General features: G+C 33.6%; 7 protein-coding genes and 1 long non-coding RNA gene across 11 annotated transcripts; 5 read left to right on the top strand and 3 right to left on the bottom strand.

The window, feature by feature from the left end:
- The first annotated feature begins 6,322 nt into the window (after positions 1 to 6,322).
- On the top strand, positions 6,323 to 14,177 carry LOC122602606 (ABC transporter C family member 10). Its single transcript, XM_043775206.1, has 12 exons — positions 6,323 to 6,446; positions 7,115 to 9,179; positions 9,747 to 10,067; positions 10,161 to 10,247; positions 10,713 to 11,300; positions 11,387 to 11,551; positions 11,730 to 12,024; positions 12,331 to 12,545; positions 12,640 to 12,945; positions 13,033 to 13,096; positions 13,375 to 13,614; positions 13,788 to 14,177. Exons 2-12 carry the CDS (start codon positions 7,167 to 7,169, stop codon positions 13,898 to 13,900), a joined length of 4,407 nt encoding a protein of 1,468 aa, XP_043631141.1. The 5' UTR covers positions 6,323 to 6,446; positions 7,115 to 7,166; the 3' UTR covers positions 13,901 to 14,177.
- A 7,798-nt stretch (positions 14,178 to 21,975) lies between these two features.
- Positions 21,976 to 23,114, top strand: LOC122602609 (acidic endochitinase SE2-like). The gene has a single exon (XM_043775209.1). It carries the CDS (start codon positions 22,012 to 22,014, stop codon positions 22,906 to 22,908), a length of 897 nt encoding a protein of 298 aa, XP_043631144.1. The 5' UTR covers positions 21,976 to 22,011; the 3' UTR covers positions 22,909 to 23,114.
- A 47-nt stretch (positions 23,115 to 23,161) lies between these two features.
- LOC122602608 (plastidial pyruvate kinase 2-like) lies at positions 23,162 to 28,447 on the bottom strand. The gene is made up of 12 exons (XM_043775208.1): positions 27,995 to 28,447; positions 27,223 to 27,513; positions 26,970 to 27,135; positions 26,283 to 26,417; positions 26,070 to 26,180; positions 25,873 to 25,961; positions 25,628 to 25,690; positions 24,608 to 24,783; positions 24,408 to 24,510; positions 24,162 to 24,310; positions 23,950 to 24,058; positions 23,162 to 23,514 (listed from the first exon to the last, which is right to left on the bottom strand). The coding sequence occupies exons 1-12, from the start codon at positions 28,199 to 28,201 to the stop codon at positions 23,407 to 23,409; spliced, it is 1,707 nt and encodes a 568-aa protein (XP_043631143.1). The 5' UTR covers positions 28,202 to 28,447; the 3' UTR covers positions 23,162 to 23,406.
- A 4,952-nt stretch (positions 28,448 to 33,399) lies between these two features.
- On the bottom strand, positions 33,400 to 36,962 carry LOC122605540 (G-type lectin S-receptor-like serine/threonine-protein kinase At5g24080). The gene is made up of 5 exons (XM_043778497.1): positions 36,596 to 36,962; positions 34,844 to 36,183; positions 34,573 to 34,753; positions 34,026 to 34,479; positions 33,400 to 33,889 (listed from the first exon to the last, which is right to left on the bottom strand). The coding sequence occupies exons 1-5, from the start codon at positions 36,874 to 36,876 to the stop codon at positions 33,539 to 33,541; spliced, it is 2,607 nt and encodes an 868-aa protein (XP_043634432.1). The 5' UTR covers positions 36,877 to 36,962; the 3' UTR covers positions 33,400 to 33,538.
- Positions 36,963 to 38,691: 1,729 nt separating this feature from the next.
- LOC122605993 lies at positions 38,692 to 42,264 on the top strand. Of its 4 annotated transcripts, XM_043778961.1 has the most exons (6): positions 38,692 to 39,179; positions 39,340 to 39,468; positions 39,733 to 39,798; positions 40,783 to 41,252; positions 41,600 to 41,648; positions 42,179 to 42,264. In XM_043778961.1, exons 1-5 carry the CDS (start codon positions 38,997 to 38,999, stop codon positions 41,610 to 41,612), a joined length of 861 nt encoding a protein of 286 aa, XP_043634896.1. In that variant the 5' UTR covers positions 38,692 to 38,996; the 3' UTR covers positions 41,613 to 41,648; positions 42,179 to 42,264. The 4 variants fall into 4 exon arrangements, with proteins under 4 accessions (XP_043634896.1, XP_043634895.1, XP_043634894.1 ...); XM_043778960.1 differs by lacking the exon at positions 42,179 to 42,264 and having other exon boundaries at positions 41,600 to 41,870; XM_043778959.1 differs by lacking the exons at positions 41,600 to 41,648; positions 42,179 to 42,264 and having other exon boundaries at positions 38,703 to 39,179; positions 40,783 to 40,933; positions 41,036 to 41,561.
- Positions 42,265 to 43,051: 787 nt separating this feature from the next.
- Positions 43,052 to 43,858, top strand: LOC122603416 (probable membrane-associated kinase regulator 6). Its single transcript, XM_043776109.1, has one exon. The coding sequence runs from the start codon at positions 43,112 to 43,114 to the stop codon at positions 43,730 to 43,732; it is 621 nt and encodes a 206-aa protein (XP_043632044.1). The 5' UTR covers positions 43,052 to 43,111; the 3' UTR covers positions 43,733 to 43,858.
- A 1,273-nt stretch (positions 43,859 to 45,131) lies between these two features.
- Positions 45,132 to 48,475, bottom strand: LOC122605466 (S-type anion channel SLAH2-like). Its single transcript, XM_043778421.1, has 5 exons — positions 48,412 to 48,475; positions 47,570 to 47,658; positions 47,050 to 47,487; positions 46,101 to 46,871; positions 45,132 to 46,001 (listed from the first exon to the last, which is right to left on the bottom strand). The coding sequence occupies exons 2-5, from the start codon at positions 47,633 to 47,635 to the stop codon at positions 45,609 to 45,611; spliced, it is 1,668 nt and encodes a 555-aa protein (XP_043634356.1). The 5' UTR covers positions 47,636 to 47,658; positions 48,412 to 48,475; the 3' UTR covers positions 45,132 to 45,608.
- Positions 46,351 to 47,748, top strand: LOC122605467. The gene is made up of 2 exons (XR_006324623.1): positions 46,351 to 46,979; positions 47,103 to 47,748. It is a non-coding gene; the product is annotated as an uncharacterized LOC122605467 (long non-coding RNA).
- Positions 48,476 to 53,402: the final 4,927 nt, after the last annotated feature.

Below are 53,402 nucleotides of genomic sequence, written 5' to 3'. Positions count from 1 at the left end.
CACATATCTTTTTTTTTAAAAAAGTAAACTTTTATTCACGATCAATACACATATCTATATATAATTATACTGATAGACACATATACCAATATATATATAACAAGGTGCTAAATTCATTTATAAACAAACAAGAACCCTTGGATGAATTCCATCTTTGATTAATAGCCATTAGATCAAATTTAATTATTTCATCTTTCTTAAATGACAATATTAATACTTATACTTTTTATGATTATACAAAAAATACCTCTATAAATTTAATTTACACTTTTTGATTTTCCATCATAAATTTACACTTTGTATCCAACAATTTTAATCATGGAATAAAAAATAGTAGCTAATATATATATATATATTTTGAACAACTATATATATATATTAGAATAATAGTTAATATTATATATTCAATATATTAATAGCTAATATATAATTAATACCCGATTAATAAGCGTAATACGCAAGAAACATATATAATTAATTACATGTTAAATTTTTATAATATCATAAGTTGACAAAAAATTAACCAGGTAAGAATTAAACCACTAGAAAACATGAAGTTACATTAGTCGTTGATTAGATTCTGGTAACAGTGACCACACAGTTCGCTTTTAGGCATGAAGTTCCTTTTGTAACAAACCTTAGTCATTGTTTCTCATATTAATTTGTGCGTTATTTAACCACAGTTTTGAAAAATGGATACAAAATCTATTAGAGGTATCGCTAAGTAAGGTTTTCGTTTCTTTGGATGTCTTCCATTCATCCGGATATGTCTGCATTGTCATTGCACATGTGTTTTAACGTTTTGCTCGAATAATTTAGTTATACACTAAAATTGCTAAGCAATTTAATTATCGATCTATATAACGCATGTTGTGTTAATCTAACTTAAAATTATGCATAATATCATTGGCATTTTCATACAATTATTTTTTCTGATATATAACTGTGATATCTTACTATAAACTCCATATTTGTTTTATAGTTTTTATTAAGAAGGGCGGTTTGACTCCGGACCAGTTTTCAAAACATTGATAAAAATGTTATATGATAAAATCCCTATACAAAAATCCTTACAACCAATTTTTATTTGTTATATGATTAAAATCGTACACAAAAATATAACTTAATAGAAATGTATTACAATAAAAAGAAAAATTTTATTGTAATAACATTAAAAATAATTAATTATAAAGATAAAAAATGATGCAATATATAAAATATTAGTTTTCATAATTATATCATTAAAAACGTTAATTATTAATGTCTACAAACTTAAATAAGGAAGTAATAATAACTTAAATTTAATAAAATTAAATTAAATATAAAAAGTTCAATAAGGTATAGGACATCATCATTTGATCTAATGCCTTTAAATAAAAGTTAAAATTTATCTAAGGGCTCATACTTCTTCAATTATAAATTAAGGTTTCTTTTTAGTGTATATTTAGAGATAACGAGAGTAAATACCTGCGCGTTGCAGCGGTGAGATGGTGGGGTGATAGGTCATAAAGTGTGATAGGTAACAGAGTGTGATAGCCAAATGTCTTAGCCGTACGGGGTTCGCCTTCGGATTTAAAAATTCGTCGAAAGTATATCGAATGACATTGCTAATGAAAGAGCATAAAAATTTAAGAACACCCATATAATTTTTATAATTTATCGATGTACGGTTTTTGAGATAAAAATTTTTGAATGAATTAGAGGAATAATATAATTTATGGAGGAGAGAGAAAAAAATAAGTGGCTGAGATTTGAGAAGAGAGATGAAAATGAAAGTTGAAAGTTGTGGGGCATTGATGTATGGTGCATCATGCATTATCATGTGTATAATGTTGAAATTGAAAGTTGAAACCTCATTTGTTTTATAACATAGTATAGATATGGATAAAATAATACTATTTATCTTTTATCTTATCCAATAGAATAATAGTTAATATCATAGAAAAAAATAAAGCATATTTAAATTGAAATATTAAAGATATGTTACATTTAATATATATATATATATATATATATCAATTTTCTATTGATAAAAATAATAAGGTATATTTTAAACCATAATAAAGTAAAATTGAATATTAATACGTCGTAACACCCTGTATTTACAATAAATGTATATATATATATATATATATAGTGAAAAGTTATTTTGAGAACCTTTAAAAAGGCAAGAACTTTTAAGAACTTTTTTAAATCAAGCTTAATCCATAATTATTATTTACATGATAATTGTTTTTTTGATTGTTTTTGAATTGTTTATATGAAGTTTAATATTTTACAATTATGTAGAAACATGGATTATCATCCATTATGCTATTTTTGGAGACATGAACTTTATGATCACATGTGCACGAATAATGTTATGATTACATGTATGCAGGTTGATCATATGTATGTAATTATTTTTGTAAAATAATATTTTTATGAGATTGGTGATGATCAATTGTATATAGATGGTTATATAAACATTTTTAAGCAATTATATAGCCATTTGAACATGTGTAAACAATCATATAATGAATAATTTGAATTTAAAAAGAGTTCTTAAAGGTTTTTTATTATCAACGACAGTGTTGAGAAGACGAGTTTAGTTTATGTGAGTGACAACTTGGGGAGCATCAACCTTTAACATTGATTTGCAAACTTGGAAAATGAAATGCAATATATCGATTGGAAGTCAAGTAAAAATGTGGGTGGTTTAGCTTTTGATGATCTGGATGCTCTTAATTGAGCATTGATTTGTACAAATATATATGACATTTGGTGCAAAACTTGGATGCCGTGAGGTTTAAAATCATCCATGTGATTTATGGTTCTGAGTTTGTGTTACTATGTAAAACAGTTGGTAATAATATTTGGGCAAATATATGTTTATCATTCTGTGAGACACACTCGATTGCTAGCCCCCTTAAGATGTTATTAAAGAACACTTGAGAGTGAAAATAAGACAAGATTTTGGAATGATCTTTGACTTAATGGTAGCAATCTTGCAACTCGCTTTAGAAGGTTGTATGCCTTGGCGCCATCTAAAGAATATGTCATGTGTGATATTTTCTTTTATGATATGACATGAAAATTTGAATGGCATCGAGATATTTTTGATGACATGAATAAGTAATAACTTTTGACATTAAAACAGTAAGACTTAATGAACAACAGAATAAATTTTTGTGAAATTATCAAGGTAAAAAAAACAAATGTTAATAAAGTGAAATTGAGTTTTTTTAATTCGTTAATTATTACTTAAGAAATTGTATTTTTTATATATACAAGTATAAAAATATATTTACTCGCGTATTACGCGGGACAATAATCTAGTATATGTGTATATGATAGATCAAAGAAATAAATAAATGAAATTGAATGATTAATAAATACTATAGCTTGAAATAAAAAAGGAAATAAAAACTCTATAAAATATGCGATAAACACATATACTTGTAAATATATGGGCTAAGGATTTAACATTTTTGGCTTATGGGATGGGCCAATTAAACCATCAATTAAATTTTTACAAATTTATACTTATCAAGTGGTAGTATTGTTAGTGGTTTCGAGTTGGCTTTGACTCTTCCTATGGCTAATGTGGCTTATAGATACCTAAACAAAAAGATATATATTATGAGTAATTAATGATAGATATATATATATATATATAAAATATAGGCGTAAAAACATGCATAAAACATTCAATGGATGATACATAGATGACACTAATTCTCTTTTTTAATTTCCTCCTTTAATCATGTCATGTGTCAATACTAGATTTTTAGTCACATTATTAGGTTTATTATTTAGACTTATCAAAATTTTCCGGTGTTAAAACAAAAATTAAACAAAAACTAAAAATAGTACTTACATTATTTTAACCGAAATGAATAAAACAGTAAAAAAAAAGTATAGGGCAGTGAAAACTAAAAGTTACCAAAAAAAGTGATAAAGACCACAATACTTCCTGCTTATCGCTAGTCGACAGTGTTGGTAGACGTGTGCCATGACGAACCCCGTCTCCCAAAACAAACAAAACTCCACCTCTCGTCAATTTCTTTTTAGTCTGCATAATACTAATTGTTCAATCTTTCAATATATCCCCTCAACAATTTATATAACCAATATTCCCCTTTAAAGACAACTACCAAAGTCTACTTCACCATCATAATAAATAATTACATTACAAAAAGACTACTATAGACATTTGTGGTTTCACGTATATTTTTATTTCTTCTTATTATTTTTTTTGCAATAAAACCTTAACCAATTGATTTTCAAAAAAAAAAAAAAAAATCCCCTAAGCCCATGCCACATCCTCATAATTGCAACAACATAACTCATAACCTGCAAACGTTTTCGAATTATTTGAGAACAATAGATATTTACTCAGATGTAAACGACTTAATTCATATATCATCATGTTGTTTTTTATTATTTCTTTTGCCACCCACAAACTTTATATACATTTACTAATAATATATTAATCATACATACAAATTTTTATGGATCGAAGTATTAAGAATCTTTCATATACTAGTAGTATATAAGAGAAAATCGCGACAATACCCAATTTTCGTTGCGATCGTATTAAAATAGCCAAGTTTTTTTGGATTATCACAAAATAGCTAACAAAATCGTAACAATGGCAAAATCTCAACAAGAAATGGCAAAATCGCAATTCGCAACAGTTTGATTTTGACTATTTTTTTTTTAAGATACTAGTTTATTGTATTGTACATGAATACAAAGCTTCAAATATACTAGAAACATACTAATAATCCTCTAAGCTAATAGTCTCGAAAGGAGATGATTGTGAAGTCGATTTTAATTTTCCTCTCTCCATGTACTATATAATAAACTAGTATCCCGAAAGGCTAATTTTGATTTCCCTTTTGATTTTGATGAAGATCCTTCACCGAGAGAGTATGGATCTTCATCAATATCAAAAGAGAAATCAAAATCGACTTTACAATCATCTCCTTTCGGCACTATTAATTTAGGGGATTATTAGTATGTTTGTGGTATGGTTCTTATGTATTTGACGCTTTGTATTGATGTACTATATAATAAACTAGTATCCTTAAAAAAATCTTTAAAAAAAGATTCAAAGTCAAAGTCAAACTGTTGCGAGTTGCGATTTTGCCATTTCTTGTTGCAAATTTGCATTTCTATTTTGGTTTTTTGTTGGCTATTTTGCGATAATCCGAAAAAACTTAGCTATTTTGGTACAATCGCAACGAAAATTGGCTACTGTCGTGATTTTCTCTATATATATTCTCCTACATACTAATTTTTGAATATGTATTATATAATAAATAAATAATTGAACTTTATATTTTGTAAATTAATTAAAATATTAAGGTGTAAGGAGTTAAGCTAAAGACCTAAAGTATATGACTATAAATGAGTCAATTATTGTATGGCAAGGGGTATATTGTCATACTTTGATGTAGATGGAATCTTTAATAAAGCAACCAAAAGGAGAGGGATATTTTATGTAGCACTAGAAAAACACAACGCATATATACGGAGTAGATATCACACATTAAATACACTGTGTGTGTATATATTAATATATATATAGGTCAGAGATTCCTTTCTGCAATCACTTGACTATAAAATTTACGTAATTATATCACCCAATCATAAATACCACATTTTCCATATATATATCACCCAGTAATAAAAAGAAGATTGAAGAGTTACTAGCAGCTCTGTTTTCCTTCATTCCGTACATCTAATTTTGTAAGCATTATATTAATATATATGGAGTCCTTATATATCATACTCTTATTTAAATTCGATGGATAATTTTTTTGTTTTTTCTTTCTAAAATCAAAAGAAAAGGTGAAAACGTACTGTCGAATTCAGGTGGTTAATGTTGTTTCAATGTGGTTATAGCATTTTTTCATTTTCTGTTTTTGTTATCAGTACGTTTTATTTAATAAATATTTTTTCTTCTGCAATTGCGAATGTAAATTAGTTGGATCTAACACCACCCTGTATGTCGATCGTAATTAATTATTTCATTGTATTAGTATTATTCAATATTAAAAATTTTGTTTTGTCTTGTACTCAGTAATAAATAATGTAATAAGGAATGTTTAATTAATTGGTTTGATTGGTTGACGGACGTGAGGTCTGTTAATTATCACCATGTGATATTAGATCACGTGTCGTCTATCTTCATTTGGTCATGTATCTTTGACACAAATAGAAACATATTACTCGTACTATATATATTTTGTGTTTTATTGCTACAATATTAATTTTAGAGTAAAAGTGTTCAAGTTTGATTTGTTCACTAACTAACTAGCTATACGTACGTAAGCTTTGTTTTCAGGGAGGAAATTAAATAGAAAAAAAGAAAAGGAAAAAATTAAAAGAAAGGAGGCAGGTTTGACAGTTTTGAATTGCTACCCCTTTGCCAGCCAGTATTAATTGATTAAATTCAGGTATGTTTCCGTCATTCTCATTGTTGTTGTTCCAAAACCAGCTTATAATTGAAGCTAATTTTACTAGTAGTAACATTCTTCTTTCATATTAATGACCTAAGACTACACTATATTTTGAGGATTCTTTGGGCAATAATAATAAATAATCTACCATTGATTGTTTATGCTTTATTCTCTTGCATGTTTGGATTGTTAAATACGATCGAGTAGCTAGTGATCATGTGAATATATACTGGATGGGATTGTTCATTTTTTTAAGTGCAAGTAGTGCTCATCTATTTTTTTTATTTTTACAAGTACATAAACACATGCTTATTTCTTTTAATTTGATTAAGCAGAAGCAGATAATCACTTTTCAGCGAAGAATGCTTGAGATTAATTGTTTATCTGCTATTAAACAAAAAAACTAAAAGGCAGATTTTCGCTTAAAAATAAAATCTTACACAACCCTTAAAATCTCAAATGTTAGTTTGTAATCTAAATATGGGTCTCCGAATATAATGTTCAGTTGTTTGTAATAATCGATTTTGGTGTTGATTATTAAGATAAGGTTGTAAAAGTTATTTTACTTGATCGTTATGTGATATAGTGTATTTATGTTGCATCTATATATATATATCATTATTGAAGATACAGTAATAATCAGTACGTTCGTTGGGTATTTTCAGTGTTGGGAAAGGCAAAGAGGGTAGTGATTAAATATATACTGTAGAAGACATTATGGATGATGTGTGGAGTTCATTCTGTGGGTGTTCGAACAGTGGTGACAAACATTGTGGTCCAGATTTGGTTTTCATTGCTAATCCATCTTCGTGTATGAACCATGTCTCCATCATTTGTTTCGATGTAGTGCTCCTCATAATGTTATTACTCAACATGTTTTACAAACCACCAACGAAATCTACTGGAAGATCACCCTGGAAATCAAGTTTACACTTGGTTTCTGCAATCTTCAATGGTTTACTCGGCACTCTGTACTTGTGTTTGGGCATTTTGACATTGAAGACAACCATAAACGCAAATCACACCGCTTTTCCTTTTCATCAATGGCTACTGCTCTTGTGTCATGGATTGACATGGTCAGCAATCTCACTAGCAGTGAGCCTATGGGGATGTTGTTTTTCAAAAAGACCCTTTCGGCTTCTGTCGATAGTTGCCTTTCTTTTTGCTGGAATCGTTGGCATCTTATCTCTTCTATCTTTGATTGATAGCAGAAAGGTGTCAATCAAGACAGGTTTGGATGTAGCATGTTTCCTAGGAGCAGGATTATTATTGTCATGCACTTATAAGGGCTATAACTATGAAGAAACTGATGACAAAGACCTTTATGCTCCCTTAAATAGTGAGACTAATGGCATCAAAGTAGCTGGTAATGACAATCTTACCCCTCTTGCCAAAGCAGGTTTTCTCAATGTAATGTCCTTTTGGTGGTTGAATCCGCTAATGAAAACGGGTAGTCAGAAAACCCTTGAAGAAAAAGATATGCCCAGGTTGCGCATTGAAGATGGAGCAGAATCATGTTATTTACGTTTCTTGGAGCAGTTCAATAACCATAAGGATTCTCATCCATCGATCTTGAGGACAATCGTGATGTGCAATATAAAAGAGCTTCTAATATCTGGATTCTTTGCACTGATGAAAATTATCACAGTATCTGCCGGCCCTCTATTTCTTAAAGCTTTTATAAGAGTTGCTGAAGGTTATGAAAGCTTTAATGGTGAAGGTTTTGTGTTAGCTATAGCACTTTTTTTCATCAAAATATTAGAGTCGTTATCACAACGACAATGGGACTTTAGATGCAGACTTATTGGTATAAGGGTTAGATCATTGCTTACAGCTGCAATTTATAAAAAACAATTGAATTTGTCTAATGCTGCCAAGATTACCCATTCGGCTGGTGAGATCATGAACTACGCAACTGTGGATGCTTATAGGATCGGGGAGTTTCCTAATTGGCTCCATCAAAGCTGGACAACCACTCTCCAGCTTATCTTTGCACTTGCAATTCTTTTTCAGGCTGTAGGTTTGGCTACATTTGCATCTTTAACAGTCATAATCTTTACAGTTATCTGCAATGCACCACTCGCTAAATTACAGCACCAGTTCCAGTCGAAGCTAATGGTTGCACAGGATGAACGCCTTAAAGCAATCTCAGAAGCTCTTGTGAATATGAAAGTTTTGAAACTTTACGCATGGGAGATTCATTTTAAGGGTGTGATTGAAAAGTTAAGGGCAGTCGAGCATAAATGGTTATCGGCTGTTCAGCTTCGTAGAGCTTATAATAGCTTTCTTTTTTGGTCGTCTCCACTTCTGGTCTCAACTGCTACGTTTGGGGCTTGTTACTTCATTGGGATTCCGTTGAATGCTAGTAATGTTTTCACATTTGTGGCTACTTTACGTTTGGTTCAGGATCCTATTAGAACTATCCCTGATGTTATTGGGAATACTATTCAAGCAAAAGTAGCATTTTCAAGAATCTTGAATTTTCTAGAGGCACCGGAGCTCGAGAGTGCTCATGTTAGGCAGAAGGTGAATAACGAGGGTTTTCATTATAACATTTTGATCGATTCAGCAAGTCTTTCTTGGGAAGGGAATCTAGTGAAGCCCACACTTCAAAAGATTAATTTACAGGTTCGATTGGGTGAAAAAATTGCTATATGTGGAGAGGTGGGTTCAGGCAAGTCCACACTTTTAGCTGGAATTCTTGGAGAGGTTCCGATCATCGAGGGATCTGTAAGTACTTTTCTGCGTATATTTCTTGCTAGATACTAGGTGCAACAAAGTTTCTTAGCTTTTTATTACATTCCCTTATCAAGTTCAGACTTTCTTTCTCTTTGTCCATGACATCATATTTTGTATACATATATTGGTGAAAGTATGTTATGCTTCACTGTATTTTGCACTTCATATATTACCAGAAGTGGGCATTAGAACTTTAAGCAGTAAAAACTTGTCAACATAGTCTCTAAATCATCACATACTAAATTTCAAAATGCTCTTCTAAGCACCCCCTGTGTCATATACTAGAACTATGAATGGATCTACATGAAAACAAGGGTATGCATGTGCACCTAAACATTTTTTTGTAGTGATTTTTGATTCAAAGAAAGTAAAGTACAAAATTGTTGCTGTAGTGCATAATGCATTGCTTGAAGTTGTTTGTTATGCTGATGTATACTCTTGTGGACAATTCTCGATACGTCAGTGTAATAAAACAGAACCTTTTTTCTCGACAAGGACATGAGTTCAAGTTCTTATTGACAATCATTAATCTTGTTTCCATTTCCCTGCATTCCTCAGCTTCAAGTATATGGGAGCATTGCATATGTTTCTCAGTCAGCTTGGATTCAAACAGGTAGCATACGGGATAATATTTTGTTCGGGTCTGCAATGGATAGTCAGAGATACCAAGAAACGCTTGAGAAGTGTTCTTTGGTGAAGGATCTTGAGTTGCTAACGTACGGTGATCTCACTGAGATAGGGGAAAGAGGTGTTAACCTCAGTGGTGGACAGAAGCAAAGGATTCAACTCGCTCGTGCTTTATACCAGGATGCAGATATCTATCTTTTGGATGATCCCTTTAGTGCTGTGGATGCACATACTGCTTCAAGCTTATTTAATGTAAATTAATTCTTGATCAGAAATGAGTATCTTTAGTTAATAATTTATCAGTCTCTGAATGCAAAGTTGATAGACATGGTTGATAATTTGTAGGAATTTGTTATGGAAGCGCTTTGCAGGAAGACAGTTTTGCTTGTCACTCACCAAGTTGATTTCCTTCCGACATTTGATTCTGTTCTGGTGAGTTAGTAAACTCTTGGCATACTATGAATAAGTTCAAGATTTAATTTTTGTTAGATTTTCTATGCAGTAATAAAGATTTGCCAATTTCGTGTTGAAACACACCACAGGGACACCTCTTCCATCAAACAGAAGCACCAGATATATTCTATGCTTCTAGTTAAAAGTTGCAATATTGACCCATTTACTTATGAACGGGTCATTTTTGGCTGTGATTTATTTCAAACGATTCATATGAGTCATTCAGCTAAAGGGGGGAAATAAGGTGTGATTAAAAGAAAAGGATGGAATTTGAGCCCCATATGAAGGGACAAAGTAGCTATAGCTTTTTCCACTGTATAAGTTTTGTTCATTTTCAGTAGCTTAACATGTTCTTGCCCAAATCTTTTATTTATCAGTAGTATCGTCAGTTGAACAAATGTTGTATTATTTTCTCTTAGATTTAATATGTTAAAGTTTTAACAGTTAATGTCGGATGGGGAAATTCTAGCAGCTGCACCTTACAATCAACTAATGTCATCAAGCCAGGAGTTTCAAAACTTGGTAAATGCACACAAAGAAACTGCAGGTTCCGAAAGGCTTGCAGAAGTTACCTCTTCCACAAACAAAATACCTTCAATAAAAGACATTAAAAATAGCCGCACAACCAATTTATCTGAAAACCTGGAAAACAACCAGTTGATCAAAAAAGAAGAAAGGGAAGAAGGTGACACGGGTTTGAGACCCTACATACAATATTTAAGTCAGAATAAAGGTTATGTGTTCTTCTCCGTAGCTGTACTCTCACAAGTGACCTTCGTGGCATGTAATGTATGTCAAAATTCATGGATGGCTGCAAATGTGGACAATCCCGATGTCAGTACTTTGAAACTGATTGTGGTTTACTTAGTTATCGGTGTTATAGCAATTGGGTTCTTGCTCCTCAGATCACTCTTCACAGTTGCATTGGGATTACAATCTTCAAAGTCGATATTTTCACAGCTACTAATCTCTCTTTTTCGTGCACCAATGTCGTTTTACGATTCAACCCCTTTGGGTAGGGTATTAAGCAGGGTAAATGTTTCTAAAATCATACCTAAGTTGTGTTTTTGCAACGATTCTTCAGTTGGTGAGCTTACTTGTGCTTTGAATTTTTATAGGTGTCGGTTGATTTGAGTATTATTGATCTTGATATTCCATTTAACCTGATATTTGCTCTTGCTGCTACAACAAATTTCTTTTCAAATATGGGGGTGCTAATCTTTGTCACCTGGCAAGTCTTGTTTGTCTCGGTACCACTGGTTTATGTGGCACTTCGCTTACAGGTACTTTACCTATTCCCTTCCTTCTGGTAGATCTTTTTATGCTTCATATTAGGGAAAATCCCCAACGAGACGACCCAAGTCTCAGCCATAAACATCACTTGGCAAGATTTGTTAACTTTCGGTGGCCTAATTTATTCTTATTTCACAAGCAATAATGAATTTGATCAACATGAAACAGAGGTATTACTTCTCGTCTGCAAAAATGCTGATGCGGATCAATGGGACAACCAAATCTTTGGTGGCAAACCATCTTGCAGAATCAGTGGCAGGAGCCATGACAATCAGAGCTTTTAAACAAGAAGATCGATTCTTTGCTAAGAATTTTGATGTAGTAGATATTAATGTTAGTCCGTATTTGCACAGTTTTGCTGCAAACAATTGGTTGATCCAACGGCTTGAAACAATCAGTGCCACCGTTTTATCAGCTTCAGGGCTCTGCTTGGTTTTGCTTCCTCCTGGAACTTTCAGTTCTGGTGAGCTTTCTGTTCATAATCTGTTATCTTAAAGCAACTTATTACTGTTAATAAGTATTCCTATGCTAACCTTTTTTTCATCCTACTTATCTATAAGTGATTATCTTGACCGCAAATAATCGGAAAACGAAATTTATAATAACCACTGGCAAAACACAAAAACTTATTATTATGACTTCTGAATATAAGTTAGAGTGACTTAAATATGTCCTCGCATCCAAACTTCCTTCTAGTAAAATGCTGGCATTTTATGCCAAGTTCCTGTAGTAAATTCATATCATGGAGGTTCTAATAAACATTTTGCAGGTTTTATTGGAATGGCGATATCTTATGGGCTTTCTTTAAACATGTCACTTGTTATGTCGATTCAAAACCAGTGCACATTGGTAAACAATATCATCTCAGTCGAAAGAGTCAACCAGTACATGCATTTACCTAGTGAGGCTCCTATAGTTATAGAAGAGAATCGTCCACCTGCTAACTGGCCGAGCAGGGGTAAAGTCGATATTCAGGATTTGCAGGTAAAATTATCTTCCCCTTTTGTTGTTTCAGCAGTTTCTACTACATAAAGGTGATGTCTATATTAACAAAGATATATTTTATTTGATAACACAGATTAGGTACCGACCTGATGCACCTCTAGTTCTTCGAGGGGTTACATGTACATTTCAAGGAGGGCACAAGATTGGTATTGTTGGGAGGACGGGTAGTGGAAAGACTACACTCATTGGTGCATTATTTCGTCTAGTGGAACCCACTGGTGGGAAAATTCTTGTTGATGAGATTAATATTTCTACAGTTGGACTTCATGATTTAAGGTCACGTTTCGGGGTTATACCTCAAGATCCTACTCTTTTTAATGGATCAGTTAGATACAATTTGGATCCCCTATGTCAACATACAGATCAGGAAATATGGGAGGTAAATTTGAGGTTTTTGAAGTAATTAACTTGTGTCATAGATAATCCAAAATTCATGAGTTAACCTTTTGCATTTTGGTTATTGAAGGTTCTAGGCAAGTGTCAACTCAGAGAGGCCGTTCAGGATAAAATAGGAGGGCTGGATTCCATAGGTAATGCATTTGCGTAAAGTTATATATATATATATTATATATATGCATTCGTGAAGGATTTTATATCTGTGTAATAACAAGAACCTCTAACAAGGAATCGTAACTTATTTACGTTTCTTTTTGAGGAATCATGCTACTGTTTCTATGTTCACCACAAAAACAGAAACGAAGTATAGTGTCTTGTTTTAGTGTGGTTAAAACAGAAAATGGACATTAAGTGATGCTCTACTTTTGTCAAGTGGAATCAAGTACTGACTAGGAATATTTTGCAACTACAGTAGTTGAAGATGGAACAAATTGGAGCATGGGGCAGCGCCAGTTGTTTTGCTTGGGGCGTGCATTGTTGAGGCGAAGCAAGATTTTGGTACTAGATGAGGCAACTGCATCAATTGACAATGCCACAGACACAATGTTACAAGAAACCATCAGATCCGAGTTTGCTGATTGCACTGTAATCACAGTGGCTCACCGGATACCAACCGTGATGGATTGCACCATGGTTCTAACTATGAGTGACGGTCAGTTTTTCAGATTTCTGCAACTAGTTTTAAAACTTAGACGTGGAAATTTGACCTCTTTAGTTATAATTTTGGTTGATGGGTCTAGCCAGTCAGACAGATAGGTTATCCTTTTTTATCTGAATCAAAACACGTTTCCAATCTCTACTGAATAAGTTTGAACCTTGTAACAGGAAAAATCGCAGAGTATGATGAACCGATGAAGCTGATGAGAAGAGATGATTCTTTGTTTGGACAGCTTGTGAAGGAATATTGGTCACATTCTCAATCTACCGACATTCTTTGAATTGAAGATCAGATGGCTGTCCACCATGCATTTGACTACGTATAATCTTATCATACGAAAAATAAGGCTTTAGAGAGATGTACAGGTAAGGTACGTGTGTGTTCTGTTAACAGCCATCCTTTTGTGGGCCGGGATCAGCAATATAGATCATACTCGTGTTCCCAGGTCAATTATTCTTTTCCTTGGGAAAAGTCAAAAAAATGTACATAGCGAAATTCATGTTACTATTCCAAACATGGCATTTTTTGATGTATCAATAGTAGCTTACTTAATAACATTTGGACTGGGATTGAGCATTATAACAGGGAAGAAGTCTACTCATGGGGCCGGAACTACTTCAAGACCTAGCCAACGGGCTGAAAATTGACAGGGTTGTAGACAATTCAGCTTGTCTTTTATTTAAAGTTCCAAGATATATGTAATGGTAATGGGAATGGGTAAAAAACTCTACACCTGGTGAATATATTACTTCCACATCTCAGCCCGTTATATAGGCAATAAAACAAAAATACAACATAAAACTAATTCAAGTCTTGAAACAAGTAAACGACCAATAAGCACTAGAATACGTTTGGCGATAACAAACATACCCAAGTATCTAGCTTGACAACGAAGAGAGATGTTCATTGCTTTGCGAAAGTCGCCTTGTGCTTCAGAATCTCTTCCTCTTAAATTGGGAATTTACTCCGGGCGTTAGCAACATTTGTTGCCTTGTCTTGTTGAAACATGAAGGTTACGTATAACGCATTCATCATAATTCATAAACCTCCTCAACCTCGTCATGATCCTGAAAATTGATATTGGTACCATTTTTTTAAATTTGTTATTATAACTAATTTACCATTACTATGTATCGAATATTTGTACCACATACATCGTCCTAAAATATATCGGTGACCAATAATATTTTAAGGGAAATATAAGAAGCCATGATTGGACCTATATAAAGTAAAATAACACCTACAACCGTCTTCCACGGGTTATAGGTTTAATACCGTTAAAGATGATGGAATACTGAGAAGTAGTTACTCCACCAAAGGCCTCCCAGGGTATAGAGAATTAGAGGCATAAAAGAGGTACCTTGAGGTATCGATGGTAAACATCATTCCTCAAAGTAGGTACCCGATACACCGTAATTATTCCTGGTATCATTATATACAATAACGAAAATTAAAAATGTAATAAATTCATAAAAAATGTCATAACATGTCGAACTTTTTTGTGTAGTAATGGATATCTACATCTACAATAATATTATATAAATGAAATGGGTTATGTCATTAAATCCAAATTGTTCAAAAATATTATCTACAATAATCTCTAAATATATATAAAAAAAACCTTAATTCATAATTAGAGAAGTTTGGACTCTTAGATAAAGTTTAACTTTTAATTAGAACCATTAGATCAATTGATGATGTCATATACCTTATAAACTTTTTGAATTTAATTTAATTTTAATAAATTTAAATTATTATTATAACCTTGTTTAAGTTTGTAGACATTAATAATTAATGTTTTTAATTATATAATTATGGAACTAATATTTTTATATTTTACATATTTTTTATCTTTAAAATTAATTTTTATTTTTTTTACAATACAATTTTCTTTTTTAATGTTAGACGTTTTTATTAAATTATATTATTGTATACGATTTTTATCATACAACGAATAAAATTTAGTTATAAGAATTTTTCCATAAGGTTTTTATCATATAATGTTTTTATTAAATCAATGTTTTAAAAACCGGACCGGATGTCAAACAGGCCTTTTTAATAAAGACCTAAAAAATAAATATGGAGCCTATAGTAAGGTATCAAAGTTATATGTCAGAAAAATAATTGTATGAAAAATTGCAATGATATTAGCATAATTTTAACTTAGATTAACACAACATGAGATATATAGATTATAATTAAATTGCTTAGTAATTTTAGTATATAACTAAATTATTCAAGCAAAACGTTAAAATACAAGTACAATGACGATGCAGTCTTATCCGGATGAATGAAAGACATCCAAGGAACGACTTAGCGAGAACTTTAATAGATGATTTATCTATTTTTCAACTGTCTGCTTTTTGTTAACTAGAATCTAAACGACCACTAACGTAACTTCATGTTTTTTAATGATTTAATTCTTACCTGGTTAAATATTTGTCAACTTATGATATTACGGGTATAAAAATTTAACATATCATTAATTATATTATGTTTCTCGCGTATTACGCGGGTAATAATTTAGTATTATATAAATGAAATGGCATGTCTAATATGCCGTTGACATGTTTGTTTATATAATATTTATTTTATCACGTGTGAAATTGATGTTGTGAGGGTTGTTGGCAACATTTAAGATTTTCTCTTTTTATATACGAGCATGGTACCCGCGCAATGCGACGGCGGTAACGGTGACGACGGTATAGTGGGGTTGGTGACGCGTGGTGATGACGGTAAATTGATGTTAAGATAATAGAACTATTTTATAAGATAAGGACTTAGAATGTAAATTAGCAAGATAAGGGTTTAGGATGTAAATTAATTCATTAAGGGCAAGTTTGGTAATTTATAAAAACCCTTCCATGGTGAGGTGTTTATTAAAGACATTTTGGTAATTTCGCATGTGACATTTTGGTAACACTTTCCATTTTGAGGGGGGTGTATAATCTTTAATAAGGAGTATATATATATATATATATATATATAGAAATTGGTGTATCTTACAAGTTATAATACAAATATATATTAGAGAGTGATACTCTTACAATATGATTTTGCCATCTACAACAAAGATATAAATTTTATTGCATAAGGTATAACTAAATAATGCAGATTTTGTTGTAGATTGCAATTTCCCAATTATACAATATCAGATAACTAATGGCCGAAAAAACTAGCTGTTGCCTACTATTTCTAGTACTACATAAAGGAGGAAAATTAATCACCATCTGCAAGCCCTTTGATTAATTAAAAGTTTCAAGTAATATATATTCTGGAATTATTTACTACTCTTTCATCCGGCCATAGTACGTAATTCATATAGATTAATTAATTAATTAGTTAGGAATTAATCCATATCAACTTGAGAATGGCAGCATTCGCTTTCATATAGTTAGGCAACCATTTTTGTTTTAGTTTTCAAGTTAATCTGCATCTTTCCTCTTTGATATTTGTGGCTGCTATTCGATGTTTATATAATAAACATAAAAATGTACAAACATTATTTTTATGGTGAATTTTATTTTAAGGTATTATGTTTATAAGGTATTCAAGTTATGTTTTAATTTCGATCTATTATTCTTTATCTATACTATATTTACTATATTAAGTAAAAAGCCTCTAGAGTTTCAATATTGATTTTAAGTAACTCACCAAAATGCCCCCTATTAATTCTATATTTACCTAAAATAACTATATTACCCTTTTTCTCTACTCAAATCTCAACCAATCATTTTTTTTCTCTCCTCCATAAATCATTTATTTCTCCAATTCATTCAAAATCTTTTATCTCAAAAACCGTATATCGATAAATCATAAAAATTATATGGGTGTTCTTAAAATTTCATGCTCTTTCATTAGAGATGTCATTCGATATATTTTTGACGAATTTTTAAATCCAATAGTGGATCCTGTATGGTTAAGGCATTTGATTATCACACTCTATGGCCTATCACCTCCAATGACCTGTCACACTCTATGGCCTATCACCTCCAATAACCTATCACACTCTATGACCTATCATCCCCATCATCTCACCGCCGCAACGGGCGGATACTTCTTCTCGTTAAGATTATACCACTTTGTTAGAAAAAACTTAGGAAGTGTTTGGTTAGTGGAATTCCTAAAAAATTTTAGGAATTTGAATTTCAATTCCTTTCCTTTGATGGAATTTGAGTTAAAAACATTCGAAGTCTTTAAATCACGGAATGTCAAATTCCTTCAACATGCCAATGGAATTTCAAAACTTTCCATTGAAATATATAAAAAGCCCACCAAAAAGAAAAGCCCTAGCATTTTTTTCCACACACAATGTTTGACTTTTCTTCATCTAAAAACTTTTTTTCCCCATATCTGCTCTTCAAGATCTTCCATTTTTGGTTTCTCTCAAAAAGGTATTTTTCTCTTTTCCTTTTTAAATTCACAAATCTTCTTTTAGATCCTTTGATCTTATTTTTTTGCAAACCAAACAGTATTAGGAATCTGAATTTCATTGAATTCTGCTAACCAAATAGAAGACAGATTTTAAAATTTTCAGATTTTAATTCCTTCAAATTCAGTTCTTTTGACAAATTCCATTTTTATTAAAAAAAAAAAGTATTTTGTGAACCAAAATGCCCCTTCGAGTTTAAAGAAAAAAAATAAAGGGAATCATATTGTCCCAAAAACACATTAGATCTTAATCATGACCTTATTCTAAAGATTTTGATGTCGGCGAAAAGCTTCACTTATCCACATGATTTGGACATCTTTCAAAATCAAACTCATCTATCAACGGGGCCAAGCTGCATTAAAAACTTAAAATTCTTATATGCGAATTACTCATATTAATATTTTTAATCAACTTTTAATTTGAACTACATATAAAGTATTACTAGCAAATTATATCTTAGCTTTTCATAAAGATTTTATTAAAAAAAAACTTTCAAAATTACTCATTTGAATATATGATAGGAAAATACATGTACCACTTTACAATTTCTTTTAGCTTTTTTACACCATCTTTGACGACCACCGCCAAAACTTGAAATTTTCATAAAATTTATGAAAATGTATCAAATTATTTGTCCTATCGTATTGCAAGGATACTATGCTACTTTAAATATATTACTTTTTCAACATTTAATATATGTTTTATATTAAATTCTAGGAATTCATCTGATTTTAGTTTAAGAAAAAAACAAACTGAACTCAAATTGGAGAAAGGAAAAAAGAAATTGATACATTACGATACAACTTTAAGATAAAAAAGAGTAGGTCTTTTTTTAGATTTTGCTAAACATAATTTTTAAGGTTATAACTTATGATTAGCGTAAAATCAACCATTATAGAAAGTAAAAGTCCAATAAAAATAATTACCAACCATAATTTTATGCTATTTTTATTAGTTAAAGATGTCAAGTTCCAGGGGTAAACTTTACTCATATTAATTGTCATGCATTCAGGTAATGCTCTTTATGTTTTTCAGTCAATTGTTGGTTACGGGTTCAAAACCTTTGAAAGGTATATTGGGAAGTACTTGCTAATGAGGTGAACTCTAGCATTTAGCTGCTTTCATACAGAACGGTAGTGAGACTTCCACCGCTAGTTATGCCCTCGGATTGACTGTGTTGGTGACGTGGTCGATCTCTTCCGGACAATGAAGAGACAATGCCGCTGAGTCCAATCACCACCGCTGTTCAAAAAATAATAATAAAAAATAGAGGATTTTTAGTGAGTGGACTCTCTAACATGGACATGGTTAACACAACATTATTTAGACCCCATTGTGATATACGATCGGCACCTGTAAAAAAATATTACCTTATAAAAAGTATGTTTTCTTTTATGGAGTATTTGAGAATATTGATTATGAACTTCATGCCATTTAGTCATTTACCCTATAATATATGGTTTTTATATATGTTCAAGATTTATTACATGCAAATCATTGAAATTGTAAGAAACATCAACAAAAAGACACAAACGCGCACATACACACAAGGGATATGAATCTGATATCAATCACAAAAACATGTTTATTTTTGCCTACTTAATTATATCTACTTCAACTAATTATATATAGTTTTGATCTTGTTTATCCATATCTATACTAGTTTTAATACTCGTACGATGTATGAATTATATGTATTGTTTGATCTATATATATATAAAACAAAATTGAGCATGATCTATCACATGCACATAGTATTTCCAATGGTAACCTAATAATTAGAGAGATACAAAATAAACGTATCGATGGTATCAACTAATTTAAGGTCATGATGGTAAGTCACATGGTTCGTATTGTTTTAGACAAGTATTTTAATCCGGGCGTTGTCCTGAAAGAAAAATAAAACTCTCATGACAAAAGTTAAAAAACATTAAGCCGAAAAATACAAAAGTTAAAAAACATTAAGCCGAAAAATAAAATTTTCGTGGCAAAAGTTGAGAATAAAATTTGTGGTCAAATGTAAAGAGAATGAAACTTTGGTAACAAAATTTGGAAACCAAAAATTAGGTGGTAAAAAGCAAATAAAAAAACTTTCGGAGCGAGAAAAAGTTTCCGTGACGCAAGTTAAAAAAGTAAAAGTTATGTGGTAAAAAACAGAAATAAACTTTTGATGAGAAAAGCTTAAAACCAAAAGTTATGTGGCAAAAAGTAACTAAAACAAATTTTAGTGGCAAAAGTTAAAAAACTTAAACTTGAAAACAAACTCCGTTAAATACCTTTTTGTAAGTACTGTTAGTTAACCAAACAATACTTAACGGTCGTTAAGGGCATTAGTTATTTTAGTTGTGGAATAAGTACTTATAACTTAAGCATGTAGGGGTGTACTTTTAACTACAGTACCCCCCTCACATGCCAAAGTTACATTTTAGTATATATATATAATTTTCAACCACGTTTCGTTATATTATTGAATGTATAAACAATTAAAGAATAAATTAAATATTTAGTTATATGTTAGAAACACTAGTGCTCAGGCTCGTTCATTGTGTATAACCAAATGTGTATGACCAATATCACAACTTAATGAATACGAAAACTAAAGAAAAAACATATGAAAATTAACTACATATAAATATTGATTCTAGTTTATTTTTTTTTTTTCAAGTTTAGTTAAATAAAAAGAGAAACAAAAAGTGTATGACCAATATCACAATTTAATCAATACGAAAGTTAAAGAAGAAACATATGAAAATTAATTCCATATAAATGTTAATTCCAGTTTACAATTTTTGTTTTCAACTTTAGATAAATAAAAAGAGAAACAAAAAGTACAGAGTATATAGTTTGAAAAATACATACTAATTCATCAAAAAGACCATCTCAAAAGGTTTTTTTATATGATTTTTTAGTTAAAGATCGGTCATTATTTATTAAAAATATATTAAAAAAGTATATGATTAATAAGGAGGGAGCATTAGGGGTGTCAAATGTATCTCCAACTCTCTCTTTTAGTTATATTATAGATAAATTATTAATATTATTTACTAATTAATTTAAGATATCTTACAGAGAAGAGTAATAAATTTAATTTTTGCATGATATAAATAAAATATATTTTTGATATTATAAATTTCACTAAAAGTAAAATTGATAGGCAAAATCTATATCTATAACAGCATCGAATAAAATAAGATTTTTATTATATAAGTTTTGATTATATCTATATCCATATTAATTAATTAAGCGCTCTTAATTATTTATGGTATTTAAAAAATAAGATAAATATAAATTCAGAAGAATATGTGTCGTTTAAATAAACCATCACATTTTAATTAAAAGAAGCATCAATCATATTTTTGTTTATTGGTAGATTATTATTTTTACCTTATAAATCATTTAACATTTCTTATTTTTTCAAAAAGAAACTTGATCTACCTAAATCAGTCCTCTCAATTTTTAACTCATTTGAATAACTCCACCTAGTATACTTACAATACCTTTAATGAAATTATTTACAACATATTTCCCTCAACCGTTAAAATAACTATATTACCCATTTTATATCAACTATAATTTACATTAATAACCACACCTCTACCGCCGCCGCCGCTGCTAACGCTACTACCACCACCTGTCGCCGTGATACCACCACTTGTCGCCGCTATCATCATACCGCCGCGTCGTGCAAGCATATAACTAGTTATTTATAAACCAAGACACCCCTAGATTTGTCAATGTTGAATTTTCAACAAAAATTTAAAAAATGTATCGACTTTTCTGAAGACTTGGAACCAACAAATTTTCTAACTCCTTCGCCAGGTTTTTTCCACAAGCTAAACCCGCCAAACACGCTACTTAGTCCCGCAAAGGAGGTTCCACACACCTATATATACATCCCATCAATCTCTGGGAAGCAACACAACACTCACAAACATACATCAAACTACAACTCAGAAAACATGGCATCCACTTATCTACATTATTCGTCGGCATTGCTCATGTTCCTATTCATCAGTGCTTTCTCATTCTTTAAACCCTCAGAAGCAGCCGGTATAGCCACTTACTGGGGCCAACACACTGATGAAGGGACCCTAGCAGCCGCCTGTGCTACTGGAAACTACCAATTTGTAAACATAGCTTTCTTGACCACCTTTGGTAACGGCCAAACACCAGTCCTGAACCTAGCAGGCCATTGTGATCCTGCTTCTACCTGCTCTAGTTTAAGCTCCGACATACGCGCATGCCAAAGCCAGGGTGTTAAGGTGTTTCTTTCTTTAGGAGGAGCCATTGGAAGCTATTCATTATCGTCACCACAAGATGCACAGCAAGTCGCTGATTACTTGTGGAACACTTTCCTAGGCGGGCAGTCGGCTTCCAGGCTGTTAGGAGATGCTGTTCTGGATGGAATCGACTTCGACATTGAGCAGGGTACAGACCAGTACTGGTCTGACCTGGCTAGGGCACTCACAGCACATGGCTCACAGCAAAAAGTTTACTTGTCTGCAGCACCCCAGTGCCCTTTCACAGATAACCAACTGATCACGGCAATCAGGGACGGGATTTTTGATTATGTCTGGATTCAGTTCTACAACAATGGGCAATGCGAGTATGGGGCAAATGCTGATGCTTTATTAGCCAGATGGAACGAGTGGACTCAGGTGAACTCCAATCAGTTTTTCTTGGGTTTGCCGGCTGCTACAGGAGCTGCCGGCAGCGGATACATTCCACCAGATGTTCTCACGTCTCAGGTTCTTCCAGCAATCAAGAGTTCTCCCAAGTATGGTGGGGTTATGCTATGGGACAGGTTCTATGATCAACAAAATGGATACAGTGACGCCATCAAAAGCAGCGTTTGATCCTGAAGTGACAGTCTTTAATACTTGATTATTATGTGTTATGTAATTGAATAAACTCGTATTTTCAGGAGATGAGGATCAGATGGGATTTTTTTAACAGAATAAAAAAAAAACTACTCATAATACTTTGTTATGTTTCTTTTATAATAATAACTGTAATGCCAGACTGCCAGTAATAAAAGACATAATAAAGGGCTCTTTGTTAATTATAATGATCTCAATGCTTCTATAAACTCAGATAATGACACAGAAGTTTATGGACTTTCAGAATTTGCTATCTGATACATAGTCTCTACATATTCAAGGAACTGAATCTCAACTTAATTTGAATTTGACAGGATCTATGGCAGACAGGAAAAGTTAATAAAGAAGAACAAAAACAATAGTAGAAAACGAAGATGTGCAGAAAGATACATATGCATCTTTCTAAATGGATGATCAAAAAATCAACCTTGCTTGCAGCTTGCAAGCATGAATCTTTCATCTTGTTTATTGCATCTACACCTTTCTGACCTGAATGTTATGGTTGGACTGGGACCGCCAAATGGGCTGTCTACCACTCTGAAGAAGAGCTACGTGCTCGCCTTCCTTCATCATCCCGTGACTCTGCACATACAAACTCCACGTCATTTTCAAGAATAAAATTTGTAAAAACACCCAACAAATTCATACATAATATCTATCTATCAGCAAAGCTCCTACAACTAAATATGCAAGAACTGATCACACGGGATAAGGTTCCCCTTTGTGAATGTCCAGGGGTCTCTCAATGTGCATTCTAAAAGTGTAATGTAACGTTGCAAGTGAAAGTGTAACTTCAATGGTGCAGGTGACCAAAACAAAGGTAAAAGAGAGATTAACAAGTAACTTTACTTTCCCCTTCAAGCAGCAATATGTTACCAAACTATTTATGTGTCTCAATCTAACACTATGCTTTTGAGTTTTGACTCTTTTAAAATGCACATCCAGTTCCCTCTTAGAAAAAAAAGGTGAAATATAACATCAAAAACTAGGTATAGGCATCAGTGTGGTGGATCTCACCTTCAACACAGCAAGAGCTTTCGCAAAGGTTTCTTCAGAATCATCTGAGAACTCCATATAAATGGGACAAACTCCTTGATATAAAGCCAATTTCTGTTGTACTCTTTTCCTGATTATCAGGTACAATATTTAAATTGGTAAATAAATCAACACAACTGAAACCGATCTTCAGGAAACCAACTATTGACAAAGCATTGTAACAGGAGACTTACTCATCAGTGAAGGCAAATATAGTTCCATTGGGTCGATAATGGCTCAGTAGGACGGCCATTGTACTGGTTCTCGTAAATACCACAATTGAAGTTCCAAGAGTGTTGGACATTGATGTGGCATGGTATGCAAACATTTCGCTCATATGGTTCTGTTTGTTAAGTCGAGTATTATAGTAATTTCTTTTTTTTGAAAAGGTAAAAAAAAAAGAAAAAGAAAAAGAATGTTATAAGCAACAAGTAATCTACCTTATAGGCTTGACTAAGGCTAGATGTTGTGCCACCACCCATTATGCTTGATTCAGTTCTTAACGAAACTGTGTGCATTACGTTGACAGCTTTTAGCGGAAACCTAAAATTAATAGCAAAAACAAAAGACTTAGTTTCAAGTATATTGCTCTTGATACCAAATAAATGAAGATGCTACAACATGTAGAGACAATTCTTACTTTCCATGAGCAGTTTCTCCAGAAAGCATTACTGCATCAGCACCCTCTCGAACAGCAATAGCAATGTCAGATACCTCTGCCCGGGTAGGTGTAGGATGAACAATCATGCTTTCAAGCATATTTGTTGCTACAATAACAGCTTTTCCCATGCTACGGCACAGTCTGATTATCTCTTCCTAATGAAAGAAATTCAGTTAAATGGATTGCTATTAGTACTTAGCTGCATGAAGTGGCAATGTTAGTAGCGTTGTAGTCACTATGTTTAGAGATGGCCATTTCAACCCATTAATCAATAAATTAATCCTTAATTGCATGAAGTGGCAGTTTTAATAGCACTGGTTTTTTTTGGAAAGTAAAATATAGAGATGCCAAATTCAACCCATTTGTCTATAAATGAGTCAATGTGGGTTGATATGCTGTCCTAAACGTGCCAAATGGGGAAAAGTTATAACTGCAAATATAAAGGAAGTAAGCGAATGAGTATAATGGGTTGTACTGGTTTAATCTCTCCCAAATGAATTCCAATGCTCACAATCTCTTGAAATGCTTTACTCCAAATAACAGATTTTATTTGAACGGGCAAAGTGTTTGTTGTCATATTTGTTAATTTACTAAATATTTGATAAAGGTCGGTCAAAGTTTATAGACAAAAAAGTGTTTGTGGGTTGGTAACAGGTCAAAGCAGATAATTTTTTTAAGGGTCAGTCAAAATGTATAAATTTTTAGTGTGCCAAATATGATTACACTTTTAAAGTCACCCAAATGTGAGAATTCATTGACAATATAACTTTTTTAAAGAATGATTTAGGAGGTTTATGTAATAAAAGTACACTTTTGGGAGAAACTTTCAACCCGTTTACGTTGTTTCCCATATAGCTAAATTTTCTTTTCTAATCTGTAACCCAACTACCCAAGTTTACCCATTTTTTAATCAATAGCGCAACACTGCCACCTCTACTGGCTACCACTACCCAGCCTACTTAATTTCCCACCTCTTATACTACTGATAGAAAGCCTTACCTGCAACAATGGAACCTCTTCAACTGGCAACTCGGCACCAAGGTCCCCTCTTGCAACCATTGCCTGGACAGAGAAAAAAAACAGCACTAAGAGATGTTTATTGAGGCAAAGAACCCATGTCATAGTTTTCAAGCACCAGAATCTTCCACAATTGTGATCAAATATCACTACAAGCCAACCAAATGTAACACCAGCCAACAATATTTAAAAGATAACAAGAATGATGGAATAACGTTAAAATTTACCCCGTCAGAAGCAGTGATAATTGAATGCAAATTTGGTATGGAGTCTGCACTTTCAATTTTTGGGATAACTTGAATATCTGCACCACAACCTGCAAAGATAGCAATAGTATTAATAAACAGCATAACTTCATGGAGAAAGATTTTTATGAGCTCCTATCTTAAAACGTTATATGCATTGGCGACACCAATATACTTACTTTTTAGATAGTTTTTCAGCTCATGGATGACTTCTGCATCTTTAACAAAAGAAACCGCATAAAAATCAACTTGATTGTCCACGCCAAATTTGATATCATCCCAGTCCTTTTCTGTTACAAAAATATTTAAATGATTTAAAAATCTAATCACATGCAAAAATAACATATACTTATCATTGCCATCATGAAGGTTGTACAGTTGTTAAGTCTAACCAGTAATAGATGGTAGAGTTGCACTTTTTCCTCGAACATTTAGATGGCGTCTAGACTTGAGCTCACCACCATCCACAACTTCACATTTTACTGAATCTTCAGTCTTGGACTTCACCATTAGCGACATCATACCACCTAATGAAAGCAACAATTCATCATAATTAGAAATCAAAAAAATATTAATATAACCTTGTTACATATTAATAAGCTAATGGTCCATGAAGAGAATGTTAGAAAATTCAATTGAAAACATATGCAAAATGACACATAGTGATTTTTAATTTAATTTTTCTATTCTTCAGGTGTGATGTCTTGCTACCAAAGAAGAATAAGAAAAAAGGAATTATACAAAAATAGAGCCCCTCAGTTCTTGTGGTCAGACTAAATTATATCATTAATCATTTTATTAATTTTAAATTAGTTGGCTGTCACTCTTCAGTAGTTAGGAGTTAGGAACTTAGGATATTAACCTTCACATGAATTAGCATACTATTATACTTAGTTTCACTAATTGAATAACTAAATGTATAAGAATCATTAACTTAGTTGGCTAAGTCTTATCTCTCGAATACAGGCCATTAACTTGTTCCTTAAGATTGTTTGTTCAATTATTATTAACTGGTCTAATCCTATCACATGAAAAACACAAAACTGGGGTATGAAATGAATGAAATAAATTTAGCATACCGTCAACCAGAAGCATGTCACCGGCCTCTACATCATTGACAAAATCATCATAGTTAACACTAACACAGTCCGCGGTACCAACCCCTCTTTTAATCGTAAAAGTGAATTCTTGGCCACTTTCTAAGTTAACCGGTTGAGGCAAGTCCCCACTCCTAACCTCAGGCCCCTGACAAAACAAGTAAAATCTTGATGAATTATTTTCTGTAAATACAAATAATATTTTTAGTAGAAAGACGTATATAAATAAACTTGCCTTAGTGTCAAGCATGATTGCGATGACGTTATCCTTGGACTGAGCATTATATTCTTTAACAAGATCAATAACTTTCTGATGAGAAGCATGATCTCCATGAGACATGTTTAATCTTGCAACATTCATACCGGTCTCAGCTAACTTCCATATCATTTCCTTGGTGTCGGTTGATGGACCGATTGTACAAACAATTTTCGTCTTTCGCTTAACAACGGGCTTGGACCATATCCCTGCTGAGCTATTATCTCCTTTGCGTGAAACATCCTGCGATTCATAACTTTGTTCTCCTATCTGTTTAATACATCATAGATCTTAGTATGGAGTGTCTTTTTTTTTTTCCAGAGAAACAAAAGAGAAGCCTTCGATTTAACTAAAACTCTCCAACAAATTACTCCGAGTTAATAACCCCTGTTTCTTTCAAAATATGCAAAAACATATTTAATATTTTCCTTTTGAAATACATGAAAAATAATTCTAACAGACTCCGTGTTTTTAATAAATGAAAATACACACAATAACTAACTACTATCAATAGAGCAGAAAGTTACAAACTCGTATATTTAGAAAGGAAAGAAGAAAAACATTTAACTACATTATCATAAATTGAATGTAGTGACCGGAGAATACTAATAATTCACATATATATATAATCACAAAGATAAGATGTAGAGCATAATTGATCAATCAGTTCTATTGCAACTTAAATTTATCAAGGACATAAAACTATATAAAAAAAAAGAAAAGTAAAAAGGACAAAAGGAGGGACGGGGACCTTAGGGATATCTTCAGGAGTGACAGGAAGAACTTCAAGATTGGCGGCTCGCTTAGCGGTGATGGTGAGAACACGGCGGTGGTGGCTGATCCGGCCAATGGAACAGGGCTTGTTGATGTTTTCAGTCTGATCATTAGTATTGTTATTAAGATTGTTTCCAGCAACAAATGAATTGTGAAGCAGCTTGGTAGCAACTACATGAGCCATCTTCTGTTTCAGTTATTGGCTGCTTTCGAAATGAAAACCCAGAAACCAAATCGGAGAGAAAGATAATGAATGAATGGAGTTAAATTTGTAAGCAGTGGAATATAAAGAGGGAGGCGATGTTTTCTGAGGGCAAATACGTTGTGATTGGAGAAACAGACAATGCAAGGGGACTGATTTTGCCTAGACTGTATCGAAATACAGGTGGAGTTGTTGGCTGGCTGTTTCACCTCGGCCTCCCTTTTTTTAGGTGTATGATATATTATAATTTTGGACTAGTTATATATCAAGTCCAAAATTATATATCAGTTCACCCTTTTAATTACTGTACTATTTCAGTTCACCCTCCCCTCCCCTTTTTTTTCTTTTCCAACGTGCCAATATTATCACACATTATTTTCATATTTTACCCGGGACAAACGGCGTTCAAAGCAGTGTTGAGCAAAGTTACAAGACATAAGAAAACTTGTTTTGAGAAACAACATAAGTTTGTCCCTTTTAGATTTTACATTTGGTGTTTTTCCCTCCAAATCTATGCGATTTTTGAAACGGGTTCAAAAAGTGATAAATAGTAAGTCCATTAGGGCCTAAAACATTGTATTTAGTAGGATTGGATTTGTTATTCAAAAGGAGGTAGCAGCGCAACTTGGTCTAGCTACCTGCCAATTGTATTGTAATGTTTTTTTGGAAATGATTTCATTATATTATATAGAGAAATTATCACAAATCGTCCATGTGGTTTGTTCGATTCGCATTTTCATCCCTCTGCTTTTTTTTTTATCATTAGGTGTCCCTGTACTTTTCATTTTCATTGCTAGTTGTCTTTGCCACTAACAACCGTTAGTTTTTATCCGTTAAACCCCTCATGTGTAAGGGCATTTTCGTCCAGTTTGTAACCATGAGGTCTATTTGTGATAATACATCTTTGAAGGACTATTTGTAATAAAAGACAAAAAAAACTCATCATTTTCCTCTCTCTCTCACCCCCATGACCTGCCAAACTTCCGGCCACCCTCACAGCATCCTGTCGCCGCGCTTTTTCACCATAAAAAACTCTGGCCATTATCCCCAACAACAATTAGGGACGGTTGGCAATGAAAATGAAAAGGACATGGACACCTAATGATAAAAAAAACATAGGAACGAAAATGCAAATCGATCAAACCACAAGGATCATTTGTGATAGTTTCTTTATTATATATATACTAAAAACCTATATGAATCTACAAGTTCTTTATGCATAAAATGTATAAGTTTTTATAACATATAATAATTTTTTTATCAATTTTCATTTTAACCTCTAAAGTTTTCATCTTTTAACTTTTGTTCACATCAAATTTTTCATTTCATTTTAATGACTTTAAACTTTTGGGTTATCATGTTTGATGTGTCATATTTTATACCATTTTCCACGTGATTTTTAGACCAATTATTCGTTATTTTTATAGTTTTATATCCAACTTTTGATGCTTTGAAGGTGTGTTAAGTGTTTTCAGGTTGAAAATTGATTAGACGAATGAATTGGTTGATTTTGATGACTTATGGAAGAAACGGGAGAAGGTTTCGGTTGAAATCAAGCGAAAGACGAAGAAAACGAATCTTGGACTCTATAACTCCCATTACTGGAGTAATGGCCATTACAAAGGAAAATCATGAAACTCCTGTAACTTGCAGTTACCTCACTAACGGGCAGTTACTGGAGTAACGACCGTTACAAGGAAGAAGAAAACTAACGGCCAGTTAGCCCACTACCGGCCGTTACACGTTGTTTTTGTATACATAGACGATTAGGGTTCAGTTTTTGAGGACAAATTTTGGCATATAATTTCTTGAGTTTTGATATGTCCATTTATATGCATATTCCCATATCGTTTCTAAGTCGTTTTAAGCTTAATTATGTGCAATTTACATGTATATTCGATACTTTGATGGTATTGTTAGTGGTGTAGGCTTAGAACAGGTGAAATGGTTAGAAACAGCTTTCGGATGACTATCAGATGCACTAGGATGGTTCATGGACGCATACGAGTGAAGACGGAATGGAAACTACAAGTTTTGGCTGAAAACAGAGCAGGTGCGCGCACCTGGTAGAGTGGTGCGGAGCATTTTCTTCTCAGAAAGTTGGAAGATGTTAAAAAAAAAAAAAAGGTGCGGCGCACCAACCCTGTGGTGCGTCGCATATCGGGCAGGATTATTTTTGAAAACAAGGCCAGGTGCGCCGCACCTGAAGCTTGGTGCGTCGCACCTGTAGGTCGGTTTGTGAAGACTTTTTGTAAACTCTATAAATACAAGACCATAACCGTCCCATTCGATATACAATCACCTCTAGTCGATTTTAGGGTTCTTTGGGGCTATTCTCAATAGCTTTTTCGTCCATCAAGGTCTAAGGGTTGTTCGTGAGCTTCAAGGCATTCGGTTATCGATTTTCTTAGCGTTTACTTGTTTTCTACACGTTGGTACAATATGTTCTTCTATATTTTTACTCTTTGTGCTTTGTTTATGATTATGAGTAGCTAAATAATTCGTCATCCACTGAGATGAAGTGATACATTGAATAATGGTTGCATAATCTTTTGAATTCAAGTTGATTTGATTTAACGTTGTGTCGTAATCTTAGCTTATTAATTCTTTGTTATTTAACTCTTAATTGCGGATAGTTTTTGCATGATCTCAGTGGTAACTTAGGTTGTGTAGAAGTTATTTTGATTGCTTGGTTAGAAGCAATTGTTTCTATGACGGGTACGGTAGAAAGTAATTAATAATTAATAAGGGTTAATGAGTTAATGGTTAGGTACAATCAATAGACACAAATGTTATCTAAATAACCAAAACAATTAGTTGGCTAGGAAAGTTATGAAAGGCGTCTTGGGGTACCGGTCTTAGTAATGGAACTAGTTAATTAAGGGAATTGAATAAAGTAACGAACTTGACAGGTACGGGGTGAGTCTTTGTTTAGTTCTCGGTTATAAATCAACATATTTGAATTGGTTCTTCAATTATATGCAACCTAAATAATGTGTATCATGGAGTCAAAGTGGATGATCTTCCCATCCTATTTGATTTAAAACAAATTTTCTTTCGACAAATTCTTAGGAATTTCTAACTCTTTCAATCAACTAACTTTTAATACAAAAAGATGACGTGGTGTCTTTAAAAAACCAAAATCTTTTTAACTACTTAAAACTCGCTAGCTCTTTGTAGTCTCCGTGGAACGAACCTTTACTTACTTTAATCTATATTGCATTCGAACGGGTCCACTGCCCGATTGTGTGTGGTATTCGATTTGGAGTATTTTTAAGGATTTTAATTTAACTTGATTTTCACACATCAAGTTTTCTCATAGTTCTTAGCTTTTGGAGCAAACGAGTTGTTAGGGTTTTACATCTTTGCACCTTTGGATTGTAATCATCATTGCTACCGGATTATCTTCAATCATTTTGGTATAATATGATTTCTACTCTATTCGTTTTTTCTTGTGTTTTAATTATGAGTAGCTAAATCTCTTACACCCGCTTGGGTAGTAATCATGTCATAGGGTCGATTTAATGTTGCTTGAAAGTGTTGAACAAGGTTTATATGTTTAATCGAAGATCCACAATTATTTGGGTTTAAATATTGTTTTCATTTTTTATATTATTTGATTGATAATTGTAATTAGAAGTTCGGGAGAAATCTATGTCATTGTCAATTGATTTATGAAACGGTTAATCGGTCTATAATTAACCTAAAATCGTTGGAGTTCAGGCAAAACCAACGATAAAGATTTTAAACAATTAAATTCATTTTGAGTGAGTCAACGCTTATGATAGAGGGATCTGATTAGGCGAATAAGCAGTTCTGGAGAAAGCTTTTAAAGATTAAATCATAAAATCAACTTAGGTTCTTAATGCTTAATTGTTTTGAGTAAAAATTAAGTGCGGGAGCAATAATCATATCTAAAGCAATTAAAGTTTCAAGTATAACGGGAGTTCATCTTGTCTACCTTCTAAGTCGTTCAACAAATGCAAGTAATATTTAGACCCGATGATTGGCATGTGAGCTGATCCAAGTAGGTGTTCCTTTTAAATTATTCTTCGAAATTCAACAAAAAAATATTCTTTTGCGATTAATCCTACACTGACTTTTCAACTAACTCTTGCAAAGTGGCAATTCGGCCACAAAAAACCCCCCTTTTAATCTGAATCATTTTATTGTAACAATTGCTTAATAAGTCCTTGTGTTCGACCTTGGTTTACCAAGTCAACTATATTGCATACGACCAGGTCCATTGCCCGCAAGTGTGTAGTAGTCAGTAGCTAGGTATTTCGTGTTTATAAATTTAAGACTAGAAAATACACATCAATGTTTTCATCAAACAACTTTCACACAGTTATGATCTTACCTTTAAACATTTGGTTCTGATTATTTCCATCACTCTTTATAAGTATATAACGTTTTAAGTATATAATAACTTTCATCATCATTACGTCTAACGATCATGTAATATTTAAATCATTAATATGGTTATTGTTTATGCTTTTATACATTTTTTTACATATTTTTTTTATTAGTATTGTTATATATGTTTAGTTATGTTTTTTAAAATTTGAGTTCAAATATCTTATATGAATTTGGATCCAAAACATTATTTTGTAAAGCACGTATTTTGTGACAACGTTCGTGTATAATAAACATTTTATATTGTTTGGTTTGGTTATTGTAAAACAATTATTAAAGTAAAACAAATAGGACGAGATCTTGACCCTAAGATCATGGTTAAATTGATGCACAGAAATTCACGAAACAATTGATGCACGATGATTTTCATGATGCACGGTGATTTTCAGTAAAGAGAAACCTATTGTTTTATTTGTTTTACTTTAATACTCATTTTATTTTACCTAAAACCTAATTAACTATAGGCGAGGAAATGATATTTCCATTCAAAATGAGGGGAAGTGCAATGGATTTTTAAGGTTTTTCGATAGAGGATATTATGTTTTCTACATTTTCAAAGTCAATTTTTTCGTCGTCATCAAACAATTGAATTTATTAAATTACTCCACCAATTTTAGTTCTCTGCTTTTTTTTTCTTTCCATTAGTACTTTATTTTTACCAAGGGATTCTTTAGCTTGTGTCACAACGTTTATAGAACAAAACCAACCCGCAAGAACATGTACACTACGTGAACTGATGTATCTATTATGGTTGATGGATAAAATTGATGGTTAGACTTCACCTCATATTCAATTTAAGATGGATTTCAATTTTCAACAACAAATGATCTCTAGTTGATTGGCAGTAAGCATGCTAAACAGTCTACATACAATCATGGAAAAACAACTGAATTCAATCCATCGTTATCTTGGTGACATTGAAGAGTAACTACATGTGGCACGAGAAGAAGCTTGACTTGTTGTCATGTTGGTGACGGTGAAAGAGCTAAATTGGTTAACTTCTCTTTTCATTGCCTTATAAACATGGTCTAACCCTTCTTCAATAAGCTCCAAAACCGATTGTGGCATTGGTGGCTCATTCACCTCTACCGAACCTTCTAACATCATCACCACCTCGCTCATTGAAGGACGCATGCTCACCTCGTCCTGTATGCACCAGAATCCTACTTTTAATGCTCTCAAAAGTTCGTCTTCATCCACTGCTCCTTCCAGTCGTCTATCTGCCACCTTCATTGCCTCTCCGTTTTTCATTTCCTATAAAAAAATTTTGTCATGAAGCATTCGTCAAACAATAAACTTATGATTGATAATATGGCTATCAAATAGAACTTCATAGATAGTTTAGAACACACATAATTATTGTATAAACATATCTGCAACATAATTGCACCTTAAAAGCCCATCCAGGGAAGAAGAAATTATCTGCATCAAAACTCATATCAAAGTTTCTTCGTCCACCAACAATTTCCAGCAATAGCATTCCATAACTATATACATCAGCTTTTACAGTTACAGGACGATTACTAATCCATTCAGGGGCCAAGTAACCTCTGGTGCCTCGAACCATGGTCACAACCTGCGAGTGCTCCCTTCCCATCAACTTAGCCAATCCAAAATCCGAAACTTTTGGGCAATAGTTCTCATCCAAAAGAATATTCTCAGGTTTGATATCACAGTGTATTATCCTATTTCGACATTGCTCATGAAAGTATGCAATCCCTTGCGCAGTGCCAACTGCTATTTGAAATCGTGTAGGCCATTCCAAGAGCCTCTCTCGTGTTTTGTGTGAAGGAAACAACCATTTGTCTAAAGATCCATTTTTCATAAACTCGTACACCAAAAGCCTGCAATTTGATCAATATTCACATTTCAGCTCAATAAAACTCTTTTTTTTTTACAAGAGGTGGTATTACTTATTAGTAAAACTTATAATTTACCTTTGTGAACCTTCAGAGCAATATCCACACAAGCGAACCAAGTTCATGTGATGCATTGACCCAATAGTGTTTACTTCCGTAACAAATTCCCTCTCCCCGTGTGGCAAAATCCGGTCAAGTTTTTTCACTGCAATGAACGTCCCATCCCCTAAACTCCCCTTGTAAACACTGCCGAATCCACCTAAAAGTTACCAACTATATATCAGAGAAAATTCAAACAATTATATAAAAAAAAATATGTTCAAACAATTGATGTAGCTAACTAGTCTACCTGTTCCAAGCAACTCTGAAAAATGATTTGTTCTGTTCTGTAGATCGCGAAAGTTAAAACTAAGAGGGGCTCCTGAGACAATTAGGGAACTGTTGAGAGCTCTTTTTAGGCCTCTCTTTTTATGAACATAGATGTACAATAGACACGTTAGGAGCCCAATAAGAACAAACATGCTAAGTACAATAGGAACAACCAAAACCTTTGCACGAGTGCTGCTACTCATCCCTGTATCTTTCGATTGGCTCGAAGACCCGTTTGACTGAACCTTAACAAACATGGTTGAAGCTGAATCCTCGAACCCGCCAAACTCCAAGCTCCTTAACACCCAACAATACGGACTCTCTTGATTTAGCCCGTACACAGAAGCAACACATTCACAATCGGTTAAACAAGCATCACCACACTTTGAAACCGTGGGGATGTCACTGTAGTTTGCTATCACTGCTGATTCCAGGTAATAGTAATTTGTTTGCTGAACTGTTTCAATTTTGAATTGGGAAGTATTACGGGGAAGTCTGCAATTTCCGGGGGAGGATGAATTCATCCTGCACCTGAAATCTTCCCCGTTGGTGTTAGAACCAGGCAAACACTCGCAAGAAGCATTTGTTTTGCTTCTATCCAGATTACATATACCGTTTCCACATGCTCCCGCGATATCACATGGGTTTGAAACTGCAGCCCATTCGGCTACCCATTGTCGAGATCCATTCACATCATTGTCCCAACGGTATAACCGTAGGTTCCCATTATTTTCGAGAATTAGTCTCCTAAGAACCGACGGTCGGTTGGTTTGGTTACTAGCAGATGATAACTCGCCTTTATCATTATCATTTTTATAAACGTAAACCGCTCCAGCAGAATCTCCACCATAAACCACCCCAAAGCTTCCCGCTTGGTCAAGCACCGCCACTACATCACCGGTAACATTTGAGAACTCAGGGGTTGCCCAATATGAGTAATTAGACTGGACGTCTGTTGATAGATTATAAGGATCCGTTGGTAAGTTGTAAGTTAGACCTAAGCTTAATGAAGTGGTTTCTTGAAGTATTTTCATAGTGTAGTAACCGCCGCCACGTGTAGGTATGCGAGAAGAAGTCAACTCGACATCTATGGTCAAAGGTTGACCAGGCAAAAGGGTGTCTGATGGGTGTGAGAAGCTTTGCCACGCTATGTTTTGATCTCTTGTATAGAGGACGAGGTTGCCGTTTTCTAGTAGCTGGGCAGATTGGATCTCAGCGTTTGTCGTGTTTGAGGTCCATGCCGTGGTGCGACCGTCCGTGAGGACAAGGTTTCCGGTTGTGTCGAGCTCTAGTATTGCATTTTTCGTGACCGGAGCAATTCTATATATTCAGAAAATATTGAAAGAAAATTGCATCATTACGGTATTAACCTGCAAAAATTGTAGTAAGGACAGCTAACATATATGCGCATGCCAAATCGATAAGTAAGAGTAACACAAAATGCTAGTACAATTGTTATCATACTTTATGTTTATAAAGTTTGTACAAGTGTTACACATATGCGTAATGCATCTTATTTAGATGTCCTGTTTTTGCTATCATAGAAAAATAAGCCTAAGCACCTAAGTTATGATTTAGCATATGAAAGCGATAGTAAAACTGAGCACATAATCGATGCATGTTCTGGTATATATATGTGTATTGCTAACAAGATAGACTACAGACTCTGTCATCATCAGGCCCTTTTCTTTGGAACCGACTAAACTACTGATACGAGTGATTATAAACTTACAAATATGCAGACCAAACGAGAACGCGATCACCCGGAAGGTCAGCGAACCAAATTCCGAGTTGATATGTTTTGTCGTCTTGTGAGGTTGAAGTCGTGTCTAAATTAGCTGAAGTAAAACCAAATGCGAATGTCCCATTATCAGAAAGCCATGCTTGGTTGTTGTCATCGTTAGCATATAATCTCGATCCTAAGCCAACTCGACCCGATATACACACAATCACCTCTAACAAAAGAATAAATAACAAACCCCGTGTACTAGAACAATAATAATAATAAGCCATTGCTCGATAAATATAATCCTAACATTACAAACTTGTCAAAGAAACACAAATATATCTATATATATATAGATATATGTACACCAATATATTCAATAAGTATGTACACCAAGACATTCAATATATAAGTGGGAAGAAAAATGAGCACAATTTGTGAATACGTGTACATGGGTGGGTGAACCATAAACGTTGAAAAGGGTTAGAATGGTCGGCTTGGGGTTCGGCTGTTGAGAGGGATTTGAGGGGTCTGAGGGCACGTGTTGAGCCGCATTAGGTTGTAACATGGGCCCAATATTATCTGTTTGGTTAAATCCCACACGTTTCTTGTCCTGTTAATTATATAGTATAGCCATAGCTAAGCTTTAATTTGACACACATTTTTCTCGACTTTCACACTTGAGACCAGTTTTAGAAAGTGGGTCACGTACTCAAGGTGGTTCCAATGATACCGACGCATATTAACTGGGGGTGAACGATTTAACAATTCGCATTGAAATTACCACATCCTAAGACATTTAATTTAATTTAATTAATTACGGAGTAATATCTAGCAATGTCGTCTTCAAAAGTTTAGCAAAAAATACAGGGTACAGCTCTAGTATGAGTTCTTTTGTGACTATTTGTCAAAAAGTTGTTCCAAATGTAACTAACCAGGTGTACGTTTATGTGGTAAGTGGCGATGACAACGAAAACGGTATGATTATTAATATAAAAATAACTGATGCAAAAAAATACTGTAGTTATTTTAAAAGTTAAATATTTATATTATAAATTATTGTATTAAGAATATGTATAAATTAATAGATCCCCTTCCATAAATATAGAAAAGAATTGCTTTTTTTATTTCATTATTATTAAGAATATAGATTTATAATTAATCAATCTTTTTTTTTTGACTTTTATATAATCATCAACTTAACAATACAAGTCGCGTGATTAAGTATCACACTAATTCATATATGGGACAGCCCCGTATATGTAAACCAAATAGACACTGAACAAAATACAATGGCTAACAAATACCAGATATATCAAGCCTACCTATATTACAAACAAGTAGATGTAGGATCCAAATGAGATAGAATTATGCAACAATCATCAACAAACAAGCAATCTCCGTGCACCTTCCAAGTATTAAGAATGGAAGTGACTCTCGCAGTCCTTCTAAACCTTAACTTCATGAGTCTCGAACGAACAACAGAAACAATATCTGACTACTTAATATATGATGGATCACATCGATATTATTTTAGCCATTAAATTTGTATAAATTAAAGAGTTGTTGACTACAACCTCTAATAGATAGATCGTTGATATAACAGATACATTTTTTTAAATGCACTGCAACTAAGGCTGGCAAATCGTGTCTTAATAGGTTCGATACACACAACATTCTCAGTTTTCAAACATGAAAACGACTTGTTTAACACTTATCTTTGATGATTTGAATGTGACAGTTATTTTTATGTATAAAAAAGTTAAATGTTGAACTTTAAAATATTAAAAACAAATATTTTTAAAAATGAAAAAAGTTGCCAGTTATTTTAACAGGTACCCAATTACCAACCTTGTCTACAAACTTAACCATTAATTTAAAATTCTTTTAAGTTAAATTAACATATTGATTATAAAATCTTTTCTATCATTTAGGTAAAAAAATGAAAGCAGTATTTAAGTAGAGGTATGATCTATTTATATCTTAAGTAGAGGTATGATCTATTTATATCTTAATATTTCCTATCGAGGTATTTAAGCTTAAAACCCATGAAAGAGCAATTTATTTTCTTTTATAAACTCACTCGTTGCTATATTACATATCGCAAAGCAAGCCGTCAATCGTTGGAAACTAAACGGATGAGAACGAGTATAGACTATAGAATTTGAGATAACATTTGCAATTGTTCTAGAACATTCGAACCCACGCAGAATTATTGGTTTGCCACTTGGCTATATCCATTCCCTGGCCGGAACTATCATCTTATCCACCGCCGCCACCGCCACCGCCACCGCCACCGCCACCGTCCATCCTCCTTGCACATCCATAAAAGTCAAACCCCTGTAAATCGCTTCTTAGACATGTTAAAACGACGTCGTTAAGATTACCAACAAATTCCGGATAAACGATGACCACTGCTACAACGCCTTTATGTCAACCGCTTTCTGTTCGTCCTTTTTATCTTCTTTCTACAAATACAAGATTTAAATATAAACTCTATAATAATAATAAGAAACCCCATCATTGTAACAACAATAATAATAGTAATCGAACCTCTTGCCCTTGTCCTTGTTCAAATTTTTTAAGAAATGTAAGTTTAATTTCACTTTGTTTATCTTTTGATAATGTTTTTAATTGCTATTGACACATATATTATTGTAAATAAAGTTGTTACAAAGCAATCACAGATTACGAAAATCGGGCCTTATGTTTCTTTCTACTGATTAGGTTTGCCGTTGGTTGATGTGTAGAACTGGAGATACTCATGTTTTAAAGACCCACAAAACTCTTCTTTCGATCCCGATATAGCATTGCCCTCGGAATCAGAACCAAACCAATCGAATATTGTGAAACATGATTTGGTCTCAAAGCTTCAACAGGTAGTTGTTACAGTTATTTCGAGATTGGAATTGATAGCGGCGTATCTTAATTTGCCTTTAATATAAATGAATTGATTATGCTAGAAAGTGAACACCGGTTTTGTCATAATACAATGAGCTATCAAGTTGTTTAGCATGCTTTTGGTTTTATTGAACTTGTTGAAAAGGGCAACTTTTCTCAATCTCTTTGTATGGTTTTATTGAACTTGCTTCACCCCCTGTACCTTGTGTTGTTGAATGCTTTTACATGCGCTGTTTTTATAGGCTGTAGATGCCGTATTTAGCGCACAACGATGGACAGTTCCCTGGACAGCTAAAACCATTCTTCAGGTGCTATGCTACTATATACTTTTATCCATTCTCACTTGAATTTTCTCTTTGGTGACTCACTTACTATTATTACTTGTCTACTTAAATTTCGTCCACTTAGGCTTTAAATCCTTGTTTAATGGGTTACAAAGCAGTAATACCTCTCTTGGACCTTAGATGGGGTTGTGGACATATTAGGCTTTATTTACCTGTGGCATATTATGCTTCGTATAACACCCCTAATTACATTCCATATCTTGGACAATGCATTAAATTGCAAGTACAGGTTTTTAAAATATGACTTGTCAAAAAACTTCTAAATTATTAATATTCTCCATCATCAGAGTATCCGTTCGGGTGACATCTTCATCATTTATATGCAATCGCTCTATTTAACCCATGGGTATCTAAGATACACCTAATGGTTTAGTGATATCCTGTATTAACTTGATACTTCGCACATAGCTAAAATAATCACATTCTTTTTAATATTAAGTGCAGATATAGGAAACTAAGATTATTATCTATTGGGCATACCATACCAAAGTAAATGGTACACCGTGCCAAATATATGGTACCTCCTACCAATTTTTGGGGCATAGCTGACCGCGATCATGTACCGTTGTGTTTCCAGTTCCATGTGACTATGGGCATGAGTACATTAAGTTCGTGTATTCATAAAAGAACGTTTCTAAGCTAGGATTTTAAAGTGCCCTTTTATTTCATATTCTTGACATTGCTCACAACAGTGTACTTGTTGATGTCATCCTTTAGTTTTTTAAGGTTTTTGATTTAATCTTTTTTTATTGAAATTAGAACTTGTAAAGGTGTAACTATTCACCAATTATGTAATGGTTAGTATCTTGAAGCTGCTGTCTATGTATTAGAGTACTTCATGATAAGTGCTAAGTTGTCATCTTATGATAAATTCGTGCACGAGAATTGACTCGTAACAATAAGCGATTCATATATCTGAGCAAGAGGTAACAAAGTTCAATAATGCAGGTGATGCTCCTTTGGATTGCCTCATTTTGGCTGGTAGGTTCTTGGATAATACCATTTTTAGCCCATGTATCAGGTTTCAGAAAGGAGACCTTGACATACAGAGGACAAGCACTGTACAGCCTTTTAACGGATGTGGCAGAAGGCCTTGCAGGTATTGCAATCCTCCACCGCTGCCTCGCACCATTCCGCCCCCTTTCATCTGATTGGTTTAAATTCACCTTTAAAGGCAAATGGCATATTGACATTGGCTTAGGGTGCCTCATGTTCCCTTTGGTCAACCGTCTCTCACAGGTCAATCTAAATTTAATGCCCATGATCCCGCCCGCTCCAGTCACAGTCTCAAATGTCGAGCAATCGATTGTTGCACGTGATCCCATGGCAATGGCTCTTTACGCCATCGTGGTCTCCGTTTGTGCTCCTATTTGGGAGGAGGTTGTGTTTCGCGGGTTTCTACTCCCTTCATTGACCAGGTACATGCCCGTATGGTGTTCAATATTAGTTAGTTCTTTAGCTTTTGCATTGGCACATTTCAATATGCAAAGAATGCTACCACTTGTATTTCTTGGGATTGTAATGGGTACTGTGTTCACAAGGTCAAGAAACTTACTGCCGTCTATGCTCTTACACAGCCTTTGGAATGCCTTTGTATTCATAGATCTTATGAAGTGATCTCTCTTTTATGTATACGTCATGTATTAATGACATCCTAATTCACCATTCGTTGTATCCTTGTGTATAAATCTACTTTTTGGTTTAATATTTAATCTACTTTAGATGTACTTCTGTTCCGTTCATTGGATAATTTATTTTCGTGCAGCATTAGAGATTAGAGACTAAATAGAGGTTATCTATAGAGGAATTTATGGGTATGTTTTTTTCCTCAGAAACTTGTCAATCGTTTAGTCCCTTGTTGACATAATAAGCTTTTGACAGAATTGTCTTAAAATTGGAGAGATTTTCGCTTCACATCTGATTTCCATTTTGTTAGTCTTTGAATACATGACCCGAAAAGAGTCAAGGCAGTCAATTTCTGCACATGAAAGAACAATTGTGTCATTGATGAATCTAGTTGCGAATAATTGTCTGAACGTGAATCTAGTTAATTGTTTTTTGTCTTTAAAAGACCGTTTGGTTCGGAGTCTCTTTCTACGACTTCATACCATGCTTCATGCCCATTTCTTTTCAGACAGCCCAAGGGGACCAGTGTCTGCTGTTTTTGTTTCTTTAGGTTGGTTGTGAATGCGTTTTTGTTAATTTCATTAAAATACTATTCTTCCCATGATATAAGATTTCATCACGTGGAGCCACCTCGTGGTATGAATGGATAATCAATCACATACTATATGTCTAGGCATTGATCATAAAAAATTCCTTTTATTTGTTTTGGCCTGTCTAGGATCTTAGAGAAGACCGACGAAATTAGAAGAGGGGGAACTCTGAGCAGTTATGCGGGAAGCGGTTCAATAGGTTTAAAAGAGTTAAAAAAATGTATGTAAACCTTTACCATTAAGCATATTTAGTAAACAAACGGGTTTTCTCTAATTGGGTTACTTGGGGAGTACGGGTCTTTTTGACTAAGATGTATATGGTCAGCCGGAGTATCTCGTGACCATTAGGCCACTTTGGAGGTTAATTCATTAAATATTTTGTGCAAATATCATATAAGCCGCTAGCCCACTTTTAAGGTGGTTAACTAAACATATTTAGCGTTCTTACTAAAAATCATTAATCATTAAAGAGTAACTATATGGTATGATGGGAAATTTAATACAGATATTAGCTTAAAAGAGTATCTAACTACGCCAAAAACAATTTAGCGCGCGAGTATTCACTTTTATAAGTTATAAGTTGAAAATATCGACATTAGAGCTTTTTTGGTTGGAATTTGAAACCCACATTAGAGTTTTTTGGTAGTTTATGCCTTACTATAGACGATTTCAAAAAGTAGTTATTTATTAAAGTTTTTTTTTATATATATATATATAGAGAGAGAGAGAGAGAGAGAGAGTTAGATCCCTTTCCAAGATAACAGCCCAAAAGAATACCGATATACTATTCGTTTAATTAGCACCCCGATGGGACTTCTAATAAGAATAAATATATTTAAGGTAAGGGACCAATGCCTGCTCTTTTCTAACACAAAAAACATAACATGCGACATTGCATCATGTGTAGGGTTAACATTTGTCGTTTATATTCTTTATTTTTATGGTAGCAAGGACCACATAATAATTGTGTCTTTCTTGTTTATATATAGTTTAGGATATCTAGTAAACGTATCCAGCAGACTTTAAGATTTGAATCATTAAAATTTTCGAGTTTAACCTCTATGGAAGCTTCGCAACCTCTCTCTGTAGAGAGCTTTTCATACTCATGGTTACTGAACCAAAACCTGTCTCTTGATAGTCCAAATTGTTCCTTTAGAGTGTCGTTTGATGCAGCAGACGGTGCTTCATTCATCGAGATGGACCCTAACCTTACACCCTCCAAAAGGTTTCTTGTTCATCACGAATTCAATTTTGATATCCCGACATCCCAATCCCCTACTACGGCTGTTCATGCCGATAAGCTAATATCAAATGGTATCCTTGTTCCCGTGATATCATGTGGTCCATCTTCTGACTCCATTCGTGTTTCTCCATCTTCTAGCACTCAAGAGGAGGGTCGTTTTCGTAAAAGTCGTTCTTTGTCATTACGTAAGTGCAATAAACTGCCGAAAAGAATCATACAAAAGTATATGGACTTGGTTAGGCCCCTTTGGTGTCGAATAAGACGGGGAACGTCAGATAGTAGTAGAGTACAAGGAGTCGAGAATTGGGAATGTTCAAGCATTTCCGGTCCTAGACCAAGTGAAGCATGTAAGGTAGATAATCGTCGAACGTCTTGTGATTCTGAGAGCTCAATTCACGAGGCAGTTGTACATTGCAAGAAAACCATTGGTATGGACTAGCCAGCTAGAGCTCCTGGTTTCTCTGTCTAGTTACAAAATAAATTTACATGTTGTATGAAACAATTGTACCTTTTTCTACTTGACACGGTCTTAATAAACGAAACCTACAGTGTATCGTTTCATGTATTTTTTTAGCCAACATATAATCATCTGAATTTTTGTTTGGAACAATCTAAGTGGTCACCATTCTTGGGATGAACCATACAGAAGTTTAGCTTTGTATAAGTTCTCTGTAACACGTTGCGAGCTACTAAAAAAAAGCATCATGGTATTCTAAGTTTAATTCCATATGCGGTATAAATTTCGTGTGCCACCAAATCAAACAACTAAGCAAAGGTTGGATATATATATATATATATATATGGTAACACTTCGGTGAGAACACTCTTAAAATAAGAACGGTGAGAACACCTTAAAAACATCATTTTAATACATTAAAAGTCCATAAAACTAACATAGTGCATAACTAATTATCATTATTTAAGTGATTAACAACACATTCATCCGTCAAAATCGAAATAATCATGTTTTTTGTTTTGTGCATCCATCTTGGATGCATATTCATCAAAATGATGCATCCAACAAAAAACGTGATTTTTTCGATTTTGATTAATCAATGTGTTGTTAAACACTTAAATAATGATGATTAGTTATGCACTATGTCAGTTTTATGGACTTTTAATGCATCAAAATGATGATTTTAAGGTGTTCCCACCATTCTTATTTTAAAACTGTTCTTATTTGATTGTCCCCCTACATATATATATATTTTCAATGTATATATATATATATATAGGACCACATGCATATCACATGGAATGTATAAGCAACATATCGAACCCCATTTTTAAGAGAAACCATTCAGAGGGGCACATACTTAAAATCGACAATGTCAAAGTCGGATAGCAAGAAAACAACTGAGGAAGAAGCCATATTGCAAGGTTTTCGTATTCATTCTATGCATGGGCCATATAAAGTAAAGTAACTCCTAATGCCGTCTTCCACGGGTTTTGGGTCCCAATACCGTTTTCGACGGTGTATGGGGGAGGTTGATATGTAGACAGCCTTTACCCTTACCAAAGGTAGAGAGACTGCTTCCAAGTCCTACCATAGGTAGAAAAGGACCTCTAGCCTTGTTGGGCATGAGGATCGAACCCATGACCTCTGTTTCCAGAGGCATAAACTCCAACCACTGATCCAACCCAGTTGGTTTTATGTATGGGCCATATGAAACTACTATACTTTTTCCTAGCTTTTTAGTACAAGTTCACATTACCTGGCAGAGTTTGTATAGGTAAGTCATAAGTGGGACACAAAAATGATTTAATATGTTTATAGATTGTACTAGGTTCAATTGTTAAAAACAGGATACAGATATTATTCACATTCTAGAAACAAAAGTTAAAAGACAACCTCGCTAACCAAGTTATCAATACAAGACAGACCTAAATATTACACTATATCCGTGTGAAGAAGTTGTTTCATATGAATCATGTAGGTTAGTCAGATACAATGTGCCTAAAATCAGAAAAGGGGGGAAAAAGTTATTAGTTGTATTTGTTCTTGGTTTAGTTTGGTTTGGCCCATTCCCACTTAGTATGCAGTAGGTTAATAATTAGGCTTTTCAGTTAATTTAAGATGGGTTAAGTTTCTTGTGACCTTTCTGAAAAATTCTCTCCCAAAGCAATTCATAGAGCTCGTCTTCTCTCTTTTGGTCCTTCTCATGTTTTCGTTCTATCCAAGTTCCGAGTCAGGTTGATTTAGTACATCTACTAAATGTTGTATGCTATGCTCTCATTTCAAACTTACTAAAGCTCCCCTTTACATGTCAATTAACCTTAGAATTATGAATGCAGAACTGGCTCTGAGAATGGTTTTACGCCTGCTCTAAGAAGGAAATCGGACCTTGGACTATTTCTTCACCCGAGTTCGTGGAATTGAGTTGATGTTTGATATCTTTAGTAGATCCACATGTGTTCCGATGAAACCAATTCTGTTGCCTTTTTGGTGTCTGCTCACTAATAGCAATCCCTATATCATTTGGGAAAAGGTCTCGCAACACAAAAGCATGAATCATAGTTGTTATCAGTAACCCTGTCACAGTTACGGTAGCAATAGTTAACAGGGTTAGTGATAACACTTTTGTTACTATATTCGAGACCTCACTTGCGTATGTGATAGTCGCATTTGCAGCTCCTGTCATTGGGAACGTGTAAGCCCACCACGCTAACGAGAACTTGAATCCTCTGAAGAAATTTACTCGAACTGCCTGTACGTAAATGTAACAACAGCACGTACACCCAAGTTACATCTCCTGATCAGCAAAATACGTAAAAGCTGTAGTCTGGATTGATTTAATGGAACTAACCAATGTAATATAGAGAAATAAGGCAATGAAGTAGGCAACTCGAGACCCATAACCAAATGAGCCGTTGAGTTCGGCCCACGCCAAGGAAGCAACACTAGGAGCTGCAACAAACAGAAAGAACACTGGATGAAGTTCTTTTGGGAGAGTTTCGTTTGTTGGAAGCCTTTGATACAATGTCACAAACAAGACTGTGTAATGAGCCAATCCAACAGCAAAAAAGAAAATCGGACCTTCTTTTAACCCCATTGATGCCCCCAACAACGCCCCAACAAAATTCCCTACCACTGATAAATGGTTAGACGGGTTGGCCACCTTTGATAAGCGGCGTTGCCCTCCTGACATCCATTGCCCATAAATCTTGATCTCAAGACAAAATATGGGCGTCATTAACACATACCATAATGAATGTGGTAGTGTTGTAGCAATATCTTCTGGAACCCCAATGGCCAAGAAGAGCAAGGCAATCCACGGGGCAAAAAAGAAATTAACCCTGATCGGGTGGTAGTATTCTCTTCGAACCGCTTCAAAGTAAAAGATGACTTTTAAAAGGTAAGCTGAGGCAACAACGGCGAAAAGAAGGATGGATATGCACCATAATGCATAGTTCACTCTACGGCTTATATGAAGGAAATGTGTGGAAGTGGACAAGGCTAAATTCTTCCACAGTACCGTTTGGCTACCAACACCGAGACACATACCAAATGCTGAGATCGGAAAACGAAGAAGAAATGGCCACTTTCTATCTTCAGGAAGCACTATTACTTCGGAAGCCTGTAAAAAAAGAAGAGCCAAAATAGTGAGACAAAATGTTAGAAGGGAAGTAAAAGTCATACAAAAGACATTCGGATTACTGGATTAGGGATGATCAAAATAAGTGAGGTCAGGTTGTATTATATTAGAGTATGATTTTGACAATTAATTAATGAGAAGAGTATTAATTTCAACTTACCCTGAGAGTCTCTAACTCAGGTCCTTCTAAAGCATTAAAATATCTGTCTGCAGATACGGCTACACTCTTATGGGGAGTGTTTATCTCAGTTGGATCGACACGTGGGAGCGACTTTCCACGTAATGTAGAAAGTTGTCTCTCAAGCCCACCTGACCATGTCTTGAACGAGTTATATCTGTTGTCCTTCAACTCATGTATCCTTGGAATCTTCACTGGGAGTATGAGACCGTCTGGTGTTTTTACTCTCCTTGTATCAACTAATGTGGTGTCGCCTTTTCCCGGGCTATCGTTTCCAACTAATGTGGCTTTGTCCTTGAATGTAACTCTTTTGGCATCCAAAGAAGAAGGTGGCATGCTAATCGAAACAGATGGTGTAGCTGTTGTTTGTTCCGGCGATAGATCAAGTGGGCTTTCAAACTGATCATTTCCACTGAACTCCTGGCAAAATCAAAACACAATTTCAAAAAACCACAAAGACCAAGCATCTTGGGGCCATCATATCTTGCTTGATAACAATAACCTGATTGGAATCTGCATAGCTGATCGGTGATGAAATTATTTCAGGGGACTCCTTCTTGTTTTCCATCTCAATTTACAGTTGGTTTCTTGCTGTGCATATTAAACAAAAAAAAAAAATTCACTTTCACAATAGGTGAATTGTCTATTAGTAAAATCAATGAAATGGGACTTTTTATGATACAGCAATAATGTTATTGGTATGATTCATAGATCATAGCTATAAGAAGTAACAAAGAAGGCCAACACTAAAAAAGGGCTGTCTATATGGAAAGATACAGAGCCACAGAGGAACTAATGAGCAATGTACGTACACTGCTCATGCAAGAAGGAATAAAGTGATATGGTTTTTTTGGACCTTAACAATGGTCAACGATACCCAATCTCACCATGAGCAGGGTATGAGCTAGGAAGGTGACATACAAAGATCATCGCTTGTCAACACTAGTCATGCAAGAAGTAATAAAGTTTGATTCTGATGCATATTAAATATCTACCTAGTTATATGTTAACATAAAATATATTTGTGTGGATCAGGTCTATAACAGTGACTAAAATGACTTGATTGAACAAAACAATATAGTGTACCTCCTTAATATATGTGTAGAATGCATTAGGGAGCATCTAATCTAGACATATAACTGGTACAAGAATGTAATTAAGGTTTTTTAGAAAAACAAATGATGTAATTAATATTGTTGCGATGTTCATTCAGCATAGTGAGCTGTCTCGTCGGTTTACACCCCTACCCTAATCAAACTGGCACTAAACTAATTATGGATCAGAAGATGGTAAAATATATGATGACAAAAGGTAAAATTTGAAAAAATTGACATACGTGCGTACCATAAGAGTGTTCATTGGTGGATCGGATCGATCTTTGTAATGTGAGTTCGTTCTTATGACGAATGGTTATGCATTGGATTTGATTTTGATTAGTACGTGGTTAATTTATTGTGGTCATCATCGTCAAAATAAAACCATCTACAAATTTCTGTTTTAGGGTTTATAATGGTGAATTTGGGGGAAAAAATAGCTTTAAATTAGCAATTTTAAGAATTTACGGTAGAGAAGAACTGGAATAGGAAAGAAGAAAAACATTATTTAAAAAAAAAAAAAACAGAAACGAATTGTTTTACTGTTATCACGCTCCCTTTTAACAAACGAGAGGAGAAAAAAATTATTTTGATTTGGAATGGAAACACATACGTTTGTAAAAATGTTGTTATAAAAATATTTGTGGCTGTAACATTATTTCTGTTTTTTGAATCATAGCAAATTAATGTGTATAATAATATTTTTACTTCTAATTAAATTATGGAAACAAACATGTATTAAACTAGTCTTTTACAAACAAACATCTGGGATTGTCAAATCCGGGACTTTAAACTGGTCAAACAAACATCAGGATTTGCCAAACGGCTGTTTTGTATATAAATATTGCTACCGGTAAATCATTCCAACTTTCAATAGTGAACGTACGATTTTACTTCTATCCAATCATAGCCGTGTAAACTATTTCTTTTAAAGTGGATTGTTTGTTGCATTATACTAACCATGTGTTATAATATATTGGATAACGTTACTTTAAAAAAAAGCCAATTATAGAGTGGATCCCATTTAAATAGGAAAATGGTTAATAAGATAGCATCCGTTTGCACAAAACTATCATTTGTTCGTATTGTGTAAAAAGATAAGATAAAATGTAATATGAATGAGATAAACTTTGAATTTAAAAACATCAAATGTAGTCAAATACAAAACTACTCAAAATTTATAAATAATTAGAAATTTAACCTTCATATACTTTTTTACCTCGCTCTTCCATTAAAAGCAGAGTGTAAATTAAGTGGATAATAGAGTTGTGGCTAAAACTTATTGGAATATAATTCACTATTCCACACGTTGTATTAGAAGTTAAAGAAATTTGGGTCAACATCCTTTTCGGAAAGTATCATCGAATTAGTTCTGTTTTGAATTTTGAATGAAGTAGATATATGCTAGACCGAGTCTGTAGGCTAGCTGTTTGACTTTTGTGCTATATATAGCCCTAAGTCTTTGAATATGTTTTGCAAGTCATTTTGATATACTGTTTGACTTTTGTGCTATATATAGCCCTTAGTCTTTGATTATGTTTTGCAAGTCATTTTGATATCTTGATGGGCTTTGTAATTCATTGTATCTTTGTTCTCCAAACATTTTCACATTTATAGTTATAATATCAACAAATCTCTTTCATTTAAAATCATAAAATGGAGTTTTGATTGTGTGGCAACTAGGAATCTAAAGAGATGATCAGATCGTGTATAAAGAAGATGAGAAGAATAGCGTGGAGAAAGTACATGGGGTTTTTGTTAAATAAAATATCATAATTCATAGGATTCAAAATTAGGTTGTGTTTATGCTTCGTTGTTATTACTTTGAGATTATCAATAATAAGAAAGGGTCTCCGTATAGACCGCGAGTAGATTGAAGAGTTTTTTTTGAGCTAGATAGCGGTGTATTGGACGTTATGGGGATACTGGCATTTGAAAGCCTTTGATTTCATTTACTTTAATATCACATAAAAGTTGCCCTTTACTCCTTTGTCAAATATTTGACTATTTGAGTATCATTATCATTATGTGTATATATTACTTCATCATATACTTCATCTTCTAATAATTTATGGGTGTATTTCCGAGTTCCTCGTGTTATCGCCAAACTTTGCATCACATATATTTGCTAATATTTACATATGTAGCGTTTGTTTATAGCTAACGTGTTTCGTTAAATGTAAGTTTCATTTTACTTCAACAATTTTACATAAGTAAATTCAAATGATTATACCGATTATCGTATGAAAAAAGGTGATATTAGATTAAATTAAAAAAAATGTTAAATAATCTTGCAACCGTAAATTTTAGATCAAAGCGGGTAATAAGGATTCTCATTGATTATAGTGCTGCAAGCCAAAAATATATACAATTTTTTTTTTTTTTTGCATATCTCGGGTGGTATACATGGATAATATCTTCTACGTGGTTCTCTTCTTCTCTATCAATATTGTGAATCTACTTCTCAGTCCTAATATTGTTCCTTAATTAATATTAACTTGGAGTAGTCCATCATTATCGTTCTGATACTATTAGTTCACTAATGCACTACAAATATCCATTTACTAACAACCATATATTAGAGGGTGGGTGTGGAAGTGGGTTTAGGCTGTGGTAGGGTAAGCTCGAGCGTTAGACCGAATGTGGTTTCATCCAAGACCAAAATCCACGGGTATAGAAGTCTGGCATGAACCTGATGTGTATTTTCTAGTTTTAAATTTATATCACGAAATACCTAGTAACTGTCTACTACACACTTGCGGGCAGTGTACCCGTTCGTATGCAATATAGTGACTTGGTAAGTACGAGGTCGAACACAAGGACTTATTAAGCAATTGTTACAATAAAATGATTCAGAAAAAAAGGTGGTTTTGTGGCCGAATTGCCACTTTGCAAGAGTTAGTTGAAAAAAGTCAGTAATCCTTTAGGATTAATCGAAAGAAGAATTTTGTTGTTGATTTTCGAACAATAATTTTAAAAGGACACCCACTTGGATCAGCTCACATGCCAATCATTGGATCTAAACATTACTTTCATTTGTTGAACGACTCAAAAGATAGACAAGACGAACTTCCGTTATTCTTGACACTTTAATTGTTCTAAATTTAGTTATCGCTTCCGCGTTTAATTTCTATCCAAAACAATTAAGCATTAAGATCCTGAGTTGATTTTCACGATTTAACCTATAAAAGCTTTCTTCCGAACTGCTTATTCACCTAATCAGATTCCTCTATCATAAGTGTTTACACATTCAAAATGAATTTAATTGTTTAAAAATCTTTATCGTTAGTTTCTTCCGAACTCCAACGACTTTAGGTTAATTATGGACTGATCAACCTTTTCATAAATCAATTGACAATGACATAGATTTCTTCCGAACTTCTAATTACAATTATCAATCAATAAATATAAAAGATAAAAACAATATTTAAACTCAAATAAATATGGATCTTCGATTAAACATGAAAATCTTGTCCAACGATTGCAAGTAACATTCAAAACGACCCTATGACAAGTTTACTACCCAAGCGGGTGTTGAAGGATTTAGCTACTCATAATGAAAAGATAAAAACAAACAATAATATATGAAAACATATTGTACCGAATGTTGAAATCGTTTGAGAATGATAAACAATAGCTAAATAAATCTCCAATCGTGCTAGCAATCTTCAAAGAATGTTTGTAGATGAAAAACCCTTGAAAAGATGTTAAAAATCGGCTGGAGAGGAAAAGGTTAGGTTTTTGGAATGATTAAGCAAGCTATTTATAAGTTTCCAAAAATCTGCCCAGATTCGGACCTAGTTGCGGGGCAACGAGGTCCAGCTTTGCATTGACTTGTTGACGTCCAATGATTTAAAGCTGAAGGTGTTGCGGGGCAACGATTCTCCTCTGTTTTCCTATTGCGGGGCAACTCCCCACTTTCCAGCTTTGACTTTCATTGACTTTCTGCTATCTTCATCCAAACGCTTCAGGAATCATCCGTTAGCACTTATTTCACCTCAATAATGTCGTTTTCTCCAGATTTACGCTTAAACACCTGTCAGTAGCCTGAAACACTAACAAATACCATAAATGCACCAAATGTATACAAAAACGACTTATAAATCATGCTAAAACAACTATATTCATTGTGGGAAATGGGTCTAAAATACGACATATCAGAACCCTCGCTCAAAAGAGTCACGTAACCGTTGTTGTTGTCTATCAAATTTTTCTTCCTTTAGCATCTATGAAAGATCCAAATAATTTTTATCTCTTCGAATAATTGAGTCTTTTGTGATCATTTTGTTCATATTTGTGTGATTGACTTTGTTCGTGTATATATATTTATGTGTGATTGTAAAAACATTGCATTATATTGGAGAACTCAAATGGGAAGCCTCGTGAAATATATGCGGTGAGATATGTATGGTTCCGTATGAGACCTTAAGTTTAACAGGTGCCACAATGTTACCTGGTTTGGGACAAACAATCCATCGATCTGTACGCGATAAAACAATAAATGAACCTTTGAATAATACTCTTATATAATAATAAAAGTATAATGTTTGGACTTACAAAAATGTTTTTTATCTTTATTAATTAGTTATTCTTATTGAAAAATGAACATGGTACCTGCACAATGCAGCGACGGTGGGGGGGACGACAGTTTAGTGGTATCTGTGACGGTACTATTGGTGGTGAAAGTGAAATATTTCCGAAGATAAAGACTTAGAGTGTTAATTATTAAAAATAAAGGTTTAGAGTGTAAATTAATTTATTAAGGGTAAATTTAGTAATTTATAAAAACTCTTTCTATAGTGAGTGTTTATTAAGGAGAATTTAGTAATTTTGTATGTAACATTTGAGTAACACTTTCTAATTTAAGGAGAGTGAATAGTTTTTATACAAGAATATATATAAATAAACTAATGAGGTTTGAGTTGATTTTATGGTAGTATACTAGTATACAGATCATAATTATTCATCGGTGATAAGTGATCGATGTCGTTGGACCAATCAAATATATAAACTAAATACCTATAACTAGTATGGGTAAGTCGAGTATCGTATCCACAGGGAATCAAGGGAAAGTGTTAAATAAGTTTACAAAGTTGATTAAACTAGACATAAACTTAAAATTGATTGATTGATTGGTTTGATTAACAACTAAAAGTGATTAAAGACTTAACAAAATAACTCAATTAAATAAAGTAGATCATTCTCATGCTTCAAATTATGTTTTCAAATATGTAATCTAAC

Source organism: Erigeron canadensis, chromosome 6 (genome assembly GCF_010389155.1).
Source record: "Erigeron canadensis isolate Cc75 chromosome 6, C_canadensis_v1, whole genome shotgun sequence".
NCBI lineage: Eukaryota > Viridiplantae > Streptophyta > Magnoliopsida > Asterales > Asteraceae > Erigeron > Erigeron canadensis.
This window is presented reverse-complemented; position numbering and strand designations above follow the sequence as displayed.

Coding starts and splice junctions, on each gene's coding strand:
- LOC122602606 (XM_043775206.1), top strand. CDS start 7,167: ATGGATGATGTGTGGAGTTCATTCTGTGGGTGTTCGAACAGTGGTGAC. Junction 11,301..11,386: donor TGGGTAGGGTATTAAGCAGG/GTAAATGTTTCT, acceptor GAATTTTTATAG/GTGTCGGTTGATTTGAGTAT. Junction 13,615..13,787: donor GGTTCTAACTATGAGTGACG/GTCAGTTTTTCA, acceptor ACCTTGTAACAG/GAAAAATCGCAGAGTATGAT.
- LOC122602609 (XM_043775209.1), top strand. CDS start 22,012: ATGGCATCCACTTATCTACATTATTCGTCGGCATTGCTCATGTTCCTA.
- LOC122602608 (XM_043775208.1), bottom strand. CDS start 28,201: ATGGCTCATGTAGTTGCTACCAAGCTGCTTCACAATTCATTTGTTGCT. Junction 27,514..27,994: donor CTCCTGAAGATATCCCTAAG/GTCCCCGTCCCT, acceptor TGTATTAAACAG/ATAGGAGAACAAAGTTATGA. Junction 24,059..24,161: donor ATATTTGCCTTCACTGATGA/GTAAGTCTCCTG, acceptor CCTGATAATCAG/GAAAAGAGTACAACAGAAAT.
- LOC122605540 (XM_043778497.1), bottom strand. CDS start 36,876: ATGGCTTATTATTATTATTGTTCTAGTACACGGGGTTTGTTATTTATT. Junction 36,184..36,595: donor CTCGTTTGGTCTGCATATTT/GTAAGTTTATAA, acceptor CTGAATATATAG/AATTGCTCCGGTCACGAAAA. Junction 33,890..34,025: donor TCCCTGGATGGGCTTTTAAG/GTGCAATTATGT, acceptor ATTTTTTTATAG/GAAATGAAAAACGGAGAGGC.
- LOC122605993 (XM_043778958.1), top strand. CDS start 38,997: ATGACCACTGCTACAACGCCTTTATGTCAACCGCTTTCTGTTCGTCCT. Junction 39,469..39,732: donor TGGTCTCAAAGCTTCAACAG/GTAGTTGTTACA, acceptor CTGTTTTTATAG/GCTGTAGATGCCGTATTTAG. Junction 39,799..40,782: donor CAGCTAAAACCATTCTTCAG/GTGCTATGCTAC, acceptor TCAATAATGCAG/GTGATGCTCCTTTGGATTGC.
- LOC122603416 (XM_043776109.1), top strand. CDS start 43,112: ATGGAAGCTTCGCAACCTCTCTCTGTAGAGAGCTTTTCATACTCATGG.
- LOC122605466 (XM_043778421.1), bottom strand. CDS start 47,635: ATGGAAAACAAGAAGGAGTCCCCTGAAATAATTTCATCACCGATCAGC. Junction 47,488..47,569: donor GCTATGCAGATTCCAATCAG/GTTATTGTTATC, acceptor TGATTTTGCCAG/GAGTTCAGTGGAAATGATCA. Junction 46,872..47,049: donor CTGAGTTAGAGACTCTCAGG/GTAAGTTGAAAT, acceptor CTTTTTTTACAG/GCTTCCGAAGTAATAGTGCT.